This window comes from Castanea sativa, chromosome 5 (assembly GCF_040712315.1).
Source record: "Castanea sativa cultivar Marrone di Chiusa Pesio chromosome 5, ASM4071231v1".
NCBI lineage: Eukaryota > Viridiplantae > Streptophyta > Magnoliopsida > Fagales > Fagaceae > Castanea > Castanea sativa.
In genome coordinates this window covers 11,637,442-11,709,530 of record NC_134017.1, presented here as the reverse complement: position 1 = coordinate 11,709,530, position 72,089 = coordinate 11,637,442, and the positions used below count along the sequence as shown (strand labels likewise).

The 72,089-nt window shown below is 33.7% G+C and overlaps 2 protein-coding genes and 2 pseudogenes across 3 annotated transcripts in view; 1 reads left to right on the top strand and 3 right to left on the bottom strand.

Annotated features, from left to right (window-relative positions):
• LOC142634726 (putative F-box protein At3g58860) overlaps window positions 1–800 on the top strand; it is an 873-nt gene extending 73 nt beyond the window's left edge. The window contains exon 1 of the mRNA XM_075808996.1: window positions 1–800. This exon is cut by the window's left edge and continues 73 nt beyond it. Within this exon, the coding sequence (XP_075665111.1) occupies window positions 1–800 (800 nt within the window).
• A 23,053-nt stretch (window positions 801–23,853) lies between these two features.
• LOC142633829 (ABC transporter C family member 8-like) lies at window positions 23,854–30,938 on the bottom strand (annotated as a pseudogene).
• A 9,012-nt stretch (window positions 30,939–39,950) lies between these two features.
• LOC142636249 (ABC transporter C family member 8-like) lies at window positions 39,951–46,747 on the bottom strand. Of its 2 annotated transcripts, XM_075810401.1 has the most exons (12): window positions 46,605–46,747; window positions 44,274–46,216; window positions 43,853–44,173; window positions 43,656–43,742; window positions 42,932–43,552; window positions 42,634–42,798; window positions 42,243–42,537; window positions 41,927–42,141; window positions 41,484–41,789; window positions 41,320–41,383; window positions 40,964–41,203; window positions 39,951–40,368 (listed from the first exon to the last, which is right to left on the bottom strand). In XM_075810401.1, the coding sequence occupies exons 1-12, from the start codon at window positions 46,627–46,629 to the stop codon at window positions 40,241–40,243; spliced, it is 4,410 nt and encodes a 1,469-aa protein (XP_075666516.1). In that variant the 5' UTR covers window positions 46,630–46,747; the 3' UTR covers window positions 39,951–40,240. The 2 variants fall into 2 exon arrangements, with proteins under 2 accessions (XP_075666516.1, XP_075666515.1); XM_075810400.1 differs by lacking the exon at window positions 46,605–46,747 and having other exon boundaries at window positions 44,274–46,262.
• Window positions 46,748–61,252: 14,505 nt separating this feature from the next.
• LOC142634459 (ABC transporter C family member 8-like) lies at window positions 61,253–67,976 on the bottom strand (annotated as a pseudogene).
• Window positions 67,977–72,089: the final 4,113 nt, after the last annotated feature.

Below are 72,089 nucleotides of genomic sequence, written 5' to 3'. Positions count from 1 at the left end.
CAGAAGATGTTTTGCAACACATTCTGTCCTTCCTTCCTACCAAACAAGTATTTCAATCTACTCTTTTGTCTACACGATGGAAATATGTGTGGACTACATTCCCCATTCTAAAATTCGATAAAACCTCCGTGTTGTGGAGTTCAGAAACGAAGAATGATCCGGAAGTCAAGATAATGAGACTTAACTTTTACAAGTTCTTGAATAAATGTTTACGATTACGAAGCCGCCAAAGTCAGAGACCACATATAAAGAGTTTTACATTAAAGGTTAGCGTGCAGAATCACAAATCCAAGTCTCGTGTTGACCGCTGGATAAGGTTTGTGGTTAAGAGTAATGTTGAAGAGCTGATTCTTTTCTTTGGTCGGTCTCGTATACGTTATCCCTTGCCTCATAGTGTTTTGGTTGCAAAATTTTTAACTGTGTTGACACTACATTATCTTAAGTTGGATTCAATTTGTAGTGATATAAACTTACCATCTTTGAAAAGATTGTCATTATTAGGCGTTCATGCAGATAATCAAATTATTCAGAATCTGATTTTTGGGTGTCCTATGATAGAAGACATGGGAATTTCGTGCTGTCTGGGCATTAAGTGTATAAAGATTTTTGGTCTCCCTAAAGTCATGAAAATTCTGGTACAAAACAATCAACTTGACAGGCTTGAGTTGGAAGCATCAGATCTTCATGATCTATGTATAAACGAGGGTCGGCTATCTGAGCTCAACTTGCTTCCTTCAAGATTTAAGAAATCTAAAAAAGCTATATATAAGCACACCAATTGTAACAGAAAAGTGGCTTGATGATAATCTTTCTGGACTCCCACTCCTTGAGAACTTAGAGCTAGTTTTTTGTTGTATGCTGGAAAGAATAAAGCTTTCGAGTCATCATCATCTTAAATCGTTGGGATTGATGAGATGCCAAAATCTGGTTGAAGTCATGATGATTCTACTAAATTATGTAGACTCTCATATTCTGGTAATACTGCAATATCTTTTTCGTTGAATGCTTCGGGTCTGTTAGATGCCGAGTACACAATGTCGAGTTCCTATGGTCCTTGGGATGCTGCAAAGATTGAATTCCTCTCAAAGATGGGAAATTCAAAAGTATTCAAATTGAATATTATGGTAATTCAGGTACTTCTGGTTTTATCTTTATTTCTTTCTTTAATTATCTTGTTCATAAATTTATTTCATTTCACTTTTTATCTTGGATTTGCTTTTTTCTATATAAAATCTGATCAGATTTTTTGTTTAATTTCTTTGTAAAGGATGTGATTATACCAAAAGAATTGAGAGAAACCTTACCATCACCATTATATAATGTCAAACATTTAAAGCTATCAATACCTCCGCCATTTACAAGATACAATTTCAAGGAACTACTAGATGGTTTGCTTTGGATTTCTCCTCTTCCAGACATGTTAGCAATTGAATCATGCAGAAAGTCAGATCCTGATTTTGACAAAGTAGCCTTTGAGGTAATACACTTATTTATTTTTTTGTATCCTCAAACTTGCTCATTATGTTTTCATTAATGCTAATGAGTGTGCTAAATAGTGCTTTTGTTTTTCAAACAAACTTATTATCTTAGAAATTATTCTTGTTACATTTTATGTTTCATTGTCGTGCTACTTGAGGTTGCTTTTGATGTGATTGATATTTTTGTTATTGCTTGTTAGTAATTTAGTAATAAGACTGGGAATTCCTTATCTTTTTACTTTTAAGTATCTGGTGCCCATTGTGTTTACTACATGCTCTCTTTATTTTATTTTTTCAAAGAAGCATCAATTACTTGAACATTTTGGTTTTTATTGGCTTTTCAATCTATTGATTAAATCGAAATTTTGCCACTATGTACTATGATTCGGAGTAATAAATAACTATGTTCATAGTATTATGTAAGAAGCTGATAATTTTGAATTATGTTTTGGCTAGACAAACAAATGATATTAGTATGTATAATCTTTCAAACTCTCTTCTTTTGATTTTAGATATATTATTAGATATATGTTTTTTGTTTTTTATGGTTTATTTATATTGGCCTTCTTGTATTTGTACTGAATTAACTTGACGCAAAACTTAAATGTTTAGATGATACACATGATATAAAATTATACTCCAATAGAAATTAAATTTTGAGTCTAATTAGATTTTCTCTTTTATATACATATATGATTGCTGATTCGAATTTTCTTGCTCTTTCTTTATTTACACTGTTCAAAATGAAAGGAGTCTTGTATAGATCATAAATTCTATAGCAAATCCATTCTTTTAGTGATCTGCCTTCTGGGTACGTAGGATAGAATTAAATGCAATTGCGCACAGCCATGTCACGGACAATTGCACTAAGGAAAAGGTTCCTGTACTGAACTCTCCATGATCCTAAAGCCAATCAGGAAAGCTTTGTGAGAGTTATTGCCTCCCTCTATTGCCTTGTCTCTAGCATTTTTCTTTATTCCATTAAGCACTTAGAATTACCCCCGAAAATCATAGGTCTCGGATTATCAAACTTGTTTATCACCACCTAAGTTGGTGAAAACTGAAAGGGACTAACCAGTGGACTCCTAATATTTTAACTACTTTGGAGTAATACACTTTGTCAGATTTATTAGGTTTATTGTTATATAAATATTCCTAATAGATTGATGAGATCCTCAACTGAATTTTTCACACAGTCATAGGTTTCTGTAGAAGGAAAGAATTGCTTAATTTAATTTCCAACAAAACTTTGGTACTAGGATACTTACCAATGGAGTCGTCATAATCTTCTTCTTGTTCCATTGGAGTAAATCCCTCTCTTCATCAGCTTAGGGATGTTCTTAAGAGATTTTTTTCCCTTGCAAAATCCCATATTGGAGGATTGTTCAGAAAGCAAGAAAGATGGATATTGATAGCAAATACTAGAAATCTAAGTGCACCGTAAATGGAAAGTAATAATAGTTTCATGTTTTATATTATCGGAAGTATGAAGTTCTAGGTTTTTTCTTTTTTTTGGTCCACCAATTGTCATTTTCAGTGGAGAAAACTTGTTAATATGAGTTATTTAATAAACTTTATGCGCCTGGTTCTATGTTTAGTCAAAGGATCGACTATATCAATTAAGAAGTTTTCTGCATTTTATTATTGCAAAGAAAAAAAAAAGTAATTTGGTTTACAAACTTTATGCTTGTTTATATATATCTGAAGCAAATATGATTGTAGGAATGAAAAATTCCTTCTGCTTTCTTTGGACTTTGTTGAAAATTCTCACATTTTAATAATATCTAATTTATAGTTATTGTTATTTGATCATTGGTGGTTCCATGTCAAGTGTGTACATTAACGTGTGTTCAACGATATTTATCCTACTATAATATTAGAACATTAATTAATGAAATAAATCACATTTGATTTTTATTAGAAACCCCCCTTTTTTTTTGGAATTGAAGTAATAGCTTAGTGGTAGTGGCATCTTTTGTGGTGTATGATGTAGTTTGAACTCTATCAACCCCCCCCCCCCCCCTTACCATCTATCTACTAAAAAACATTATTGTTTTGGGCTTATATTAGACTCATTCAAAGCCATTGAAACCTTTATGGTGTATTTGGATTTGGATTTGGGTGATTAAAATCAAAATATCTTGTTTAGACAATCAAAAAAATGACAAAAATTTGGATTTGACAAATCCACCAAAGATTTTAAAGGCTTAAAATTTTTGGTTTTGAAATTACACCTAAAATCAATAGATTTGAAATCAAGGCATTTCAAATCTATTCATTTAAAATACATATCCAAATTAAAATCTAAGTTTCCAAATGCAATCTTAAGTTTTGAGTCTTACTTTCTAGTTGACTGATAGGAACTAGGGAGGCTAAGATGCAAGCTTACTGGAGTTTTTATGTTGCTAAATACTCATAAAAGAACAAAATTTTCTATGTCGCTAATGGGTTGCTTGTATTCCAGTTCTCATATCGAAAGCGTATTTATAAAGAGGAGAATCTTAGTTGTTGCAAGTTCCTACCTTTTCCATGTTGGCGACATTGCTTGAAGACTGTCAAGATTGAAAGCCTTAAAGGACATGTAGATAGAGAGATTTTGTACAAGTATTTTTCTGAAAATGAAAAAACTTTGGAGAACTTCCAGTTTCATGTTGGTGGCATAGCTTGAAGAGTATTTAAATTGTGACCTTGAGAGGCTATGCATGCATATACAATGATCTCTCTTAGCTATGTTTTAGAGAAGTAGAACTCTTGGAAATAGCCCCTTAGATGTGACTGTTAACTTGTGGAATCTTTTAGTCAAAATGAATTTCGTAAGAGTGAAGGATTTATAAGATTACTTTAGACATCTTAAATTATTTTTAAGGAACGGATTGTCTCGTGTTTGGCACTAAAGCTAGTATGATCTAGATAAATTATTTGATATACTTAATGTAACAGTCTACTGCTTGCATGTGAGAATGAAGTATGCCCTTCTACCAAACAAGCATGAAAGAAAAAATAATAATATTTTCTTTATTTATACTTTTATCCCCCTACATACGTTCTCATTCTCACATTTTTCCTTCCAGTGAAAGAGCACTCAAAAGTCTCAAAATACCAGTGTGCTCTACATTCCAAGCTTTTTTTTATAAAATTTGTAGAATACACAATTTGAATGATGAACTATGTAACCCAATGCAACATTCTTTCTAAATTGCCTAATTTGTTCCTCATTACTAGCCAACACAGTTTGAGAGAACTAAATGATTTTCCACCATCCTACTATTGTAAGCCTTGCTTTGATGTACTAGCCAACACAAGAATGAATTTCTTGAGACAGTTTGAGAGAACTAAATGATTTTTCCACCATCTTACTATTGAGAGCCTAGCTTTGATGTACTCCCATGTTTCTGCATTTGAATTGGTACCAGCCTTGTAAGGAATCCATAATTAATGCTCCATTTGTTATGGGAATTTTCTGAAATAAGGATCTTATATCACGTACTATTCAATCAATTTTGATAAATAGCTGGTCATTTTCAAATACTTAAAACTCCCGTAACAAGCTCTTTAAATCTACTGTTTCTTCTTTCATTCTTTATTTTGTGTTTTCGTCATTTGAAACAATTTGCATCTTAGTTTTATGTTATATTAATCTCAAAAACTATAAACCTTAGACACGGAAACCTAAACCCTGGATTGTAAAGCTTAAACCCTAACTCAGCTCAAAACCCTAATCTCATTCCCAAAATCATTATAAAAAAAACATAAACCAAAAACCCTAAATCCTTGATTGTAAAGCATAAAAACCTAAATCCCAAACTCTACCCTCAAAATTCTAATCTTGATTCTCGTGAGACTAGAAATGCAAAGAGTTTTGGTGGCTAGAAGATATCTATACAATTAGACCATCATAAACCAACAGAGGCACTGAATAGAACAAGAGGTGTGTGGTTGAACATGATTCTATACCTAATTTGGGAAAGTGTTGATTTAGGTTTGGTAGCTTAGCAATGTTTTGTGGGGATTGTATATTTGTATGGGTGCAAGGTGCTGAGGGGAATGAAGGAAGAAAGAGGGAGGAGGAGGGGGATTGATGCTGTAATTCTAGGTCTTTGTATCATTAATTGGGTTAGGGAGGAAAAGGGAGAAAATTAAACCAAAAAAAATTGATTTAGCACTTGAAATTAGGAAGGCTAAGCTTAAAAAAGAAGATTTTAATAGTGACAATGTGTAATACTAGTTTAAGGATTTTCATTTATTAGGTTTTAAAAGTTTAGAACAATTGGCAAACCATGAGCACAAACTTATTTATATATAAATCTTAGAGTTTATAGGGAATATTAGACAATGCTAAAGGTGCTATAAGTCTGAATACAAGAATAAGCAAGCTATAGAAAGAAGAATTCAAATTCTGAAGAGTTTGACCGATTGAGACTATGGATCGACTTATCGAAATGCGGTTCTGCAGAGCCCATTAGCTCAAACTTGTCTGTTTGAAGTCCAAATCGTGATCTGGTTGTTATAGTATATAAAGGAAATTATAAGCTAACCGTAACTATGATTTTTAGAGAGAAGAGTGCATCTTGTGACTCTAATTGTAGATTTAAGGTTTTTGTACCCAAAGCTCTCTCTCAAATCTTCTACCAACAATATTCCTTGCAAAAACTTAAGATCCGATATTATAAAAATTGCTGCATACAAGATCAACAACTGTCGATGATCTAAAACCTTTGACTGAGATCTCAAAGTCACAAATGTAGGTGTTTGTGTTCAGCAAATTCAAAATAAAAGAGTCTATGGACTTGAAACTGCGTATGGTCTTGTGAGTAAGTTTTACAAAAGGTAGTTTTAGATTTTAGGAAGAAAATCTATTGTAAACTTTCATTCTATCATAGTAAGTTTATTTGCCTTGAGAATAGCTAGGTTAAATTATCCCCAGGCCTTTTACTTTGAAACTATTTGTTTCATTGGTTTTTCCGAGTCATTATATTGTTTGCCTTCTTTACTTTTCCACACTAAGTGATATGATTGCATGAGTTTAACCTAAATCTGAATAATTAACCTAAGTAACTACCTGACTAATTAATTAGGTTAAACTAATCTAAGTATATAGGGTCTAAACATACAAAGATTATTGTTTTCATTATGGTTTATGGAGTTCTATACCATGTTCCAAAAGATGTACAACTTTGCTCGAATATGAAAGTTGGTTGTTTATGGTTCAGTGGGATGAACTTTTTTTTTCTTGGGTCGTAAATGTTGCAATTTTAATGATTTAGAATTGTAAGATATATTCATTTGTTATTTGCACTTGAAACAACTAAATTAAGGGACTTTCAAAAATAATTCTTGAAATCCAAAGTGCTTGTATGTTAGACATGCATTCCTATTTGACTGCTCAGTATGGATTGCTGCTTAACATATTCTTAAGATCTAAATTAATGTATTTAATGTTATTTAAATAAATAAAGTATTTAATGGAATGTGGCTCTTTTATTAGGCTTTTTTTTTTCCCCTTTTTTAAGAACCTTTGAAAGATCCGATTGATCACAAATGGAGCTTGGCAACCAAATGTGATGTAATAAGCTTTACCTTATGGCACCGTATAACTATCCTAATTGAGCCAAGTTTCTCAATTGACAACTTTTGGCATTTTCAATGGAGCTTAGAACCAAATGTATTTATTAGTTTAATTTAGTATTATATTGGATTTTTACTCATGATTGTTATTTCTAATATAATTAGCTCCATTTCAAAAAATTCCTAATAGAAATTTCTCCTACTAGTTTCTAGCCTTTTGAGTGTATGGTACTTCAAATGATATCTTGACGAGTTAGAATTTTCACTAGTGGGGGGAACAAAACTAGAGGTAATTAAGATTGATAAATATTAATAGATTCTCTTATATAATTGAATAATAAAAGGTGTCTTGGAGCACTACCAAAATAGTGTTTTAAGAACTTCAAAGGTTTTTATAAATTGTTAGGTTTATTTTTAAATGCATACATGCATATGCATGAGATATATATAAGTGTAATATTTATGCTCAAGTCTAACTTGATTTGATATAACTTATTTTCATTGATTTACTATTCTTAGAAAATAAGTTGGATATAATTACAATCCTACGAAGTGAGACTTTGGATGTATCTTCTTGAGTTATTTTAATGAGAATTGATTAACAGCATGAGTAAACATTATACGGTGGAAAAAAAAAAGAAAAAAAAAGAAGAAGATAAGTCACTTGTTACAAATTCAAGAAATGTTATTATATTTAGACTTTTTATTACCTTCAATATGATTATTGAGCTGTCCAAATCTAAAATGCAAAATAGAAATGACCCATATCCGTAGTGTAAATTTAATTATTCCAAACCTCTCTTTTTTCACTCCATTTTATTTGGGATAAGAATTTTCCAACTTTATGATAAGGTAAGATTTTTTTTTTTTTTTTTTTTTGGATTGATGTAGTTTAAATTTATGTCGTCCATGTCCTTGAATTGATCATTATTTCTCGGCAAGGTAAGAGTTAATACTAGCATAATTTTAAGTTCTGCATCTTGGGTGCCTCTTTTGCTTCTTTATCATGTGATTTTTGGTAGTATCATGCCTCTCTATCATATGATTTTAGCTAGTATTGTGCAGTGGATTTAATTTTCACAATAATCATTACTATGTAATTTTATGAACACAACTCACTTTAAGGAATTTCTCTATATAATAATTTGGTATGTGTAGGACGGGAGATTGCATATACCGAATGAAATAGTTAGATATTTAAAGAAATCTGAATTTAATACCCTCATTTGTCAAAATGAATAAATAAATATAACTCTTAACACAAAATTATTTGAGCACTTCCAATGAACTGGTGGCGTAGGAGTTATTATAACGGAAATTATACAAGCAGCTGCCGCCTGCATCATTTTTTTTTTTTTTTTTCTGGGTACCACTCCTACCACTTAAATGTCGCATAATCCTCATATGGTGCCTGCATATATCTATACAATTTAAATCCTTTTATAATAATGTAATCCATTTTTCTAAAAATTATAATGCCACACAGTATCTCTATAGAAGTCTATTATAAAATTTCTCCTCCAAAAAAAAGTCTTTTATAAAATACCATATGAAAATAACATGCCCTCACAAAAAATGCTACCCCATTTTTAAAATTTAATGTCCTTGCAAATGTCTTAGATGTGATAGGTATATACTCTTAAAAATACTATATTTGTAATATTTATCTCATATCAATAAATTTTCTATCTTCACTAAAAATAAAAGATGTTATTTTTTATAGATAAAAAAGCTTCACAAATGCTTCATATATGTGTCATGCTCAAAAGCTGTCACAACAAATACAATTGTTGTGACTGGTGTCTGGTAATCCTCACAAATGTCTCATTTATTTCTGTTGAGTCACATTGCAGATCCTATTCATGACAAGATGGAAAATTCTTAAGTAGTTCCGGAGTATAGTGAAATGGTATTCCTTCCTCTCACATTCATAGTGGACCTCACCATAAATTTAATGAGTGGACCCCACCATAAATATGAGAGCAGAATACCATTTTTTGTGCTCCGAGAGTACTTAAGAATTACTCTGACAAGTAAAGATCCTCATAAATCATAATAACTTTGCTTGTAGAAATCTGGTATATATGTGGCATTGCAAATATATATCCAATTCGAAATGCCCTCACTGTAAGAGTTATTCCTTTGTAGAAATCTGTTACTACAGTAAGTTGTTACACCAAATTAAACTTTGCTCGCCACCATCCAAAACTCTAATGGCATTATTATATGCTCTGCAAATCCGAGCTGAAATGCAGTTTGCTGATTGCCTTCAACCAAGTGGAGGGGATTCATATCCCGCATAAAAACTCGGGTATTGCATGGGGTGCAATAACACAAATCTCAGCTGTATAGTTGATCCAAAGCTCATTATTTTGACAAATTATACATCTAGCCTGGCAATCCGTGTGCTTTCAATTTCTCCCACTTTCTCTTTTTCATTCTATCTACTCTCTCCTCTCTCTTTTTCATTTCTTACGATCATCGTATGATTCGTTTTTCCTATTGAATCCAATTCTCAGGATCTCTGGTCTTTGGGTTGGGTATTGTCATACATGGCTCATGATTCTATGGACTTTAGTCCCATCCCCCTCGATGTATTTTAGACTCTATCTTTTGCCAAGACCTTGGTAAATGGATCTGCAAGATTATTATTAGATTTAATATAATCCACAGTTATGATGCCACTACTCAAATAAGATCGCACAGTACTATGCTTTCTTCTTATAGGTCTGGATTTACCATTGTAATAACGGTTTTTAACTCTACTAATTGCAGTAGTGCTATCACAATGAATTAATATAGGTGGAATTGGCTTTTCCCAAAGTGGAATTTCATATAACAAATCTCTAAGCCAATTTGCCTCTTCACTAGCTAAAGCTAATGCTATTAATTCAGCTTCCATTGTTGAATTAACAATTATTGTTTGCTTTTTAGATTTCCAACAAATGGCACCACTACCTAAGGAAAAAAAATATAACCAGTAGTAGAGAGAGAATCACCTGACAAAGTATTCCAATCGGCATCACTAAAACCTTCAATCACAGCAGGGTAATTTTTATAAAACAAGCCATAACTTTTAGTACCAATTAAATATCTCATGACTTGCTCAATAGCTAGCCAATGATCTTTACTAGGCTTGCTAGTAAATCTGCTTAGCACTCCTAATGCATATGCAATGTTAGTACAATCAGTAGCATAACGCAAACTACCAATGATACTAGCATAATTCTTTTGATTAAAAATCTCATCATCATTATTCACAGGAAATAAATGAACACTAGAATCAAAAGGAGTAGCTACACTTTCGTGATCATGAAAATTATATTTTCTCAATATTTTATCAACATAATGTGATTGATCAAGATATATTCCATCACATGTTTTTGTAATTTTCATGCCCAAAATAAAATTAGCCTCATCAAGATCTTTCATATCAAAATGACTTTTAAGCATATTTTTTGTCTCATTTATAACATGCATATTTGAGCCAAAAATTAACATATCGTCCACATAGAGGCTAATAATAACATGTAAATTATTCCATGATTTAGAATAAATATATTTATCACATTCATTTGATTTATAACCATTCTCAATCATGCAGGAATCAAACTTTTCATGCCACTGTTTAGGTGCTTGTTTTAAGCCATATAGGGATTTAGTTAGCTTACATACCTTGCTTTTTTGTCCAGGCTCTACAAAGCCTTCGGGTTGATTCATATAAATCTCTTCCTCTAGGTCCCCATTTAGAAAAGCAGTTTTTACATCCATTTGATGAATTTTCAAATAAAAAATTGCAGTAATAGCAATTAACAATCTAATAGATGTAATTCTCGTTACCGGAGAAAAAGTATCAAAGAAATCAAGATCAGCTTTTTGTTTAAAGCCTTTTGCAACAAGTCTAGTTTTAAACTTATCTATTGATCCATCCGGTTTCAACTTTTTTCTAAGGACCCATTTACAACCTATGGTCTTACAAACCGATGGAAGATCTACTAATTTCCAAGTTTTATTAGAAATTAGAGATTCCATCTCATCATTTACAGCCTCTTTCCAAAATATAGCATCAGGTGATGTTAAGGCCTCTTTTAAATTTTGAGGATTTTCCTCAATGTTAAGAACATAATAATCAAGACCAAAATCCTTTTCAACTCTAGCTCTTTTACTCCTTCTAGGTTTCATTTCAAAATTTTCTTGATTTTGTAAATGTGAAGTAGAAGAACTAGGTTGTGACAAAATATTTTCTTTACCCCTACTATTTTTTAATTTAAAAGGAAATTTTTCTTCATGAAAAATTGCATCACCGGATTCAAAAATTATTTTGTTTTCAAGATCAAAAAATCTATAGGCTGCACTATTAAATGCATAACCAAGAAAAGCACAGGTAGTAGCTCTTATACCTAATTTAGGTATTTTAGGGTCAGTAAGCCTTACATAAGCAAGACAACTCCATACTCTCAAATATCTCAAATTTGGCTTATGCCCTTTCCACATCTCAAAATGTGTGGTGTGTGACTTTTTATGTGGCACCCTATTTAAAACATGACATGCAGTTAAAATAGCTTCACCCCAAAAATGTAAAGGTGCACCGGATTCAATTAACATGGCATTTGTTAACTCAATTAAAGTTATATTTTTTCTTTCAGCCACACCATTAGAAACAAATGAATATGGTGCAGTAGTTTCATGGATAATTCCCAAAGACTGAACAAATGAGTTGAATGCACTAGATTCATACTCACGGCCTCTATCACTTCTTATTCTTTTTATTTTTCTACCGAATTGATTTTCAACTTCTTTTAAAAAATCTTGAAATTTTTCAAAAGCATCACTTTTATTTTTCAACAAATAAATAGTTGTATATTTTGAGAAATCATCAATAAAAGTGATAATATATCTATTTCCTCCACGAGTTAAAATTCCCTCAAATTCACATAAATTGGAGTGAATTAACTCAAGCAATTCGGTATTTCTTACAACACTTTTATGAGGCCTTTTTGTAATCTTAGCTTGACTACAAGTTTCACATTTTTCAAAATCTTTTGACAGTCTTGAAATTAATCCTAAACTACTCATGATTCCCACATATCTACTATTTATATGACACAAATGAGCATGCCAAAAATTAACAGAAGAAAGCATATAAACTGAACTGGTAGATGCTTTATTATTCTCAACATTTAATTTAAACAATTCATCATAAGCATAACCCTTTCCCACAAATAATCCATTTTTAATGATTACATAATTATCAGATTCCATAGTTTGCTTGAAGCCAGCCTTGTTAAGCAAAAAACTTGACATCAAATTCTTCCTCATGGACGAAGTGTAAAGTACATCTTTCAATGTTAGCACACGTCCAGAAGTGAATTTCAATTCAACCTCACCACTCCCAAGAACCTTGGTTTTGCTAGAGTCACCAAGCATAACAGTTTTTTTTTCTTCAAAAGGAGTGTACAATTTGAATCAATTTTTGTCATAGCAGACGTGCCTATTAGCACCAGAATCTGCCCACCACCCTTCAAAATATTGCACCATATTGATGTCTGTAATCATAGCCACTAAAGGCTCTTCGGTTACGTTAATCTGCAGGACAAATTCACGTTTCCGAAATTTGCAAAATCGAGCAATATGCCCACTCTTGCCATAGACAAAACAAGATCTATTAAATTGATCTTGTGAAGGGGGTCCTTGGTTCTTATTGTAATTTTTATTCGGGTTTCCCCTTCCTTGAGGTGATTTATTATTGTTTTTAAAGGCTTTCTTTTTTGGCTTCAATTGACCATTTCTAGGAAAATTATTTTTGGGCATATTATTATTGGATGAAATAAGGTTTACCTTTGTGGTGGAATTACTACTGCTTTCTTGTGTCATGAGTGCATCTTGTCCTCTAGCCTCCTCCTCCACACGGATGCGTGTGATCAAGGTCTCCAAGGATGTCTCCTTTTGTTTGTGTCGCAAAGTCTTTTAAAACTCCCTCCAAGATTGTGGTAGTTTGTCAATTATGCCAGCTACCACCAAATTGTCTCCAATCTTTATGCCTTTAGATCTCAACTCTGCTACAATCATTTGGAAGTCTTGTGCTTGATCCACCACCGATTTAATCCACCATTTTGGTAACGGAAAAATCTACTAGCAGCATACTTCTTTGCACCTGCCTCCTCGGTATCATACTTGCTTTGTAAAGTTTTCCAAATTTTTTTAGCAAACTTGTAAGTTGTATCATAATAATCATAGAAATGATCGGCAAGACAATTTAATAGATAAGAGCGACAATTATATTCATCTTTTGTATACTTATCTATTTTTTCTTGATGGAGAATATATTCTTCGTCACTCATCTCATCGGTAGGAACCTTTGATGGATTCTTCTCAGTGAGGATGTAAGCAACTTTGAGAAGGCTCAAGTAGAAGAGGACATTTCCTTTCCACCTCTTGAAGTGGGCTCCCTTAAAGCGAAAGGGCTTGTTGAGATCTCCAAAAGGCTTATTTGGTTTCTCTTGTGTAGGCTCCATGTGATGAATCTACTTAAAATTGTTGGTACAAACAAAATGATAATGGAAATAACACGAAAAGAAACTGAATAATACTTCTGAATTTTTTATTAATTTAAAGAAAGAGATTACACAACACTATTTGGACTGAGGCGTAGCACTCGCTCTCTTTAAGGAGATTCTAGCCCTTGGTTGGCTAAACTTTGTAACCGGTGCAGACCATCTCTGACTTGTCTCCCCCAGGATACAACAGCCCAACAAGTGTCGTATGGCTAGAACAACCTCTGCACAAAGTGTTCAAGCCCAAAGTTCCACCAGAAAGAGCACATTTTCTTGCCAAGAATCTCTCTATTTTTTTTAGTGTATATTGCAGTCACTTGAATTGTATCTGAATGGGTCTATTTATAGGCTCAATGGGCCTCACGAAATTACTACCCAAATTAATATGATTAATTAGGTCCATTATTCTGATATAGTGGGTGTTACAAGATTAATTTTTGGATATTATTCTGATGGGCTAGAGTTACACAATTAATGGTGAGATAATGAGTTTTCTGAATAATGAAAGGCCCAAACGGATAGTCCATTAAGTGGGTTAATGGCTCATTATTTTCCATAATAAAAATGGAATATTAATTCGGGCCATTTACTCACCAACGAATATGGTAATTACTCTGAATGGGCTGTCAAGTAGGAGGATCCACCTCCACCCTTCACCTCCCCCTTGCGCACGTATCTGGCCCAATGTTTGAGACAATTCATATTAGCCCATTAATCACCACAATTAAAAAGAACAAAATAGTCTCTCTCCTTTTTAATGTGGGATTAAACATTTTCACTAACTCTTCATCTTCCACATTCACTCCCACATCTTTACATTTATGTTATAAAATTTATTCATTTTAATTATGTAATATTAAAATGCTCCAACAAAATCTAATAGCCTTAATTAATAGTTAATACATGCTTGAATTATCTCTTTATGTGGAGTCGGACATGGATTTCATTCCATTCATTTGTGCAACTTGTTTTCCTGTTTTACAAGGGAGTATGGCAATCCCTTTAAAGCTTCCTTCGGGTAATGAAGTAATGTACTAATGCGTACTCTAATTAAGGGAAGTACTTGGACACTATTTACACTTTATAATCATGGGTATCCTTACAGACATCTATTATATAATCCTTGAAATATCTATATCTTTATGAATTCTTTAATGCATCTATAGGACATTCAGTGATATAGGGTATCATGATTGCTACACATGATAATTATATTTACTTCAAACAATATTACTGAATAACACTTTGCATGTCTCTTGTTTGATTGAAGAGTCATTTCTCCCATTGCACATCTTTAGGACTCTGTAAATTTCACCCCATGGCTGTACTTTGGTAATTTTAGGCTGCGTTTGGTTGGACAGTAAATCAATTTCAGAAAATATTTTTCGTATTTGCATGTGTTTGGTTCAACGGAAAATTTAGTCAAACTGCAAATCATTTCCACGTTGACCGGAAAATAACCCTCCCCAACTGTAAATCAATTTCCGTTTCTATTTTACCTTCAAATACAATTTTCCATACTGAAAATAGAAAAGGAGAGAGAGAGAGAGAGCAATGGTAGTCACACCAGTAAGATCGCGCCGTCGAGCTCGCACAAACGAGATCGAGGTGCAAGATCGCGCCGTCGACTGCGCGCCCGCGAGACCGCGCCGTTGAGCTCGTGCAAACGAGATCGAGGCGCGAGATTGCGCCGTCGACTGCGCGCCCGCGAGACCGCGCCGTCGAGCTCGCACGAACGAGATCGAGGCACGAGATCACTCCGTTGACTGCGCACCGGCGAGATCGAGGCGCCATAGAACTCGCGCCATGAAATCGCACCGACCACCGTAAGATTGCGTTGTGAGATCGGACCGGATTTGCGATGTGAGATCTCTTCCTCCTCCCTCTCTCAGTCTTGACCGAATGATTTATGTGGGAATGGTGTTTTTGATTTTTGTTTGTTTAACAGTTGATGTATTGCAATTTTATATTATAAAATTTGTTTGGAAGCTGAGAAAATAATTGAGAAAATGTGAGAAATTAGTAGAAAATTTGCATTTTCAGAATGTTACCAAACACTTGAAATTATTTTCTAATATAATTTTTAAAATACAACCAAACACTCGAAAATATTTTCCTTTTCTAAAAATATTTTCACCTGAAATTATTTTACACCCAGAAATTAATTTACACCGAAACAAAATCAGCCTTAGTGGATAATCTACTTGCTGGTATTTGTTCACCACTTATGAGAAAAAAATTGATCTTATGAAATTTATATGAATTGAAAGAACGTCAGAACTATTTCTCTACCCAACTCTAGGCATCCCCTGGGGGAATTTTTCATCAGTCTCACAAGAAAAAATCATTTCTTTTGAATGAATTAATTCTAGGCAATTCCTAGAGTACTGTTAGTCAAGTGCAACCCTAATATCGTTCATTGATACCTAGATTTATCATTAACCATATGTGCGATATATCGTTTACTTACCTTTCTTTGCAATAATATTTTATCATTGTCAAGAGCTAGTGATGGGGCCGATGTTTTACAAGGAAATTTATAAAATTTTTATGATCTTCTTAGCGAATTCTATTTCTTAGCTGTTATGCATGTATATGACCTTAAGATACCTTCACTAAGTAATACAAGAATTCTGAGATTGGACGTAATTTACTTTGAATGATCACCAACCTTAGTGTATACTCATTTTATATATATATATATATATATATATATATATATATATATATATATATATATATATATATAATATTTATGTTTACTCACAATATTGTTGAATATATACTTTAAAACTTCATTTTCTTATTTCATATTTTATTTTTAAAAAATTGTATAACACTATAAGACAATAACATATTATAATATTTACTGTTAAAAGTATATTTTATTTTGTGCCATATGAAGATGTGATTTTTTTTTTTTTAGAAAAACATATGAAGATGTGATCCAAATATTCAAGCCAGCAGTTTACATTAGAATTAAGATTTGCAGTAACAAAAGAAAATTAATAGGATTTAGCCTTGAAAAACGTAATTATAGTGTCTAAAAAAAAAACAGAACGTAATTATGGTGCCTAAATCCTAATAGAAGTTTTGATATGTCAAATAAATGCTTAATATGAGAAATCTAAAGCAAACCCAACAAAGCTTAATTATATATGGTTTTTTTAAATTTATTTTGATTATATTAGCTGACATATAAAATATACAATTTTTTTATGACATGTAATCTTACTGAGGTAGAGCACTTCGTAACCACCCTTGGAGAGTAAACCACGGATTCATATTTTGAATTATTCAAAAAATGTTAATAATTTTTTTATGTATACCAAATACTAGAAAATATTTTTCAATTTATTTTCAAGTCCCCTACTAAACATAGAAAAAGGAAATAATTTTCTAAAAAACACTTTTTAAAAAATACCCAATTTTTAGAAAACTTTAACCTCGAAACAAGCAAAGTGTTACTAATTCCTTTTACCATTTGAATCTACGATCATCTAAATTACAAGGTGAAGTACTATTAGTTAAAGAGTCATTAATATTATAATGTCGGTAAATACAATGTTTCCATAATTAGAAACATCAAGAAGTGCCATTTAAGTTACAACTTACAAGGTTCTTAGCTCCATTAAGCAATTTTAATTTTATGAGGCTCACCTTTTCCTCCCAAAATGGACCTGGAATATGATAGTTGCATGTTCTAGTTGTCTATATACATATATATTGAGAAGCATATCTAATTGTATATTAAATTGTAAATACACGGGAATTTTCTTTTTCTTTTTTCTTTTTTTCTGAAAAGCTTATTTATATAGACGCACATATACAATATAAGAAATAGAAGTGTTGGGTAAATAAAATAGAGTCTAAACCTAAGAACTTATGGTCCGTTTGGATTGAGAAGGAGATACGAGAAGCAGAGTAAAGTAGAATTAGCTCAAAATTGGTCTATTTTCAATCAACTTTACTCTACTTTCCTCCACTTCTCCTCCTTCTCCTCTCAATCCAAATGGACTATTAAAGTTGTCGGGCACTTGAAAAATAAATTAATTATCATATGTAAATTTTAAAAAATTTATGATTTTTTATCCTTAAAAGACATTTGGGACCACCCTAAATATTTTTAGGCTCAACATAATTATAATTTAGACAAAATTTAGCAACAAACTTGGTTGTAAATTAAGACTACAACTCCACTCAATATTTTTTTTTATTGAGCGTGAATTTTGGCAAATCCACCATTGGATTAAATTTTCTTCTTAAATCATTCATACTTGCAAAATTTCAAAAACAATCAATTATCAATAGCTATGTCATCACTCAAATCTTTAAATTTCGAATTTTTATTTTTTGTTGTCTAAAATTATACATAAAAAATAAGTTTATAGATTAAATAATAAATAACCTTTGATTGACATAAAATGTGACATGTGTTTTAAGAACATAAAGAACATACAATTTAGCATTTAAATTTTCAAAATATGTAGCAATGTTAATTTGTTTAGTGAGAGTTGTAGCCTTAAGTTACAGCTTAGTTTGTAGTCAAACTTTTCTTTAAACTTTGATTTCTTTAACAATATATTAGGTTTTTACAAACAAAAAAAAAAGCCCGAGAAAATTTTTATGGAACTAAATTTTGAAAAAGATGTAATTTGCAACATTAAGAACGAGACTATCATGCAAAGATCTCAAAATAAGAAAATTCAAAAAGGAAATTGTAAGACTTCATGTGTATGTATGTGTTTTTTTTTTTTTTTTTTTATGGTCAAAATATGAAGTTCTATTTTTATTAAATTTTGTATAATTTAAGTCTCTTAATGACCATTCTGAAAAATATTCCTGGAGCTGCCACTGTTGCCAGGCCCTAACATTGACCTAAGAGCAGAGTTTAACATAGAGTAAATATATTTATTATTTGACATTCTAGATAACGAGATGACTAGAAATTCTTTAATTGTTCAACCCAACTGCTCTTTAGATTTTAGAATATATATACTGCTTTTCTATACATTCTCTCCAGTCTCCACACAATCATATGATTATATCAACAAAGATATTCATTTGAATAATTCTTACTAAAATTATTTAGAGTTTTTATTATGGAATATTCAATATATTCAAAATTCTTTTATGAAATTTTTTATCAGAGGAAGTATAAAAACTATAACATAAATATTATATATCAAAAAGATATTTAATTGAATAATCGGTTCTATGTAAAATATTCATATAAAATAGAGTTACAATAATAAATAATTAAGAAGATTGTATATTAAACAATGAGTTTTGCGTCTTTGTGTCTTTGAAAAGTGTGACGTATAATTTGATTTTAATTTTCAAAGAATAATGGGTAGGGAAAGGATGGCAGAAGATTAATTTTGAGTCTCTAAGTTTGCTTGGACTCTTATAATATTTATCCTTTGCTAGCTAAATGATACGCATTACTAATAAAACATGTATGTACTTTTGGTTTAAGACAAACGTGGCCATTTTCGTATAATTGGAATGGAAATGTGAGACAAAAATTTTATTGAATTTTACAGACTATGTGTACAATACGCGTAACTTATGCGTTCTTACTAACTAGACCACTTATATGAATATTATTAAATTATCTAAGAAATATCTAATTTTTCAAAGCAATCAAAAGTAAAATCCAAGAGAAGCAATGGATATTGGAGGAATTGGCTAGGGACAATCCAGGAGGGCATTTGGAGGAAATTAGGAGGGTGAAGGAGGAAATTAATACATTACTGTACCATGAGGAGATCCACTGGAGACAAAGATCTAGATCTATCTGGTTGCAGGCAGCAGATAAGAACACAAAGTTCTTCCACCAGAGAGCAAGCCAAAGACGCTGGAAGAATAACATTTCAGGAATATTTGATAAAGATGGTGTGTGGCAGGAGACTGATGGGGGTATAGCATTACCTGCTGAAAATTATTTTCAAGAGTTGTTCACTTCAGCAAGTCCCTCAGAAATGGATACGGTATTGAGTTTGGTGGATAGGGTGGTCACTCCAGAGATGAACCAAAGCCTCCTCCAACCTTATACAGCAAAGGAGGTCCAAAGAGCTCTCTTTCAGATGCATCCGTCAAAATCTCCAGGTCCCAATGGTATGTCCCATTTTTTCTTCCAAAAATTCTGGCATATTGTTGGAGTTGATGTCACAAATGATGTTCTATCTGTCCTCCATTCAGGTCATATGCTACATAAAATGAATTATACACATATTGTATTGATTCCAAAAATAATGAACCACTATATATGACTGATTTTCGGCCTATTAGCTTAGAAAATGTGGTAGCTAGAATTATATCAAAGGTTATTGCAAATAGGCTGAAGTTGATTTTGCCAAATGTAATATCTGATGCCCAAAGTGCTTTTGTACCAGATAGGCTGATTACTAACAATACCACAGTAGCTTATGAAGTGTTACACAGGATGCGAAATAAGAGGAGTGGAAAAAAGGGACAAATGACGGTGAAGCTAGACATCAATAAAGCATATGATAGTGTGGAATGAGATTTTCTTAAACAGGTGATACAGAAATTGGGCTTTGATGAGAAATGGGTCCAGTTGGCAATGGAGATGGTGAGGACGGCTTCGTACTCAATTTTGATAAATGGGGAGCCGAAAGGTTATATCCAACCATCAAGGGGTATTAAGCAAGGAGACCCCTTATCACCATACTTATTCTTACTTTGTGCTGAAGGTCTATCTGGAATGATAAGAAGAGCTGTGGTGAATAGAGAGCTACATGGGGTCTTATCTAGCCCTAATGGAGTGTGCATTTCCCATCTATTGTTTGCTGGTGATAGCCTACTATTTTGTGAAGCATCAACAGAGGAATGTTAGCGCCTAACGGACATTTTGGGCCTTTATGAAGCAGCATCCGGGCAAGCAATAAATAGGCAGAAAACATCTTTGTTCTTTAGCAGGAATACAAAAAAGGGGGTCAAACACACGATTCAGCGAATGTTGGGGGCAAGAATTATGACGGATTGTGAAAAATACCTTGGTCTTCCAAGGGCATGTGGAAAATCTGAGGTGACTACTTTTAAAGAAATGCAAGAGTGGATTACAAAGCGGGTCATGGGATAGAAGGAAAAATTTATCTCCAAGGCAGGTAGGGAAATTTTGATTAAAACTGTTGTACAAGCCATTCCCACATACACTATGAGCCTTTTCAAGCTTCCAAAATCCCTATGTGACTCTATCAACTCCACAATAGCTAGATATTGGTGGGGGCAAACAAAAAATGAGAGGAAGATACATTGGATAAATTAGAAGAAACTATATACAACAAAGAAGAATGGGGGAATGGGCTTTCAAGACATACAAGCGTTTAATTTAGCTATGTTGGCTAAATAGGCTTGGAGATTGTTATACCATACACACTCTTTGTTCTACCGGGTATATAAAGCAAGATACTTTCCTAAGTGTTCTTTCATGGAGGCTGAGTTGGGCCACAACCCATCCTATGTGTGGTGAAGCTTGTTGGCTGCAAGAGAGGTGATACACGAAGGCTCTAGGTGGAGAGTGGGGAATGGAGTCAATATTATGGTTGATTCAGACAAGTGGCTCTCCCAAAAACCTGTCTTTAAAGGGGATGTGCAACCAAGCTTAAGAGTTGCGAAACTTATTGACAAACATTCTTGGCAGTGGGATAGAAATAAAGTGGCTGGGATGTTTGCCACAAAAGCATGTGACGAAATAATGGCCATCCCACTCAGTAGAGATCGAAGGAGAGACACATTGATATGGAAAACAGGAAGCACGAGTTCTCTGTTAAGTCGGCCTATCAAGTTGCTATTCGACTGAAACAAGGGGTGGAGGCGGAACACTCACGAGCTGGGGAGGAAGGCAAGCTGTGGAAGATGATTTGGGAACTCAATGTGCCACCAAAGATCAGAAATTTTATGTGGCGGGTTGTGTCCAATATTCTGCCAACACGAGATAACTTGTATAGAAGAAGAGTGGCTGTGGAGAGCACCTGCGAGTTCTGCTGCCAACACCCTGAAACGGAAGCTCACTTGCTGTGGGAGTGCCCCTTTGCCCGCAATGTGTGGTCGTTGGCTGGAGGAAGAGTGCAGAAATGCAGCAACAATGCGAGAGATTTTTTCCAGCTCTTCAAGTTGATGCAAGAGAAACTGACACGGGAGGAGATGGAACAGTGGTGCACTACAACTTGGGCGATTTGGAACGCAAGGAACAAAGCCTACTTTCAAAATGTTTAGTCACAACCCAAAGTGATATATAATGGGGCCCTAGAGTTGCTTGCTACATACCAGACACTCTCGGCTACTCAAGAAACTAAGTTATAATTGTCTAGTCAGTTTTGCTACTATGGTCCTTCTGGTATACAAACACTGAGTCAATGTTTTTTTTTTTTTTTCAGTAGCTGCTTGTAATGTCTTATCTTTGGCCTGGTGACAAACGGCCATACATGTACCTGATTATAGTTTTCTTACATCAAATAAAATTCAATCTATTACCTCAAAAACAAAAAAAAACAAAAAATTCCCTCTCATTTCTGATTGCAATGATTCTTTTCCTATTAATCTCACTTGTTCACAATTCTTTACACTCTTTCCCATATCACAAATCTTTACACTCCATCTAATTGTAATGATTCTTTTGTTGACTAATCCTCCTTTTATGTGTGGCTTCTCACCCCAATGTCCTAAATCCCAATCCTATTTTATAAGACCACACCTTTAAATACACCACTCACAAAGCTTTAAAGGTTGCTCAATTTAGGATTAAAGTTTGTTTAGATAATAGGGAGAGGGGGTAAGATTCGAACTATAAATATGGGACACTCATCATTATCGTTTGAACACCACAGTGAGTTGGTACCTCCCCAAATACTAGCTAGGAGGAGGGTGTTGGTTCGAGCGGCAAGAATGACATATTTAGTGTGTAGTGTTTTTAATCACCTTTTTAAATCTTGCTCGAGCGAGAAATTAAGCCAGCTTGCGCTAGCCCATCAGATTTCATTCGTTGAACTAAAAGAGTGTCGAGAAAACACCGCTAGAAAGGAAAAAAGTTTAGAGAATAGTGCAGTTTACAGTAGAGCTTCATTGCCGTAGAGCCAAGCAGAAAATATGAGAGAGGAGCTTTTATTGCTTTGTAGAGCTTGAGTTCTTTTGGGGGACTGGAGAAGCAAGGTGTGGCTTTGTGAGTAAGCACTCCAGCCATTTATTTTTGGGCTAGCAGATTGAGATTGAATGATAGAGTTTCATTAGTACCCCCATGTCATTGCCAAGATCATTAAAAAAAAAAACTCATGCTAAGTGCTTGATAAAATGCCCCTTTTATTATTGCACTCCACATAGCATTTTTCCAATGAGATTCAAGAAGTTCTAGCTTTTTCAAGGAGGGAATTCGCGAAGGAAATCACTATTGAAAGATTCCAGAGGTTATGGACTAATGTGGTAGGAAGGCAAGCACTGTCATTTTATTCTATTTGAAGACATATTCTCTATTACTTCCTTAATCACTTACTCTTGCATCTGTGCATTTAACAATTCCTCAATCAAAGCATTAAAGATAGTGACAGAAAGTGGAAGCGGAAAACCAAAGCGAAATTCTCCAATGAAAAAACCACAATGGGACACTAGATAATCCCATAAAAAATCCACTAAATCTGAAACAATTACGATAATCAGCAACTTACAAAGCTTCTAGCACTCCTAAGGATAGTTTGTGATCTAAGTATGTGTATATATATAATGGACCAAATTAGGAATTGGCATATTGGAAGAAAATTGACTAATTCTGTGATTAAACTCGTCGTGCTTGAATCATGAATTGAGCTCACTGGTGTTAGGGAATGGGAGGAACATGTACAACTTATAGCATGATGACAATATTACACTAGAACAAGCCACTTCATGCTAGTGTTGTGCGTATCATGATGATAATGTATATCTTTAAGTGTTAACTGATTGACCATTAGCCACCATCGAGCCATACATATAGAGTGTGTTTCAATACCCGAGTTCTGATATGAGTAATACCCTTTCCATTGAGTAGAATAGTGGAGTTGCCTTTCCTCCTCTCTTTTTTTCCTTCAAATGTGTTTTTCAATGTTGATCAGAAGTGTCAAATCATTTTACCTTCCTTTGTATAGTTCATAGGCATAATGAACCTTCAATGGACAAGAAGAAAAATATTTCTGTAAAAGAGTATGTTGGTAGTAAGGTGAAACACACTTCAATACTCGCACACCTATAAACAAAAACGATGGTACCCAGATGGTAAAATATGGCATTGCATATTTTCCCATAGCCCATAGGCAAATCCACTTAGAAAATACAAGACAGCCCAGGATTCTACATGCTAATCAAATATTCCAATACTTTCAAAGAGTCCTATTTTGTGATGGCACCTTAGGATAACATGTATTACATGTAATCACCTTAGTGTGTTATAAAGTCACATAAAAATCTCTCATTTTCATGCTAAATGTGTGCTTTATTTATCATTATCTACATTATTATTGATATTTGTTGAAATCCTGGTAGGAGTTCCTCCTGCAGCTGGACCAATATTCAGCTACAAGCTTAGCAAAGGAGGAGTTAGTCTCAAGAAGCTTCGAAGGCTTATCATATTCTATAAGTTTCCCTGCAAGACCAAACCAACTCAGATTAGCATAAGCTGCCTCAAGATCAATACAACTTTGTGAACCAGTTTTGATGGAGACTCTTGGGCATTTTGGACTCAAAACTAGCTTTCACATATATCCCTAGGTACTTACAATTGATCTTATTGTAATTTTTTTTTCATTCAGTATATTTCCACTTATGATAAGCTTATTTTTCAATTTATTGACTTATCTACAGTTCTTTAAAACCTCACTCTTTCTAGATACAACTTAATTTACCTATCTTATTCTTTTAAGTAAAAAAAACCATTGAAAATTTGCTCATCCAACCACATTATTAGCTTTAATCCGTTACTGAATCACACAAAAACCCATAAATTGCCAAGAAAGCCCTTAAGCTAAGCAATTATTTTAGCATTTTATAAGATAGTTCTCAGATACAATTGCCATCATGTTTATACATAATCTAAAATTATGCTTCCCCTTGCATTTATTTAACCATTTTAACTGTTTCTCAAGAATCTTGTTTATATACATATTTATCTACATGGCCAAAAGAAAAAGGAAAGGGGAAAAATTGAATTGGATTCCATCTGTATGTATAAAAAGAAAGTTGGAAAGTAAAAAAACATACCATAAGAGAGGACCATGACCATATCACTATCAATAACAGTAGGAACTCTATGAGCTACTGTTATCACCGTGCATTCTGAGAATTCCTGCCTGATAATTCTTTGTAGAATGGCATCTGTTGCAGAATCAATGGAAGCAGTAGCTTCATCAAGAACTAGAATTTTATTCCTTTTAAGAAGGACTCTACCAAGGCAGAAGAGTTGGCGTTGCCTGGCACTCCAATTTTCTCCTTCATCACTCACTGTTGAATATACCAGAGTTAATGAATATTATTATCCATATTGCTTTAAAATCATTTTAGAGAAATTGGCATGTTTAATTCTTATAGTTAGTTATAAAAGGAATCCTAAACTGACCTGAAGAGTCTAGCAGATTGGGTAGGCTACTGATTGTTGCCTTAAGCTGACACTTCTCAAGAGCCTATAAATGAAAATGTTAGTTGGGTTGCTCCAAACTTGCAAAGAAAAGAAGACAAAACAAGTTGGGTTGCTACAAACTTGAAAAGAAAAGAAGACAAAACAATACAGAAGAATTTGTTCAAGATGAGAATCAGTAGGCTTACCTTCCATATTTTATCATCTGAGTAAAGACCTAGAGGATCCAAGTTTGTTCGCACACTACCCTTGAAAAGAGTTGGCTCTTGAGGGATGATGCTGAGTTTCATCCTTAAATCCTTCAAACCAATGGAGCATATGTCAAGCCCATCTACAAGAATTTTACCACCTGCAGGCTCTACCAAACGAAATAAAGCACTAATTAGTGTAGTTTTTCCACTTCCTGTTCTTCCCACAACTCCTACTTTAGTCCCTTCTTCGAAAGTGCAAGTGATTTCCTTGAGAACTAATGGAGCATTTGGACGATATCTTATCTGAAAACCGACCAAAGGAATGAATAGTTGCAGTCAATTTCATCAGTCACAAGTCAAAATGATGGAGGTAGCCGTGTGAAGAACATTAAGAAACTTATGTCTGACATGCTTCCTTACCTTCAAAGCTTGCAACTCTATCCTACCTATTGAAGGCCATGAAGATGGTGGCCTGTTGTCCTCCACAATAGCAGGAGGCTCTGATGGTATGTGCATGAATTGTTTGATCCGTTCAACTGAGATGAGGTAGTTTGATAAGTAGCAATACCATCGAGTGAAAAAAATTTGGGTCCCTGTTAGTTATAGAGCATAAGAAAGAGAGAGTCCCACAAGTCCTGCAAACCACCCAAGAAAGGAGGAACTATTGAGTTATAAAAATGGACAGTTCTAATGTAGTTATGAACCTGGAGCTATAAAACTTTTGGGAAGCAACACAAGAAGAAAAGCTGCAGTGAAGAGGGTCAAATTCTGAAGTACTTCTATCCTTAAAACTAACCACTCCATGGCTGCATTTGAATAGAAGAAAAGCCGAGCATCAGTATCAATGAGCTTTAGATAGTTCTCAAAAAACTTGTCCGCCATGTTAAAAGCTCTAATTGTGACTACTCCAAGTGAAGTCTCAGCTGCATAATTTATAACCGGTGCTTTTGTAGTTCCATTTATCCTTATTAGTTCCCTCGCAGAGGGTTGATAATACCCCTTTGAGCAAAAGCAAAAGGGAGAGCTTTGTCATTCCGTTATTGATGAAAGAGGTTAAAGAAATCAAGACTAAATATGAATCATTAGATCTACCTGAACATATTTTGCAGCTACCATAGCAAGAATGGCTACAATAAGAACTTCCCATGTGACAGAAGCCATAATCCCTATTGTAGTCAGAAGTTCAATAGTTGCTGCCTCTACAAATATAGTGGAAAAAGGTATGTCGAAATCCAAAATACTCAAATCTGATGAAGCCTGCACGAGAAACAAAAAGCTGAAAGTGCAAAATGAGAACTGGCTCTGAATAAATAATACCCTTTCAAGGATACAAAATACAGTATAGTTTTATTTTTTTTTTATGGTCGGGAAATAAATAATCTTACTCGGGTCAAAATCCGCCCAACAGGGGTTGAGTCGAAGAATAACATGGGAGCTTTAAAGACAGCATTGGTAAATCCGGTAAAAAAAGCTCTGGAAGCTTTTAATCCAAGATGGGCTGCAAAGAAAGACCTTAGGTAGACAAAGACAGCGCTGAGTGTTGAAATTGCAGTGTAGACTCCAATCAAAATGCCACTAGTGATATTAAGAATTTGAATCCCCAGAGCTAGCCAGTAAGTTGCAGCCACCTGAAGAGCAACAAAACCAGACTGAGTTACTATCTCGAAGAATCTTGAGACAATCCTTTTGAGACAATGATATAATCCCAGAATGGCTTCCATCCAACATCATTAATCTCTGTTTCTTCTTCTTCTGTTAGCTGTACTCCTGGTAGACCATTCACAGCAATCTCCCCCTCACTGTTTTCCTTAGTGAAGCTAGACCCTTGAGACATCTCTGGCTGAACCGTATCTAACTTCTGAGTTTCTTCTTGAGTTTCATCATTTGAAGGACCCAGTCCTGTTATTACATCTCTATGAGCATTCACAAGCTGTTCAAATGCTGTCCCAGCTGTCAAGAGCTCCTCATAGCTTCCTGATTGGGTAATTTGTCCATCCTTCATAACCTATAAAGTTAAGAAACAGAAAATTTTGACTTACAAGAAAAGTACATATATATGGGTAACAAATTTATGCATACAAAATTTAAAATTAAGCTGATTTATTAGAACTTAGTTTTTGGTAAATACTTACCAGAATTTTATCGACTTCTGAGAGAAACTCCACTTGATGAGTCACTAGAATGACAGTTTTCGTTTCAAGAGCAGCCATGACACAATCCTGCAAATTCAAATTTTTACTTGGTTAAGTGAACTACATCAAAGCTGAAAATTCTTTCTTGTTCCTAGATTTCACACGCATGAAGAAACTTAAAGCAAGTTTATTTTACATTAAATAAAATTGCAGCTGTGTGAGCATCTACTGCACTAAATGGATCATCAAGGAGATAGATATCGGCATCGTTATATACAGCTCGAGCTAGTTGAATCCTTTGTTTCTGTCCTCCACTCATGTTAAGCCCTCTCTGACCTATTTCTGTGAGATCACCATGGTTGAAATTATTGATGTCCTTGTCCAAAGCACATGCTTTTATGACCTTCTCATATTTAGTCTTGTCCATAGGCTTTCCATATAATATGTTATCGCGAATAGTCCCACCTTGGATCCAAGAAGTTTGAGAAACATAGGCAATGGATCCAAATGCATTAACCTGTTAGTGAGCAATAGAGACCAAAATCAGTGACAAAAAATTCAGTTGCAAAATTATAAGCAATCAGTCAGTTTTTTACTCACTGTTCCCGAAATTTTTGGTATCTCCCCTAGTACAGCATAGAGAAGTGATGATTTCCCAGCCCCAACTGGACCACAAACAGAAACTTTCTGCCCACATCTTATTTCCAAGTTCATATCTCTTAGAGTTGGAATCATTATTTCAGGATACCAACTGAAATTGCCTGATTGTATCTTTACACTCTTATCCGACTTCTGAAAGGGGATTCTAAATAATTCATCATTTTTCAGCTCATCATCAAGCAGAAAAGCATTGAGACGATTGAAAGATACCTTCACTTGGACCAAAGAAGAAAGAGCTTCTGGTTTCATTCTCACAGGATCTCCCATAGTCCTCAATGATGCAATAACTGTGAAGATGGTGCTAGCATTTAGAGGGGCACTTCCAAAAATAATACATCCCAAGAAGACCACTGAAGAAATGATGGTTGGAGACATCCAATACAACAATGTGCCATAAGCCTTTGCAAACTGAGTTTCAGCCAACCATTTGAACTCATTTTCACGGAGGGATTCAATCAAATTCTTAAATTTGTCTTCCCATGATTGCAACTTTATGATCTTCATACTGTTTAGGATCTCGGAAGTGGATCTCAAACTTTCATCTTGGGCAATCATAAACTGAGTTTGACACTTCTGTAGCATATTTGCGTAAGGCACGTTAAGGAGTCCACATATGAGAAGAGGAACTAGACCTATAAGTGCACCAAGACCCACAACCCATAAAAGAATGCCAATGGCTAGGAAAAGTTGCAGTACAAAGCTCCATGATGAATGGAACCACCATGGAAATTCACCCATTCTATACGCATCAACTGCAATATAATTCACTATCTCCCCAGTTGAGTGCCTTCTCCTTCCTAAACTAGAAAGCTTTAACTGCTTTTGGTAGACTGCCACCATTAAGGCTGATCTCATTCTCATTCCTGACCTCCTTGAATCAAAGAACCAGTGCCTTTGAGACAAAGACTCAACTAACTTGGTAACAACTAGACACCCCACAATAGAGAGACCTTCATCCAGGTTCCTCTCATTGCCCTTTGCATAATTTACAAAAGCATAGAGTATTAGAGGAGAAACTACTACAGCAATTGTCCTAAGAAATGCACAAATGCCAATGAATATATTCTCTTTCAGGTAAACTTTTGCAATGGCCCGAAGAACCAAGTTCCCAGTGTTGTTCGAGTTTGTTTCCCTTAAAAGAGAATCCCATGCATGAGCAAACTTTTTGTAGGCAAATTTGGCTTCATCTTCAGGAACTACGGGGGGGATGTCTTCAAGAGCCAATCGTTTTGAGTAGCCCAAGCTAAGTAAACTATTAATCCAAGAAAATGTCAATTTTCCAAGAAAACTAGCCTGGTCTAATTCTTTGTATTTTTTCAGCCTTTTTGGCTAATAGAGGTTCAGATAGATTGTTTTCTAGATTATGTTGAGAAACAAAGTGAATTAGGTTCCTAAGGGCACAGAGGAAAAGTAGAAAGTTAATGGACCAAGGTACTATGTCCAAAATTTCAATGCTATGTGTTCTTAGTAGAATTTGGACATTCAGAATTGAAATCAATACAAAAGAGAAGGCCCACCAAAAAGAGTTTAGAAGACTGATCCATTTGGACCATTGAGAAAGCAGGGAAACTGTAAAAGAGATCCAAACCATTCCTCTAACAAAGTAAACCAACCAGCTCATATGATAGAATTCGTCATTTTTGGCCATTAGATTCCATAAACCCACACTAAAATAACCAATGCTACAGAGAGCACAACACAGTGAAACTACCACCAAGACCCAATCTTTTCTACTACTTCTTGTAGAACATTTTCCTATGATAGCCATGATCAAAAATAGGTAGAAAGCACATAGGAAGAATAGGTTTACTCCATCTACAATTGTTCTTTGAAGGCAGTAAGAACCCAAATAAAGTTCTTCACAAATCCATGAGATGCCCCCTGCATATATATCGAAAGGGAAACCGTAAGAACAGCGAAGATTCATGCTAGAAACACAGGAAAGTTGAAAAAATCAAAACAAATAAAATAGTGATGCAAAAGTAAAAGATAATGAGTTTGCCAAGAACACATTAACTGCAATTCATTGATAACAAAGCAAGAGAGAACAAACAATTGAAGAAATAAAATTTTAAAGCAACAGAACAAACAACTGAAGAAAAAAATTTAAAAGAATATTCAAAATGGTAACTCATTTATTGCTTGAAAAATTATTGTACATGCCATAATAGGCAACCATTTTTTTTTTTTTACAAACGAGCATGTCCAGACCTCTTCATCTTTCTAATTATTCCCACGAGTGTATCTAATCCCCTTATCTCATATGCATCAGGTTATTACAAGAAAGTATCCCATAGGGTGGCCCTAAGATGTTAGTCTGATGTTTCGAATCCAAGATCTCATAGATATCATGACACCTTAGGAACTACTAGCGGTTGGCATCAATCTGTAATGTCTTACAGCGAACAACGTAAATTCTTTACTTAATTGTAGAAGAATAAAATCTATAACCCAACTTTTCCATCTTTTATAAAGAAAAAAAAACTTCTATAACCCAACTCACTGCAACACATGCTTACTTAATGGTTATTAAGGGTAAAGGAAAAAAAAAAATTCACACAGAGAAGGAAGACTGCATGTACCAAGTGAGCTCCCCAAGGAAATCATTGCTGGAACAACTTCTATGGTTCACTTGGCACCTCTAGTAGCGCACCAGCCTACTTATTATGTATGAAGTCAAGAATAAGAAGTGCCCCCACGTAGCTTCCTCGTAGCATATTCCCATCAAGTTAATGCTGTCAGAATCATCAAAGCTCAACCAGTCACTCGTCATCATTTTTTTTTTCATGTTTGGCACATTTATTTCTTTGTCTGATTGTGTGTCATTTCCTTTCATTAGTCATTCTAATAAAACGTGGAGGATGAGGTTATTCATGACCAGTTCAATACGTCTATAAGTTCAATAAATAAATTTAAAAACATATATATGAGTCCATATAAATCTCCAACTCTTCGTTTTCTTTTTCTGTTTGGGTAGGAAGAGAAATCTTTAACCAAATAATTGGAACTGTCTAAGGTACTTTAAGCCTTCTTATTGAACAAAAAACGTTTATGAAAATTTATTTAGTACTTCAAGCTTTTTTGGGTAGAAAGGGAAATCATTAAACAAACAATTAGAACTGTGAAAGGATTGAAGTCTTCTTATTGAACACAACCACATCTTTTGGAAATTATTTCAAAGACAACAAAGTTCCTTTTGACTATATTAGGGAATAAATTCAACACATTATTGCATTGACTAATAAAGCATAAACAAGGTTATCGTTTATAAAACAATTGAATTTAATACAACTTTCTTTGAATTTAATCGGAGAATCTAACGTATTGCACCTAAAAAATTTATACCTAAGTCTTAACTTAAATTCAATACTTGAAGAGCAATGTTTTATCCTCTTGCTTGAACCTTAAAATACTTTATAATATTTTCAATGAAAATATCTAGAGTTCTCACTTTCCCCAATATATATTTAAAAAAAATTATAAACAAGACTCAATACTATGTTTTTCATTTAATTTATCAATTGTGACTTGTGAGTTAATTTTTTTTATGAGAAAAAAGACTTTATTAACAACAAACTAGTTTACACAGAACAGACTCCTTAACCAAAGCAGCCTCTAAACAGGGAGGGCAGCAACCGACACCAAAGGACCCCCCAAAATTATAATTCAAAAGACCATTTTGCAAAACAATGAGCTGCACCGTTCTCAGCTCTAGAGACCCAACTGAACGAAACACCTTGAAAGCGAGAGATGATGACAACTATATTCTTTTTTCTTTTTCTTTTTTTTGGTAACCGAAAAATGAGTAAAGGGGGACGACCTCGTGTGGCTTCCCTACTTGAGCATGACCATAGTACCCACTCCCTGGCAAGATCTCATACTCCCAGTCCGTGAGAAACTCACTTATTATTCTTTAAACCGTTTGGAATAGAGATGAGATATAAGGAGCACTAACACCTAGCTAGTTGTTTGAGGCTCAAACTCAAGTCCTGAGACTTCATTTGTTATTGCAACTAGCTGATGTGCCCGCACGATGTGCAAATACATTATGATGCGCATAGACATCACTAAGAGCTTTCTAGGTTAATAAGAATCTCCTAGTGTTTCTATTGGTGATATACAGGATTTAAAACCCTCTCCCCTAACTATTGAATTATCAAGAAAAAGAAAAAGAAAAGAAAAAGATATGTATGACATCAAAGTATAATGCTCAATAAAATACCATAGAATTATTATGAAACCATCCCATTGGATAATAATACATCATTAGATACCAAAAAGATAATGTTGGGCACAAAAACAAATTAGGAGGAAGTATAGAACTAAACCAATTAGTGAGAAAAAGAACAACAAAATACCTATTTGAAGATGCCAGCAAGCTGATGTGTAGTAAGATAGTTAACTTATCATTTAGTATAACATACCTAATTTCATCCTTCTTCAAATCTTTATAAGAACAAAATTGTAGCTTATATGGCCTTGGAAATATTGCAATAGCTAATTTTGTACAGTTATAATCAATTGCAAATTTTTGTTAGAAAATATATAGAAATTGTACAATTCTACATAAATCAAGTATAGAAAGTTACAATTTGCGCATAGTAATGATTACTCTAATTAATATATTTTTAATCCATTGGAGTATGTTACGATATTTGAATTAAGATTAATAAAAAAGTAGCAATAGTATCACATAATAACAACTACTCACTCACATAGGAGAGCTCTTGAGCTAAGAACCATGACGTGTAAAGTGCATGTATCTTTCATTAGACATTTATCTTTTTGCAATCATCAAAGTGATTTTTTTTTTTTTTTTTTTTGTCGGAGCTTCAAGTGTTAATTCTTGTGGTGGCTAAAACTTCATAAAACTTAAATGAAAATCAAGCAAATAACAACATTTTTAGATGTTACCTTTGTGAAAGTCTCCCTTTTGGATGTATCAAATCAATCAAGAAAAATAATATATATGAATCAAGTTGTATATAACAATACTAAACATCAACTTAACAACTACACAAATTTGGAAAAAAGAAAAGGAAACAATAATTACGCTTTTTTTTTTTGTTGAGAAACACACACACACACACATATATATATAGGGGAAGGGGGATGAGATAAAGGAATACACTCGCACGCCAACACCAAGGTAGTTACGTTGATATCATTGAAGTTGCATGATGTTTCTTTCTCTACAGATTGTGAAAGACATTGAGGAATTCAGAAAATAAATTATCTGCCAAAAAAACAAAATTGGAAGATGTGGCACCATAATGTTAGGCACAAATAATTAGTAAAATGCATAATTTAATATTATACTTCCCCAAAAGGCCATACGAATCAAGTACATGTAATAAAGGAACATCTTGGTACCCGAAGGGAGAGAGAGAAGATAATTACCATGAGGGACCTTGGGCAGGTATGTGCAAGATGGGGAATATTGTTGATTACCAACCCATGTGAATGAACATGTGCTTCCATGGAAGATTCTTTTGCCCTTGGATCCAACACAAATTTCATGAGATGAAGATAATATTTCCTAGGAACGCAATAAGACAACATGTTATTTCAGCAAACTATACAACACATAATTATAATCTTATCAAATAGCAACATAAGCATAGCAAAAGCAAAATGCATATTGTAACAAACAAAAAGTAGGCGTGGTGTGTTCCTAAAAAATAAAGATGGTGTGGTATGTTTTGGGAATTGGAAAACTAAACAGATGAAAATTTAAAAACAAAGAAGCTGAAGAAACCATGGTTAATTAAAACCTTTGGAGAGTGTGGTTAATTCAGAAAGGAAAGAGTCATTAACTATCTATTACTTGAAGTTTAGTAAAATGAAGAGTCATTCAAAAAATGAAGAGTTTTTTTTTTATATAAATTTTTTTGAGAAGATGGTAAGAATTTACTTCTCCTTTTCAAAGAGTGTGCCACTTAGCAAAACCTTAAACCCTCACATGATGAGGTCTCTGCTTTTATATATATATATATATATTGATGATTCATTTGTTGACTAATCCCTATGCCTTTTTGTGTATTTGCCAATTCCAATCCTATTTTTATAAGACCACACCTTTAAATACTCCCACTTTGTTTGGTGGGGGAATCGAAAAGTAGAAAATAGAAAATAGGGAGGGGTTGAAAAAATAGGGAGATAGAAGAGATTTTAGTTTTCTCTCATGGTATTTAGTGGAAGGATGGTAAAGTAGAGAGATGAAAAACTCTTTCATTTGGTTGAGGAGAAAAGTAGGAAGATAGAAAATGCAATTTATATAAATTGATTCATATGTCCTTATTAAAAAAAATTATCCCAATTAGAAAAAAAAAAAGCAATCACACCAAGTTTATTAAAACAAAAATCTTGCCCAATTAAAAAAGAAAAGCAAAGACCTAGTCAATCTGATTCAATCTTGCCCAGTTAAAATAAAAAATAAAAATAAAAAAGTGAATGAACAAAAAATTTATAATTAAAAAAAAAAACCAATCATGGTCAATTATTATAGGTTAAATAAAATAAAATAAAATATTATACTAAAACCCTTCACAACTAAAACATTTTGTTGTATTACTAGATTTTCCCTCCTCTCCTCACTATCTAAAGAACACTTTAAACATCTTTCTCTCTCTCTCTCTTGTATGTGTGTTTATTTTTCAAATAAATAAATAACACTTTAATCTTCACTTGAGTAGACTTTAAACCCCATTTGGTTGGAGTGATTATTGGAGGGATGAAAAATAAAGGAGAAAAAAGAGGAGAGAAAAATGAGGTTTATGGTTGTTTGGTTGACAGTGGAAAATGGAAAGGATTTGGTGGGACCTAAGAGCAACCACATCACCGTCTTCTTCGTCGAATCAAAGCATAAACGAGTGTCGTGGGGTTCCACATCCGACAAAGTCAAGCAAATGATTCTGCTTTTCTTCGAGATCAACGCCCTGAGCAACAAAATCGACGATCAAACCTACTGATCAACCCCATTCAACCCACTAATCAAACCCACTAATCAACCCCACTGATCAACCCAAATGGAAGCTAGAGGAAGAGAGAGAGGAAGAAACCCGATCAAACAATGAGAAACCCAACCAAACCCGATCAAACAACAATCAACGGAAGCTAAAGAAAGAAAGATTTATGAGATGAGAGAAAGAGAGAGTTGTGAGCCTGAGAGAGTTGAGAGGAGAGAGAAATAAATACTAAAATAATAGATAGACGAGCCATAGTAATTATGTAAATATACACAATTACTGTAGCTAATGTGTATATTTACACATTTTTACATCCACTGATGTGAGTGTTTTTTGACTCAAAATGTGTAAAATAGTTACATTTTTCTATTTTAGAAGACTAAACACATGCTAATGTGGTTGCTCTTAGGTCCCACCAAATCCTTTCCATTTTCCACTGTCAACCAAACAACCACAAACCTCATTTTTCTCTCCTCCTGTTTCTCCTTTATTTTTCATCCCTCCAATAATCACTCCAACCAAATGAGGTTTAAAGTCTACCCAAGTGAGGATTAAAGTGTTCTTTATTTATTTATTTATTTGAAAAACAAACAGACACACACGAGAGAGAGAGAGAGAGAGAGAGAGAGAGAGATGTTTAAAGTGTTCTTTAGATAGTGAGGAGAGGAGGGAAAATCTAGTAATACAACAAAATATTTTAGTTGTGAAGGGTTTTAGTATAATATTTTATTTGACCTATAATAAGCTAACACCTCAACTCTTGTAAAAATGTGAGACATTAACAAATCATAGGTAGTAAGTTATTATTGATTCTAATTTGAACCTATCACTGAAATTACTTTTATTGCACCTAAAATTTAAGATTTGTTATGAAAGTGTTGTGAGAATGTTATGGATACAGGATATCTCTTTATTATTGTTGGTTAAATACATGTTTGTATCACATACAAAATATACGCAGCGGAAAAATTAACAGATTTAGTTCATTCGCAATTGTTAACATGTACTATGCAAATTTTAGAATTCAAGAACAAGAGAAAGCATACCTTGGTACAGTGAAATTCAAAACAAAGGATCAAAAGTACTCAGGAACACTTTTAATCTTCACTCCAATTCCACTTTACGTCCAAGAAGTGTGGTCTCTCAATCAGTTTTCAAAAGGAGAAATAAGAGTGTCTCATACTCACATACACACCATTTTTACAATGATGTCACACTTACTCAAAATTCTGTATGTTTCTCCCTTTGTATCTAACTAATTATCTAATTAGACTAACATTTTGGGCCTTTTTCAATTGGGTTTTAGTATGTGGCTTGGAGTGAGACCAAAAGGGACCAATAAGACACTAGCTCCAATGGGTCTTGGGCTTTTCTGTCAACTCTTGACAAGTTCAAAGTTACCATTAACTATATTTAATACCACTATATAAATATAGTTGCACTCTAGGTCTTATTTATAAGTTATATCCCAAGACTTTATTATACATACAACTCGTTCATAAAATATTCGTAGTAATACAAAGTCATGAATGTAGACTGCCACTTTGTAAATTACTACATCTTAATCCTTGAGTATTCAGTTTAATCCTCTATGTTATTCATCATATATTTATGAAATCTAATTTCATAAATATATACTTCAGTAACTTCTTACTAAAGTGGTTAAGCCTAACACTCTGAATAACTAAACTCATTAAACTTATCTTAAGGGAATATTTTATATCTCCGTTAAGAAACTATGAATTCCACCTTGAGAATATATGTTCCATCGACACTAAATGTGGCTGTCTAATATACTGAGATTTTGACCGATACTTTAGATCTCACTCTTGGTATATCAAAGCAACCTACACTTCATGATCAAATCCATTATTCTCTCAGGATTAAGAGTTCATGTAAATATAAGTCATGAGATTTATTATTCAATTAACAGTCGTTAGGAGAATAATAAATCTCACAGCGGTCCGATTTAATATGTCTTAACTCTTAAAATATACCAACGTATCAACTAGAAATCTCCACTTCCATGATCAAGACAAATTATCTTAGTTGATATGCTATAGTCTTCGTAAATAAAATGCCCAATTTTATCACCGACTACGAACTAAAATTCTAAATTTACAAAGAACTTGTGATTTATATCTTCTGTGACTTTTCACATAAATTATATACTATGCATTTCATGGACTATATGATAACGTCTAAATATTCACGTTACCATTATTTTAGATAATAATAAAATAACTTTATCAATCACAATATTAAGTCATACATAATGTCATACTTAATATCATACATAATATCAAACAATAGGATTTAAGGGTACTAATCCTAACAATTATAACCATAAAACAACTAAGTGGAGTTCAAGGTTAGAACAACATTCATGAATCATGAGACATTGATTTATTTTTTAAACACCTTCGCAAGGGAAAATCTTCTATGCAACATTATGAGATTCATGTCTCACTGGCACGTGGGGTTCCACATGCGTAGGAGATACTTGACACTGATTTCACTCTCGTATGTTCTTCAATATTCAAGCAAGAATCTCGCTTGAGTGAGAAATTAAGCCCACAAACCCATAAGAATAACTCGTTTTATAAAACAAAGAGTATCAAGAAAGTGTTGTTGAAGTGTGTGCTATTAGAGCCATTACAGTAGAGCTTGGTAGTTGTAGAGCCAAGCAAAAAATATGAGAGAGGAAGAGGCAAGGTGTAGCTTTGTGAAAAAGAAGTCCAACCATTGTTTTTGGGCAATGAGATTTGAATGATAGAGCTTCTTTAGTATCCCCATGTCATAGTCAAGAAGATCATTAAAAAAACTCATGCCAAGTGCTTGATAAAAAATACCCATTTTTATTATCACTCTAATTTCAATACTACATACTGTATTTGTGAGATTAAAACCAGGTAACATTTTTTCCAATCATGGACGTTCTTTGGATCTTCTAGAAGTTCTAGCTTTTGTGAGCAGGGAATTCACGGAATAAATCACCATTGAAAGATTGCAAAGATTCCGGTCACACAAAATTCATTAAATTAGAAACAATTACAATAGTCAATGACTCACAAAACTTCTAGCCTTCGAAGGACAGTTTGTAACTTTGTATATATGCGTATAATATTGGACCATATTAGGAATTGGCATATTGGAACATGAATTTCTGTTTCTTCATTCTAAATTAGGAATGGCAGCGAGTTAGGTTCGGGCTGGGTTTCTTTATGCCCAAACCCGACCCGCAGGTCTGTCCCAAAAACCTGAACCCGCCCCGTTTAATAAACGGGTTTTTTCTGCGCCCTAGACCTGCCCCGTCGGGCCCGACCCAGCCCATGCCAATCCGTGGCCCAATCCCAAAAAAAAATAAAAAAAGGTTGTCTGAAGCCCTAAACCTTCACAAACCTAGATCAGAAATCCCAAAAAAAAACCCCAAGATCATGTTCATCAATCTAGATCAGAAACCCAAAAAAAAAAAACCCCAAGACGCCAAGATCATGTTCATTAACCTAGATCAGAAACCTAAAAACAAAAACCCCAGGATCATATTCTTCAATCGAGCCAGAGTAGCAACTAAAAACCCAAAAACAAACACAAAAATTTCAGATTTTTTAATTTCCCTTTCAAAATCACAAACACAAACACAAATCCTAACACAAACACAGAAATCACAAACCTAAACCAGGTTCTCAAAAAAAAAAAAAAAACCCAAACCCTAACGATCCCAAAGGTCCCAAACCCTAATGAACCCAAACAGGAATGGCAAAAAAAAAAAAAGAGAGAAGAACATATTGTGTTATTGAAGGCATAGGGAGGAGGGAGAGTGGAAGCGATTGAGGGGGGCGACGGTGAGGCAGTGATGCCGTGAGTGTGGCTATGCGGGTTGGTGAGAGTAACAGCTTGAGGAGTTGAGGGCAGCGGCAGTGAGGATGTGGCTGTGTGGCTATGGTTGTGACCGTGAGCGTGGCTATGGCCGTGGGCGTGGGCGTGGCTGTGTGGCTATGGTTGGAGATTTGAGAGAGGGAGGGTAGCGGCTAGAGATAAGAAGGGGAGAATGAGATGAAAAATGAAATGAATGAGGGTTGTTTATAAATATATATAAACTATATATATAAGGGTTGTTAGGTCATTATATATGTAACCGGGTCGGGTTTGGGCCGAGTTTTGATGAAACTTAGGCCTGACCCGGACCCGCTTCAGGTTTTTTGTTTTAAACCCATATCCGACCCTATTTTTAATCGGGTTGGGTCAGGCCGAGTACCCACGAGTTAGGCTTGGATTGCCATCCTTATTCTAAATTAAGCTCACTAGTGTTAAGGAATGGAAGGAACAAATAAAACTTATTGCATGATGACAATATTATACTAGAACAAGCCATTTCATGCTAAGCAGCTAGTGCTGTACTTATCATGATGTTAATATATATCTTTATGTTAAGTGTTAACTAATTGACTATTACCTACCAAGTACCGTCGAGCCATACAGATTGAGTGGTACCTCTGTCTCTCTCCCATTGGAGAGAGTGCAAGTTCAATACCAGAGTTCTAATTTCCTTGTAACTATTTATAGCAGGACTATAACTAATACCCTTTCTATTGTGTAGATTAGTCAAGCTATTTTTCCTTTTTTTTTTTTAATGTGTTTTTCAATGTTGATCAAAAGTGTCAAATTATTTTACCTTCCTTTGTATAGTTAATAGGCATAATGAGCCTACAATGGACAAGAAGAAAAATATTTATGTATGAGAGTATGTTGGTAATAAGGTGAAACACACATTAGTAGTTGCACACCTATAAACAATAATGACGGTATTATCCAAATGGTAAAATAAGGCATTGCATCTTTTCCCATAGCCCATAGGCAAATCCGCTTACAAAATACAAAGTAGCCCGGGATTCTATATACTAATCAAATATTTCAATACTTTCACAAAGAGTCCTATTTTGTGATGACACCTTAGGATAACATGTGTTACATGTATTCACCTGAGTGTGCTTTAAAGATACATAAAAATCACTCATTTTCATGCCAAATGTGTGCTTTATTTACTTTATTTATCATTATCTACCTTATTATTGATATATGTTGAAATCCTGGTAGGAGTTCCTCCTGCTGCTGGACCAGTATTCAGCTACAAGCTTAGCGAAGGAGGAGTTAGTCTCAAGAAGCTTCGAAGGCTCATCATATTCTATAAGTTTCCCTGCAAGACCAAACCAACTCAGATTAGCATAAGCTGCCTCAACATCATTACAATTTAGTGAAATAGTTTGGATGGGGACTCTTTGGGGCCTTTTGGACACAAAACTAACTTTCACATATATCCCTAGGTACTTACAATTGTTCTTACTGTAAATTCTCTTTTCTTCAGGATATTTCCACTTATGATGATTTTATTTTTCAGTTTATTGACATCTGAAGTTTTAAAACCTCTGTGTGTCTATATACAGCTTATTTTAAGTAAAATTAGCCATTGAAAATTTGCTCATCCAAGCACATAATTACCTTTGACCCATTACCGATTCACACAAACCCATAAAGCCAAGGGAGCCCTTAAGCTAAGCAATTCTTTTAGCATAATAAGATAATTGTCAGGTATAATTGCCATCATGTTTAGACATATTCCAAAACGATACTTTCCCTTGTTTTTATTTAACCATTTTAACTGTTTCTCAAGAATCTTGTTTATGTACATATTTATCTATATGGCGAAAAAGAAAAGGGAAAGAAGAAAAAAAAAATTGAACTGGATTCCTTCTGTGTGTATAAAAGAAAGTTGGAAAGTGAAAAAAACATACCATAAGAGAGGACCACGACCATATCACTATCAATAACAGTAGGAACTCTATGTGCTACTGTTATCACCGTGCATTTTGAGAATTCCTGCCTGATAATTCTTTGTAGAACGGCATCTGTTGCAGAATCAATGGAAGCAGTAGCTTCATCAAGAACTAGAATTTTATTCCTTTTAAGGAGGACTCTACCGAGGCAGAAGAGTTGGCGTTGCCCAGCACTCCAATTTTCACCTTCATCACTCACTGTTCAATATATCAAAGTTAATGAGCAATATAATCCATATTGCTTTAATACCACTCTATAGAAATTGATATGTTTCATTCTTCTAGTAAGTTCTAAAAAAGAATCATAAACTGACCTGAAGAGTCGAGCAGGTTAGGTAGGCTGCTGATTGTTGCCTTAAGCTGACATTTCTCAAGAGCCTATAAATGAAAATGTGAGTTGGGTTGCTCCAAACTTGCCAAGAAAAGAAGACAAAATATTACAAAATAATTTGTTCAAGATGAGAATCAGCAGGCTTACCTTCCATATATCATCATCAGAGTAAAGACCTAGAGGATCCAAGTTAGTCCGCACACTACCCTTGAAAAGAGTTGGCTCTTGAGGGATGATGCTGAGTTTCATCCTTAAATCCTTCAAACCAATGGAGCATATGTCAAGCCCATCTACAAGAATTTTCCCGCTTGCAGGCTCTACTAAACGAAATAAAGCACTAATAAGTGTAGTTTTTCCACTTCCTGTTCTTCCCACAACTCCGACTCTAGCCCCTTCTCTGAAAGTGCAGGTGATATCCTTGAGAACTAATGGAGAATTTGGACGATATCTTATCTGAAACCCAACAAAAATAATAATTGGAGTCAATTTGATCAATTCGAAGTTGAAATGATTGAGGTAGCGATGTGAAGAACACTAAGAAACTTAAGTAGATAAAGCTAAATGGGGGTATGTATGAAATGCTTCCTTACCTTCAAAGCTTGCAACTCTATCCTACCCTTTGAAGGCCATGAAGACAGTGGCCTCATGTCCTCCACAATAGCCGGAGGCTCTGATGGTATGTGCATGAATTGTTTGATCCGTTCAACTGAGATGATGTAGTTTGATAAGCTGCTATACCATCGAGTCAGAAAAATTTGGGTTCCTGTTAGTGATAGAGCATAAGAAAGAGAGAGTCCCACAAGTCCTGCAGACCACCGAAGAAAGGAGGAGCTATGAGTAATATTTTTTGACGGTCTGAAAACTCCTTGCTACAAGAAATGGACAGTTCTAATGAAGTTATGTTACCTGGAGCTATAAAACCCCTGGGACGCAACACAAGAAGGAAAGCTGCAGTGAAGAGGGTCAAATTCTGAAGTACTTCTATTCTTAAAACTAACCACTCCATGGCTGCATTTGAATAGAAGAAAAGCCGAGCATCAGAATCAATGAGCTTTAGATAGTTCTCAAAAAACTTGTCCGCCATGTTAAAAGCTCTAATAGTGACCACTCCAAGTGAAGTCTCAGCTGCATAATTCATAACCGGTGCTTTTGTAGTTCCATTTATCCTTATTAGTTCCCTCGCAGAGGGTTGATAATACCCCTTTGAGCAAAAGCAAAAGAGAGAGCTTTGTCATTCCGTTACTGATGATGAAAGAGGTTAAAGAAATCAAGACTAAATATGAATCATTAGATATACCTGAACATATTTTGCAGCTACCATAGCAAGAATGGCTACAATAAGAACTTCCCATGTGACATAAGCCATAATCCCTATTGTAGTCAGAAGTTCAATACTTGCTGCCACTACAAATATTGTGGAGAAAGGTATGTCGTAATCCAAAGTACTCAAATCTGATGAAGCCTGCAAGAGAAACAATAAGATGAATGTACAAATTGAGTACTGGCTCTGATTATAAAATACCCTTACAAGATACATAATACAGTATAGATTTTTTTTTTTTTTTTATTCGTGGTCGAGAAATAAATAATCTTACTCGAGTCAAAATCCGGCCAACAGGGGTTGAGTCAAAGAATAACATGGGAGCTTTAAAGACAGCATTGGTAAATCCGGTAAAAAAAGCTCTGGAAGCTTTTAATCCAAGATGGGCTGCAAAGAAAGACCTTAGGTAGACAAAGACAGCGCTGAGTGTTGAAATTGCAGTGTAGACTGCAATCAAAATGACACTAGTGATTTTAGGAATTTGAATGCCCAGAGCTAGCCAATATGTTGCAGCGGCCTGAAGACCAACAAAACCAGCCTGAGTTACTATGCCTAAGAAACAAAGAAGCAATCCCTTTGAGACAATGATATAATCCCAGAATGGCTTCCATCCAACATCATTAATCTCTGTTTCTTCTTCTGCTGTTAGTTGTACTCCTGTTAGACCCTTCACAGCAATCTCCCCGTCACTATTTTCCTTAGTGAGGTTAGACCCTTGAGACACCACTGGCTGAACCGTATCTAACTTCAGAGACTCTTCTTTAGTTCCGTTATTTGAAGGACCCAGTCCTGTTATTGCATCTCTATGAGCATTCACAAGCTGTTCAAATGCTGTCCCAGCTTTCAAGAGCTCCTCATAGCTTCCTGATTGAGTAATTTGACCACCATTCATAACCTGGAAAGTTAAGAAACAGAATACTATTAGATATGGATAACAAAAATTTATGCATACAAAATTTAAAAATAATCTTAACTTTTAGAATTTAGTAAATACTTGCCAAAATTTTATCAACTTCTGAGAGAAACTCCACTTGGTGAGTCACTAGAATGACAGTTTTGTTTTCAAGAGCAGCCATGACACAATCCTGCAATTTCATATTTTTTTACTTGTTTAAAAAACTACATCAAAGATGAGGATTCTTTCTTGATCCTAGATTTCACATTCATGAAAAAACTAGAAGCAAGTTTCTCTTACATTAAATAAAATTGCAGCTGTATGAGCATCTACTGCACTGAATGGATCATCGAGGAGATAGATATCAGCATCGTTATATACAGCTCGAGCTAGTTGAATCCTTTGTTTCTGTCCCCCACTCATGTTAAGCCCTCTCTGACCTATTTCTGTGAGATCACCATGGTTGAAAAAATTGATGTCCTTGTCCAAAGCACATGCTTTTATGGCCTTCTCATATCTAGTCTTGTCCATAGGCTTTCCATACAGTATGTTATCTCGAATAGTCCCACTTTGTATCCAAGAATTTTGAGAAACATAGGCAATGGATCCAAATACATTAACCTGTTTGTAAGTATCAAAGACCAAAATTAGTGATTAAAAAATTAAAATTTAAAAAAAAAAAAAAGCAAAACTATAAAATATCATTCAGTTTTTGACTCACTACTCCGGAAATTTTTGGTATCTCCCCTAGTACAGCATATAGAAGTGATGATTTCCCAGCTCCAACTGGCCCACAGATAGCAACTTTCTGCCCCCATCTTATTTCCAAGTTCACTTCTTTTAGAGTCGGAATCATTATTTCAGGATCCCAACTGAAATTTCCTGATTGTATCCTTAGACTCTTATCTGACTTCTGAAAGGGGATTCTCCTTATTTCATCATTTTTTAGCTCATCATCAAGTAGAAAAGCATTGAGACGATCAAAAGATACCTTCACTTGGATCAAAGAAGAAAGAGCTTCTGGTATCATTTTCACAGGCTCTCCCATAGTCCTCAATGATGCAAGAACTGTGAAGATAGTGCTAGCATTTAGAGGGGCACTTCCAAAAATAATACATCCCAAGAAGACAACTGAAGAAATGATGGTTGGAGACATCCAATACAACAGTGTGCCATAAGCCTTTGCAATCTGTGCTTTAGCCAACCATTTGAACTCATTTTCGCGGCGGGATTCAATCAAATTTTTGAATTTCTCTTCCCATGATTGCAACTTTATGATCTTCATATTGTTTAGGATCTCGGAAGTGGATCTCAATCGCTCATCTTGTGCAATCATAAACTGAGTTTGACACTTCTGTAGCATATTTGCGAAAGGCACATTAAGGATTCCACATATGAGAAGAGGAACTAGGCCTGTAAGTGCACCTAGACCCACAACCCAGAAAAGAATGCCAATGGCTAGGAAAAGTTGAAGTACAAAGCTCCATGAAGAATGGAACCACCATGGAAATTCACCCATTCTATAAGCATCAACTGCAATATAATTCACTACCTCCCCAGTTGAGTGCCTTCTCCTTCCCAAACTAGAAAGTTTTAACTGTTTTTGGTAGACTGCCACCATTAAGGCTGATCTCATCCTCATTCCCGACCTCCTTGAATCAAAGAACCAGTGCCTTTGAGACAAAGACTCAACTAACTTGGTAACAACTAGACACCCCACAATAGAGAGACCTTCATCCAGGTTCCTCTCATTGCCATTTGCGTAATTTACAAAAGCATAGAGTATTAGAGGAGAAACTACTACAGCAATTGTCCTAAGAAATGCACAAATGCCTATGAATATGTTCTCTTTCAGGTAAACTTTTGCAATGGCCCGAAGAACCAAGTTCCGGGTATTGTTTGAGTTTGTTTCCCTTAAAAGAGAATCCCATGCATGAGCAAACTTTTGGTATGCAAATTTGGCTTCATCTTCAGGAACCAGCGAGGGAATGTCTTCAAGAGCCAATCGTTTGGAGTAGCCCAAGCTAAGTAAACTATTAATCCAAGAAAATGTTAATTTTCCAAGAAAACTAGCCTGGCCTAATTCTTTTTGGCATTTTTCAGCCTTTTTGGCTAATAGAGGTTCATTTAGATTGTTGTCTATATTATGCTGAGAAACAAAGTGAATTAGGTTCCTAAGAGCACAGAGGAAAAGCAAAAAGTTAATAGGCCAAGGTAACATGTCCAAAATTTCAATGCTATGTGTCTTTAGTAGAATTTGGACATTCAGAACTGAAATAAATATAAAAGAGGATGCCCACCAAAAAGAGTTTAGATTACTGATCCATTTGGACCGTTGAACATGCAAAGAAACTGTAAAAGAGATCCAAACCAGTCCTCTAACGAAGAAAACCAACCCGCTCATATGATTGAGTTCATCATTTTTGGCCATGAGATTCCATAAACCCACACTAAAATAAACAATGCTAGAAAGAGCACAACATAGTGAAACTACCACCAAGACCCAATCTTTTCTAATACTTCTTGTAGAACATTTTCCTATGATAGCTATGAGCAAAAATAGGTAGAAAGCACAGAGGAAGAATAGGTTTACACTGTCTACAATTGTTCTTTGAAGGCAGTAAGAACCCAAATAAAGTTCTTCACAAATCCATGAGAAACCCCCTGCATATACATCAAAAGAGAAACTGTAAGAACAACAAAGATTCATGCTAGAAACACTGGAAAGTTGGAAAAGTCAATGAAATAAAATAGTGTTGCAAAAGTAAAAGCTAATGAGTTTGCCAAGAACACATTAACTGCAAATCATTGATAACAAAGCAAGAGAACAAACTGAAAAATAAAAATAAAAATTTAGAAAGAATATTCAAAATGGTAATCACTTATTGCTTTACAAATTATTGTACATGCAATAATAGGCAACAATATTAAAAGTCTTACAACGAACAACATAAATTCATTACTTAATAGTAGAAGAATAAAATCCATAACCCAACTTTTCTAAGAGAGAGGAAAAAAAAAATTCACACAGAGAGGGAATGATTGCATGTACCAACTGAGCTCCCCAAGGAAATCATTGCTGGAAGAACTTTTATGGTTCACTTGGCACCGCTAGTAGTACACAAGCTTACTTATATGTATGAGTTCAACAATAAGAAGTGCCCCACGTAACTTCCTCCTGGCCAATCCCCGTAAATGCTATCAGAATTCTCAAACCTCAACCAGTCACTCCCTTCTCATAATTTTTTTTTCATTTTTGGCACATTTATGTCTTTGTCTGGTTGTGCATCATTTCCTCCTATTAATCTTTTCTTTTCTTTTCTTTTTCTTTATGGTTCAAAGGAAATTGGTTTCCGAAAAATATTTTCAACATTTCCTCGTGTTTGGAGCAACTAAAAATGTTGGTCAACCGAAATCAATTTTTGGTTGACCGTAAAATTATGACATTTATGGCGGAAATTGATTTACATTTCTTATTCCTAAACCATTTTCTACTTCACCCAAAACTCATCAACCCAACTTCCATCTACCTAGTATCCGTCACCGCCAGTTTTTCATTGCATTTCTGAACTCAATCAAATACTTGAAATTATTTTCTGGAGTATTTTCCAAAATGCATCAAACACTTGAAAATATTTTCTTTTCCAAAAAACGTGACAAGTCCATATAAATCTCTAACCCTTCGTTTTCTTTTCATTGCAATTCAATATGTCTATAACTTAGCGATTAAAAAAAAATACAAGTCCATATAAATCTCCAACCCTTTGTTTTCTTTTTCTTGTTTGGGTAGGAAGGGAAATCATTAACCAAACAATTGGAACTGTCTAAGCAAATTAAAGCCTTCTTATTGAACAAAAAGGTTTATGAAAAATTATTTAATACTTCAAGGATTTTGGGTAGAAAGGGAAATCATTCACCAAACAATTAGAACTATCAAAGGATTGAAGTCTTCTTGTTGAACCCAACCACATCTATGGGAAATTATTTCAAAGAGTTTTTTTGTTTTTTTTTTGAGAAAAATTTCAAGGACTTATGTGTACATTAAGTTCCCAATTAAATTCAGCACACTGTTGCATTGACTAATAAAGCACAAATAATGTTATTTTTTCAAGGACAAATAAATTCAACATAAATTTAAATTTAATTAGAAAATCTAATGTATTACCCCTAAAAACTTATATCTAAGTTTTACATTTAATTCAATACTCGAAGAGCAGTTTTTTTCCTCTTGCATCAATGGTGGGTCCACCTTAAGATTATTTAATGAAATCTTTTATTACTTAAGAAGAGGAAACATTGCCCCGAATTACTAAATAATTAATCAAACACTTATTGGCCTTTTAAACATAATAATTTTATAGTCGGTACAGTGAAGATTAAAATCTTAAATATTTTTATTAGAAACATTAAATTATGTCAGTCTCAATTGAACTACAAGAGTTTTGGTATTTATTGACCTCTCCATAACTGGCGGTGACGAATATCTTCTTAACTGTGAAACACAACCACGTTGTGTCAGAGCATCAGCAAATATTTATTGGCCTGTCGAGCAATCATCTGTGAGTTGTGATCCAAATTGGTAATCGGCATACCAAAAGCTATGTTATCAGAGCATCAGCGTATTTACTCATGATGTTAACAGCTAAAGAAATCGCAAGATGTAATCTATCCCTTAAAGGCCCATAACTCAACTAGAACAATACCTGTTATTCTATTAATAATGAACAAAATTAATTATCTTATGCAATCGATACAATTGTATGTTACATTCTTATCACATGCATGTGGTAACGGAGTCAGGATTTCAATCCAGGGAAAATAAGATTAAAATAGAAAACTAGATGCAAAATTAATCTAAAGATATTAATCGATAATGATTAATAAAAAAGTAAAAAGGCAATTGTAGACAAATATAAGTACAAGTATAAATGTCATGTTATTAAAACAAAACAAAAAAACAAAAACAAAAATAATCAATCATAGTTACTAACAATCAAAGTAAGAACTTAATGTGAGTTCTAATTAATTCAACTGGTAATTAAAGTTTCTGATGATTAAATAAGAGATTTGGGGTTCAATCTCCGATTACATTAAAAACCGACTGGAATTCTAAATACTGAAAATTTAGATATTTAATTTAAAATTCATTTCACATTAACTTATTTAGCTCTTTATTAATTGCTTTTCATTAAAAGTGAATTACAATGTATTTGAAATAATAAGATTTTAAAAAACTATACATAAACATAACAAACAAGAATATTTATGACAAATAGACTTTAAATAGTAATTTGAACCAACTACCAACCCCATGGAAGTGAACATATATGGTCCATTTCTTTCGAAATGTTAATTAAGAAAATCTTAATCCCCCAATCGCAAAGCTCTTGGACCATTTGAGTCATTTGACTGTTTTTGAAGTTTGAACCCATGCATACGTTCATGCACATCTCGATCACAGCGGTACCCTTCTGTCCCATAAATTCACTATTTTTTTTTTTCTTCTATTTTCTAATGGTTCAAAAGCTCATTGCGTTTATGGAGCACATGGGCGGTAGAGACTAATTAGTCTAATTAACATTATTTAAATAATAATCTAATAAATGCAAACTTGGAAGAAGAAGATGAAGCTCACACATAGTTGTACTGTGCGTGAAAATTTTTATTTTGATTCCATTTGGACATTGTAACGTGATGTATTGCATGATATCATTTTTCCCAATAGGGGAAAAAAATTTCTCAAGAGTGGAAAAAAGCCAGTACTGTCATTTTCAGCTTTTTGTGTTAATCCCTTTACAGTTCTTATTATACATTTTCCAACTGGTAAGGCCATGTTTATATATTATACACTTTCTCTGTTAAGAGTTCAACACGGCACTTGTTCTTCTTTATTTTTTTTTTAAAGAAAAAAAAGGTACACACGGCTCCTCACACATTATTTGGATAGAGAATTCATGAGCATCTGTTTGAAGATATTATTTTGTTTTTCAATAGAAGACAAGAAGAAGGGTACAGATTTCCAGCTAGCTGTTGTGCACTGCACGGCTGCTGCATGCGTAGGTTTAAATTTGTTGGATAAAAATGAGGCAAATTACTTCATTCTTTTTCCTGTAGTTTAAAAGGAGTTATAAATTAAATCTTTGTTTTTAAAAAAGTTTCAATCAAAACCTAAAATTTTTGTAATTGTTTCAATTTGTCTCCTTAAAGAATCATTGTTAACTAATAGCAACAAAAAATAAAGTAAATTGCACATGAAACCTTTATCAACAAAAAATATATATATATATATATATATATATATATATATATATATATATATATATATTCACGTGCTTATTAAATTGTATTTATCAGTTAGAATTCTTTAGTGCCAAATTGCAATATGTAATTCAAAGAAAAATAGACAATGCTCTGGAGGAAAATAATATTGTACTCTCTTCCTCTCTAATGAATAATGTTTCTCACTATTAATTTAATTAATAGAACTTATTAGAGCATCCACATCAGTATGTGGAAAAAAAAATTTCCATTTTGCACGTTTAAAACCTACTTTTTTTTATTTTACACACCTATTTTTACAAAACACTCATATCAGTTTGTCTATTATACACATTTATTTAAATAAAATATTCATTTCTTCACACGGTGAACAGTGTAAAATATTCAAATAAAATATTATACACATTTCTTTACACAATGAGGTGAGTCAAAGGTAGAGAGAGGAGAGAGGAAAAAAAAGAATAAAAAAGTCATATATGCGGTGAACAGTAACCGTGCATATATATATGGTTACTATTTATATATACGGTCATGGTGTATATTTGCACATTTTTACAAAAACTGATGTGGGTGTTTTTTGGGTTAGAATGTGTAAAATTGGTACTTTTTTCTATTTTAGAAGATTATAGATGGGCTGATATGGTTGCTCTTATTATGTAAGATGATGGAATATGAAACTATCATGTTCTCAAAATATTACTATAATTACTCGAGATTCACGTGGAAGGTTTTTTTTCTTGGGTTTAAAAGGTTCATTATTTAAATTTAAAAATAAAGAATAAAGCATAAAGTTTAAGATCACAATATGACTAAACTTAAGGTTGATTTGTATGATTTACTGTGATTTTTTGTTCGTTGTTGTGGCTCAATTAAAGTTCTAAAACAAAGTGTAGTAGTCTACAATCTAGGGGTGTGCAAAAAACCGAGGAACCGAACAAACCGATTGAAACCGACCAAACCGTTGCCAAAATTTCGGTTTGGTTTCGGTGCGGTTCGGTTTCGGTTTCATTTTTTAAAAACCAAAATTTTCGGTTTTGGTTTCGGTGCTGGATTTTTTACCCCGAAACCAACCGAACCGAACTGATATATATATATATATATATATATATATATATATATATATATATTTATTTATTTATTTATTTACGTAACTTTAAAACATAACTCTTCAGTGGCTTAGTAGTATGCTCCTTAAGTTTTGGCTAGCAGTTCCAGAGATCGAGTCTTCGCGTGGGCGTGAGTGATTTTTTGCTATTTAATTTTTTAAAACCCTAGAATTATAGCATGATATAAATAACCCTACTTTCTTCTTCTCTTTCATTTCTTTCCAGCCGCCCCTATCCTTCTTAATTTCTTCTTCTCTTTTCTTTTTTTTCCAGCCGCCCCTATCCTCCTTAATTTCTTCTTCTCTTTTCTTTTTTTCCAGCCGCCCCTATCCTCCCTATTTTCTTCTTCTCTTTTCTTTTCATCAGCCCTTCTCACGTCTACCTCAGCCTCCCCATTTTTTTTCATTTCTTTTTGTTCTCTATGAGTCCCATGGACCATGGCCATGCCTTTCTCTTCTCTCTGAGTCACATCTCTATACAGAGAACGAAAAATCAATGGTAGGCTCAAGCATGGTGGTAGGCTCTTGCTATGGTGTGGTAAAGTTCAATTTTTTGTTTGAATCTATGGGTCCGTTTGGATAGAACTTATTGTTGAAAACTGAAAACTGAAAACTGAAAACACTGTAGCAAAATAATTTTAAAATGTGTGAATAGTACCGCGGGACCCATTTTTAATGAAAAAGTGGCTGAAAAGTGAAATTTGTGGGTCCGTGAACAGTGCACGGATGCACTGTTCACGGAAGACTGGTCAACATCTGCGGCTTGGAAAAAAAAAAAAAAAAGCTTGAAACGCAAAACGCAAAACGCAGCCTCTTTTCAGTTGAATCCAAACACATTCTGTGTGTAAATTGTTGAACAAATATTGTTGGAAATTTTTCTTTCTTTGTCGTTCTGATTTGTTCAATAGCTCCCTCTCTGTTGCTCTATTTATTTGTTTTTTATATGTGATTAAAGTTAGGGTTTTGAAAATCTCAATAACCCTTTCTTTGAAAAACTGAAAACCGACCGAAACTGAAATACACCAAAACCGTTCGGATTCCAGCCATTTCGGTCGGTTTCGGTTGAGAATTTCACAAACCGAAATATTCAGTTTCCGTTGGCCATACCCATAAAAACCGACCGAAACCGAACCGAAACACCCCTACAACAAACATTATCATTGTTGGGTGATAGAGAATGAAGTCAATTTCGGTTGCTGCAATTAATATAGTAATCCCAAAAGTGTTTTAACTTTTAAGTTCAGAAAGTAATGTTTTCTATTCAAGATGTTTGATTGATATATTGAGTCTTGTCCACCATGCTATATTTTTTTTATCGCATAGTGGTCAATACTCATTATAACAATCAAACATCTTGAATATGAAAATATCACTTTCTATGCTATTATTATTCTTTTAGTCACAAGCATCTGAATAAGGTTGGTCACTATGAGACAAGCATTTCACATCAATAAGTTGGATTTTTCCTCAGATCACCAAACTTAGCAACTTTTTTGCGTTTTGATTTTTATTTTTGATGTGTGGAACAAGATCAAAATTATGAATAAATGGTCAGAATTGTTGATTAGTACATTATGTGTAAGTGACAAAAAAAAAATGCTGTTTTAATTCCTTGTCTTTCGTTTTGTTTCTTATATGAATTAATAGTGTAACATTAAACCAAAATACAAAATGGTTCAATCATAAATGCTAAAGATAAAAAGATATATTTTGCATGACATGTGAACGTGAAGGTGAGCACGTGTGAACACGTGAAATAAAATCAAATAATTTTAAAAAAAATTGTCAGCACGTGATAACGATATAGATAGACTCACTACATAAAATGTGAAACAAATATTAATTAAGAATGAAATGAATTTAAGAAAAACAACTACAAAAAAAACAAAAAAAAAAAAAAAGAAGAGATTACGATGACACAGACTCACTTTAAGGGTGACAAAAATTCCGTAGGATTGCTCAAATATTAATTTTTTGTTCTCTTTTATCATTGTTTTCTTGATATATCAATACAAGTTCTATCTTTATGTCAAAAAAATTTATTTTTAAGATTATTTTCAATTTAAACTCCTTTTCTTTTAAATGAACTATTTAAATTCCTAATTTTTTTATTAGATTCTAAACAACTCACTTGACCATTATAATAGGAGAGACAGATAGATTTTTTTTTTCCTTTTTTTTGCAGAGATAATAGGTGAGACGCTCCATTTGATTTGATGGAAAACATTACGTAAAGATAATTTTTCATGTTTTTTAGTATTTGATAGAATTAGAAAAAATGAGTTTAAAGAAAACTATATTTAGTTAATATAAAATATATGACTTATTTTTAAAAAATTATTTTCCACTATTTTTTTTTTTTATAGAAAATAACTCTATCTCACACTAAGCTAAATAAGGAAAGTAAGAAGATTATTTTTAACTCATTTAAGGTTACTACCAATCATAGAAAAATGAGATAATTATATAGAAAATACTTTTTGGAAAATAATTCATTTTCTAGAAAACATTATTCTCAAAACAAACTTATATAATAAGAAAATTTAACTATAGTTTTAGGCAAGATTTGCTACAGTTCTAATCAATTAGATTAAGTGCAAAATGGGAAAGATTCAAATTTTAAACTTTTAGGTGAGACTTTAAAAACGCATAAATTTTAGGAATTGAGATATCTTGAATTTTTTAAACTCTCACAATATTAACAACCAAACATTCTTAATTTTAATAACTCCCAAAAATTTTAAATTCTCACTTCAAATTATTGCCAACCAAACACAACCCTTAAAGGGGAACAAATTATTGACAAACAAAACGACATGGATTGAAAGAAAATAGAAGATATTATTGGTTGGGTTATGTTGAGTGAAAACTAGTAGTGTTGGTATGAAACTCACTTTCATTTGTTTGATCTCCTTAAATGAAAGTAAAGTTGTAATAAAATAAAATAAAATAATTAATAAAAAAAAAAAAACTCACCTGACCATTATAATAGGTGAGACTGAGAAAAAAAAATTATTCCTTTTTCTTTTTCCTTTTTTGCAGAGATAATAGGTGAGATCTGATAAGGAATTTTAACTAGTTTTAGGCATGATTTGCTACAGTTCTAATCAATTAGATTAAGTGCAAAATGGGGGAGGAGATTCAAATTCTTAACTTTTAGGTGAGACTTTAAAAATGCATAAATTTTAGGAATTTAAATATCTCAAATTTTTTAAACTCTCACAATATTAATCAACCAAATATTCTTAATTTTAATAATTCCCAAAAATTTTAAATTCTCACATCAAATTCTTGCCAACCAAACACAACCCTTAAAGGGAATAAAATAGAAACAAAATTTTTTTTTAAAAAAATGATGCTTTAAAACAACATACATAAGTTAGATAATAGAAATATAAAGGGACATTTTAAGTTAATCTTTAACCCAAAAAACAGAAAAGATTATTCAAATTAAAGTGTTTTTGTTGGATAGTTATAATTAACAGTGATTATGAAGCTTAAGCATAATAATAACTCAAAATTAAATTTTAGATGAACCCCTATTAAGATAGATTTTGTGAATCTTCTTGTGATTGACACGAGCAAATTCGAAGATTTTATCTATAAAAGGAACATGTCAACCAATTAATCACATTATTTTGCAAACAGTTTAGCAAAATACGGCATCAATTAGAACAAAAAGCTAGTTCAAACATCAAAGAAAAGGGTAATTCTACAATACCCAAAAAATATAGGAGGTACATGCTCATTAGTAAGTAATCTGCTATATCAAGTTACTAAAACATCGCATTTAACGATTCTATTCTTACATTGTATAATTCTAACATCACATGTGACTGTTCTTTTGCTACATTTAGTGGTTTACTTATTCTTTCTCACATTCGACAGTTCCATCCTCACATTGTGTAGTACCAATATCACATATGACTATTCTTTTGTAACATTTGGTGGTTTTTTTTTTTCTCACATTTAACAGTTTCATTCTCACATTGTGCAGTTCCAACATCACATTTGACAAACTTTTGTCACATTTGGTAGTTCCATTATTTCTTTCTCACATTTGATGGTTCTATTATCACATTCAACAGTATCAACATCACATTTGACAGTATTTTTGTCACATTCGATGGTTTTTTTATTTATTTTTTTCACGTTTGATAGTTTCATCCTTATATTGTGCAGTTCCAACATCACATATGACTATTCTTTTGTTGCATTTGGTGGTTCCCTTTTTTTCTCACATTTGATGATTCCATTGTCACATTCAGCAGTACCAACATAACATTTTACAGTACTTTGTCACATTTGATGGTTTCATCCACACATTGTACAATACCAACATCAGATGTGATTGTACTCTTGTCACATTCGGTAGTTCCTTTACTTTTTTTCTCACATTTGATAATTCTATTGTTACATTAGGAAATATCAACATCACATCTAACTGTATTTTTGTCACATTAGGTAGTGCTCTATTTTTTTTTCACATTTGAAAGTTCTACTGTCATATTGGGCGGTACCAACATCACTTCTAATCGTACTTTTGTCACATTCAATGTGCCCTTTTTCTTTCCTCATATTTGACAGTTTCACTGTCACATTAGGCAGTACAAACGTCACTTCTAACCATATTTTTGTCACATCCATTGATTCCCTTATTTTTCACTCACATTTGACAATTCTAACATCATATCAAGCAATACTAACATTACATTTGACAATATTTTTGTCACATTCAGTGGTTCCCTTATTTTGTTTACTCACATTTGATAATTCCATTGTCACATTCGCCTAATTTGTTTTCTCACATTTGACAGTTTCATGGTCACATTGAGCAATACCAACATTACATATAATCGAACTTTTGACATATTTGGTGGTTCCATTATTTTTTATTCACATTTGACAGTTCTATGACCACATTAAGTGGTACCAAACCGTACTTGTCACATTCAGTAATTCTTTTTTTATTCTCATATTTGACAATTTCATTATTCCATTAAGTAGTACCAATATCATATATGACCTAATTTTTCTCACATTTGACAATCCCTTTTTTCACATTTAATGATTCCATCGTCAAATTAGGCAGTATCAACATCACAATTGACTGCACTTTAGTCACATTTAATGGTTCCTTTTTTTTATCACAAAAAGTCTAATACAAAAATAGCCCATGCCTGTTGCCATATGAATGGCAATTGCATGTGTAGAGCATATAGCATTCCTAGTCTTTTAAAAATAGGTATTCAGGTTGTTTTGTTTTTGGCTCTACTCCTTCGGTTTTTTGTGATGTATTAACTCATGATCAAGTTTTTTATATAAAAAAAAAAAAATACAAACGGCTTTCCAAACCATATAATGCATTAGCTGCTAGAAGACTGGAATTATTAGCTCTCATTGTGGACTTTAATAAAATTAAACACAAAATATAGATACAAATTGACTAACATAACAAGCCAAAAAGACCCCAAGACACACTGGGAATTCCAACTAAAATAGTACACAACTGTGTTAGCAAACCACTCAACTAAGAAACGCAATTGAGTGTGAGTTCCAGTTAGCTCAGTTGATAAAATCTCTAATAGTTGTATAAGAGATCTAGAGTTCAATCTCCGCCTACACCAAAAACTGATTGGTATCTTGATCTGATAATAAAGAACTATTATCAGAAGCGGATGTCATATAAGTTGAAACTCTCTAAAAAAAAAACACACACACACACACAACTGAGTATAACAAACCAAACTTTATTGATGTACAGGTTCATTCTCATGAGGGAAGTGTCTTCTAGTAATATCTACCAATCCCCCATATCACATCTCAAATGCTCTATAACATCTGAAATTGAATCCCTTCGCGATTCATGTAGGAAGAACAGCGTACACTGTTTATAGGCGAAGATTGGAACATGTTGATTGGAATATAGTATTATAAAAGATATCGCAAAATGCAAACTTTTTTTTTTTTTTTTTATCTGTGGTTAGAAATTTACCTAATCTGCCCCACTGGCCCTGGCTACCACTCGGGAGCCCCATCATCCCAAAACCTTATGGCTTGAGAGTACACCACCCCACCTAGCTAACAGGCGGGTGTTTTTTATTTTTTATTTTTTAACCTTATAATGTAGAGAAACTATATTTTTTTTGTTTTTTATATCAAATTTTATTTTTTTAGAATTAATATTGCTCAATCTTGCTTTTTTAACTTGCCCTCGTACTAAAATTTTGGCTCCATCACTATTAGCAACATTTTGAAAGTTGTGACTCTTCAATGGTGACCTTTTCATGGTGTCTCTTCATTGTTTATTAACATGTTCCATATTCAGTTTTTTTTTTTATCATACATGCATGCATTGTGTTGGGAATATACACGAATTCTCCAATCCGTGATATGCAAAAATAGAGAAAATATATTTTAAAGAAAACAATCACACACAACCATATTCACGTGAATTAGCAATTTGTCTATGTCTATAGAGTTAAAGTGTATTCACAATTCACGGAAGAAAAAATACAAGATGAGGCAATACAATTTTTTCTCTCTCAACAAGGCAACAAACCTTAATTTGAAATGACAGTATTTATATCTTACACAGAAGATCCACAATGGGCTAAAAAATGAACCAAAAAATTTCTTTTTAGCCTCTGCTCCATAAGCTAAACCTCAAAAAATCTCTCATTAAAATCATAACATTTTTATATTGGGTTGAGTCATAATCTAGATCAAACACAATTAGACTCCACAAAGCCCAACACCTTAAAATTCTGGAATTCTCCCAAATTGTTGGATGTAGAATTTAGGTTTTGTTGAATCCTAGAGAACTAGTGAGGATTTAATTAAGGCAAAAACACCATTTTGGTCTCTACATTTAGGGGTCATAATCAACTTAGTCCCTACATTTTGATAACAATTAATTTGGTCCCTCCTATTTTCAACTCGCACTCAATTTAGTCTTTACCATTAACTCACTAACAGAAAATACTTACACGGCAAACGATTTGTACAGTTGGCATGCCTAATATTAAAATATTAAATTAGATGTAGATATATCTAAATTTGAGCGGTCAATATGGCCACATCAGCGCTTAAGTGGGAAAAAAAATACCACATCAGCTTTTAATAACATTTTTTTTTGGTACCAATTTTTTTCCATTTCTCTATTTTTTTTTTCTTTTTCTTTTAGAAACCCACGGCCTCACAAAAACTAAAAAACACATATGAATCTTCTTTTTTTTGTACCAAATTGACTACTACCAAAATATAGGGGCCAAATTGATTGTAGCTCTAAAATGTTAAGGACTAATATAGTGTTTTTGCGTTTAATTAATTAAAAATAAATGAAGTAGGATGGAAAAGATACAAAACCAATAAAAGAAGGCAAGCATAAAAACATATTATATAGATAAATATTGTCTTAAAGATAAAGAGCATGTTCATAAAAATAAAAATAAATTTTTTTTTTTTTTTTAGAAACAAACACACACAAGGGAGAGGGAAAGAGGTTCTAATATAAAGGCACACCACAACTCCACTCAAAAATCATGGTAACATTTAAAGAAAAGTGGGGTAAGTTATACTACACACAACATACTCTCTTAAGTAACGTGAGACAATTACTTTTTTTTTTTTTTTCCTTGAATTTCCTAACCTATGTTGCTCTTGATTTTTTATGGGAAGTAATGTTCAGAATCTTTGTAGTACATGTACATGAGTAAATGACAATAAATGTTAATGTCTAACCTTTTTTGTTGCTGAGAATCATGTGCTTCTCTATTCTTTCGTGTCTTATATGAATGAAAAGTATAATGCTCCCGCGTGGTGGAAACTAAAATAATGTAAGATAAAGAATTATTTGGTCTGACATGTGACTATCTGTCATCTGAGCAAGTGAAATGAAAATAAATAATTTATATATATTAAAAAAAAACTGTAAGTACGTGATAATGATATAGATACTAACTACGTGGAAGAATACTGGCTGCAAAAAATGTGACACGGATATTAATTAAAAATCCAAAGAATTTATTGAAAAACAAAAAGAGAGAGAGCGATGACATACATCATACATGGACTCTCCTGAAAGAGACAGAAAAGCCATTATTGCATGATTTGCGCCGGTCTGGCTGCTACTTACCAAAAAAAACATGAAAATGAATAATAGGATTAGCAATATTTTCACAATATTCTTATAATAAATATATATGAAATAGTATATTGTTATTAGTTATTATTGATAGGTAAAAAATTAATTTAAATATTATGAACTATCACTTCTCTAGATTAATTTAATGATTAAATTTTATTATTTTTCAAATGCTTAAGTTTAGGGGCAATTGATTAGTGAAAAATTCAATTATTAAATTAAGCTTTTGTGACAACCAATAATAATGTATCAGCTTAAGAATATAAATTAAATAAAAGTGTAATTGTAGAATTAAAAAATAAATAAAATCTTATCAAAAATAAATAAATAAAAGACTAAAATATTATTTTCATCTTTAAATTACCACAAAAATTTATTTTTTGTCCATAAACTTTCAAAAGTTTTATTTTTATACCTCGTCTTTGCAAAAAGTTTTGATTTTCATCCCTTTATCTATTTTTGTTAGTTTATGTTTTATGTGGACTAATGGAATGCTGATGTGTCACCTGACTTGGACTACAAAGCGGCGATGTAGTTCAACTTCAGCCTCCTTCGCCGACGTCGAGGAGATGAAATAAGGTTCAGAACCCCGGCGTCGTGAAGTTGAAGTTGATGTTGAAATCAAAGCCTACTGAGTAACATAAACCCAATGAAAAAAGACTGCCATAAATCCATGACAGTAAAAAGAAATTAAGATCCTAAATCGTTAACTGGCATATTCCTAGCACTAAATAGAACCAAACCATTCATGGAATAACACATGAATCCTTTGGACAACGACAAACAAAATTATCTCCAAACCCATATAAGCTATTTACTGCAGCAACCACAAATGGTCCCAACTATTCAATTCCAAATACAAAGGAAATTCATAGTAAAGTATGAACAAAAAATTAATAACAACCCAGAATTGTCCCTTTCACACTACTGACAACCCAGAATTGAGAACTGAATTTGAAAGAACAGGACAAAGTTTTGATCGACCCTTTGTAAATGACAGAGAAACAAAGAACATATGAACCTCGACACAGCGGAGCTTCACGGTGTAGACTAACAGCCGATTGGGGTCGCTGGTTTGATTTGGACAGGAACTATTCCAACGATTGGGTTTTCATGGTTTATGGATTTTGGCTTATCAGGAGATTTTGGTCTGAGGGGCAATTTTGAGCTTTTAAAAATGGTTCCAACGTGTCACTATAATTATTTGCCACGTGTCCATATGTATATATTTTTTTTAAATAATATAGTTCAAGTCCGGTACCACATCAATGCTTCGTTAAGCCGCATAAGATATAAACTAACAAAAATAAATGGAGGAATGAAAATCATAACGTTTTGCAAAGTTTAGGTACAAGAATAGAACTTTTGAAAATTCAAGGATTAAAAACAAACTGTAGTTATAGTTTAGGGAGGAAAATAATATTTTACTATGAATAAAATTTTCCGCTTGTGTCTTCATCCTTATTCTATTTCTTTTACCCGTAGCTTTCTTCTTAGTTTTTTAGTTCCTTTTTCGTCTTTTAGTTTGGTCTTTGTCCTTTACTCCCATAATTGGTATCAGAGCCTTGCGCCTTGCACCTTGCAACACATAACTGCTATTGCCTTGCAATCAGTTTCACTCTCTTTTGATTAGTATACTTTGATTATTGTCCTGATTAGTATGCTCTGTGATTTACAGTTGCCACAATAAGTAGATCATCTGTATTTATCACATCAGAACACTAGATTTAATAATCAAGTAGAACACTAAGGGGTTATTCTCAAAGTGTCAAAGAACCTATTTTCCTGAGTCATCTTGTGAACGTGAGCCTAAAAGTGGCGTTTTAGTCCTGTCAGACCTTAGGAAAATAGTTCTTCATTTCAGAAACTATCATGGCTAGTTCATCATCCTCGGCAGTTACAGATACCATTACAATTACGTGTGATTTTTCCCTTCGTAAATCCACTGCAAATAGACTAGACTAGACTACTTGTATGAAATATCCCATGTTCCTGAAAATAGTAAAATTTCTATTACTGATTTTCCTATTGTAAATCCTTATACTGTCTTTGATAAGCCTCAAAATACCTTCAAAAAATCCATAAAAAAGTTTTTAGGTCCTTCTCATTTTTCTAGTGTAAAAGAATATGTCCAAGCTTCTAAGTTTGACCAGTTCAACATTCCAACTAGTGAAAAAGAAAATTTTATCACTCTTACCCTTCCCAGAAAGTTTGTGATTACATGGCAAAAATAAGGTTACACTCACCTCCATTTTGGTGCAGTAAGGCTTACACTCACTTTTCATGGTAGAAAATGACTCTCTATAGCTTCTAGAATTTCTCTTCTTGATTCTAGATTTTTGAAATACCATAATGCAGTTATAGGAACTGTCCAAACCACCCTCAATGCGAGAACAGTCTTTGTCACCATTTTCCCCAATTTCAACATGTCTCTCAAAGACCCTCACCTTTGTGATGCTCTTAAAATCCAAGTCCAGATCACAAGAGCTTCCCAAGTGCATGATACTTTTGCAGCCACACTCCATTATCAGCTTGCCTACAGACTCCAAAACCATGCATTTGACATAGCTATACCAGAAATAGCCCAGTCTAATGATGCTCTTTTAATCCAAGTTGACCCAAGCATGACGCCTATGTGCACATTTGTTCCACGACAGTTGAACAAAGAGCAGATGACAAAACTCTTTCCAGAATCATGGATCACAAAATATGAGACTCTTCATCAGGCAGCCCAGCCAATCCAATCCAACACTCCTTTCTTCATCAAAAACCAAAATGGTGACATTGAAGTTAGGTTTATGGCAGCCACACCAGGAAAAGAAGAAGTGACAGTCTTCTTCACTCACTATTGGCGTTGGCGTTGCCCAGCACTCCAATTTTCACCTTCATCACTCACTGTTGAATCTATCACTATCAATAACAGTAGGAACTCTACCGAGGCAGAAGAGTTGGCGTTGCCCAGCACTCCAATTTTCACCTTCATCACTCACTGTTGAATCTATCAAAGTTAATGAGCAATATTATCCATATTGCTTTAATACCACTCTATAGAAATTGACATGTTTCATTCTTCTAGTTAGTTCTAAAAAAGAATCATAAACTGACCTGAAGAGTCCAGCAGATTAGGTAGGCTGCTGATTGTTGCCTTAAGCTGACACTTCTCAAGAGCCTATAAATGAAAATGTGAGTTGGGATACTCCAAACTTTCCAAGAAAAGAAGACAAAATATTACAAAATAATTTGTTCAAGATGAGAATCAGCAGGCTTACCTTCCATATATCTTCATCAGAGTAAAGACCTAGAGGATCCAAGTTAGTCCGCACACTACCCTTGAAAAGAGTTGGCTCTTGAGGGATGATGCTGAGTTTCATCCTTAAATCCTTCAAACCAATGGAGCATATGTCAAGCCCATCTACAAGAATTTTCCCGCTTGCAGGCTCTACTAAACGAAATAAAGCACTAATAAGTTTAGTTTTTCCACTTCCTGTTCTTCCCACAACTCCGACTCTAGCCCCTTCTCTGAAAGTGCAGGTGATATCCTTGAGAACTAATGGAGAATTTGGACGATATCTTATCTGAAACCCAACAAAAATAATAATTGGAGTCAATTTGATCAATTCGAAGTTGAAATGATTGAGGTAGCGATGTGAAGAACACTAAGAAACTTAAGTAGATAAAGCTAAATGGGGGTATGTATGACATGCTTCCTTACCTTCAAAGCTTGCAACTCTATCCTACCCTTTGAAGGCCATGAAGACGGTGGCCTCATGTTCTCCACAATAGCAGGAGGCTCTGATGGTATGTGCATGAATTGATTGATCCGTTCAACTGAGATGATTAGTTTGATAAGCTGCTATACCATCGAGTCAGAAAAATTTGGGTTCCTGTTAGGGATAGAGCATAAGAGAGAGAGAGTCCCACAAGTCCTGCGGACCACCGAAGAAAGGAGGAACTATGAGTAATATTTTTTGACAGTCTGAAACTCCTTGCTACAAGAAATGGACAGTTCTAATGAAGTTATGTTACCTGGAGCTATAAAACCCTTGGGAAGCAACACAAGAAGGAAAGCTGCAGTGAAGAGGGTCAAATTCTGAAGTACTTCTATTCTTAAAACTAACCACTCCATGGCTGCATTTGAATAGAAGAAAAGCCAAGCATCAGAATCAATGAGCTTTAGATAGTTCTCAAAAAACTTGTCCGCCATGTTAAAAGCTCTAATTGTGACCACTCCAAGTGAAGTCTCAGCTGCATAATTCATAACCGGTGCTTTTGTCGTTCCATTTATCCTTATTAGTTCCCTCGCAGAGGGTTGATAATACCCCTTTGAGCAAAAGCAAAAGAGAGAGCTTTGTCAGTCCGTTATTGATGAAAGAGGTCAAAAAAATCAAGACTAGATATGAATCATTAGATCTACCTGAACATATTTTGCAGCTACCATAGCAAGAATGGCTACAATAAGAACATCCCATGTGACAGAAGCCATAATTCCTATTGTAGTCAGAAGTTCAATACTTGCTGCCACTACAAATATTGTGGAGAAAGGTACGTCGCAATCCAAAATACTCAAATCTGATGAAGCCTGCAAGAGAAACAATAAGATGAATGTACAAATTTAGTACAGGCTCTGATTATAAAATACCCTTTAAGATACATAATACAGTATAGATTTTTTATTTTTTATTTGTGGTCGAGAAATAAATAATCTTACTCGAGTCAAAATCCGGCCAACAGGGGTTGAGTCAAAGAATAACATGGGAGCTTTAAAGACAGCATTGGTAAACCCGGAGAAAAAGGCTCTGGAAGCTTTCAATCCAAGATAGGCTGCAAGGAAAGACCTTACATATACAAAGAGAGCACTGAGTGTTGAAATTGCAGTGTAGACTCCAATCAAAATGACACTAGTGATTTTCGGAATTTGAATGCCCAGAGCTAGCCAATATGTTGCAGCGGCCTGAAGACCAACAAAACCAGCCTGAGTTACTATGCCATAGAAAAAAAGAAGCAATCCCTTTGAGTCAATAATATTATCCCAGAAAGGCTTCCATCCGACATCATTAATCTCTGTTTCTTCTTCTTCTGTTAGTTGTACTCCTGGTAGATCCTTCACAGCAATCTCACCCTCACTGTTTTCCTTAGTGAGGTTAGACCCTTGAGACACCTCTGGCTGAACCGTATCTAACTTCTGAGATTCTTCTTTAGTTTCGTTATTGCATCTCTATCAGCATTCACAAGCTGTTCAAATGCTGTCCCATCTGTCAAGAGCTCCTCATAGCTTCCAGATTGAGTAATTTGACCACCATTCATAACCTGGAAAGTTAAGAAACAGAATACTATTAGATATGGGTAACAAAAATTTATGCATACAAAATTTAAAATTAAGCTTAACTTTTAGAACGTGGTGAAAATTTGCCAAAATTTTATCAACTTCTGAGAGGAACTCCACTTGGTGAGTCACTAGAATGACCGTTTGGTTTTCAAGAGCAGCCATGACACAATCCTGCAATTTCACATTTTTTTACTTGGTTAAAAAACTACATCAAAGATGAGGATTCTTTCTTGATCCTAGATTTCACATTCATGAAAAAACTTGAAGCAAGTTTCTCTTACATTAAATAAAATTGCAGCTGTATGAGCATCTACTGCACTGAATGGATCCTCAAGGAGATAGATATCAGCATCGTTATAGACAGCTCAAGCTAGCTAGTTGAATCCTTTGTTTCTGCCCTCCACTCATGTTAAGCCCTCTCTGACCTATTTCTGTGATATCACCATGGTTGAAATTATTGATGTCCTTGTCCAAAGCACATGCTTTTATGGCCTTCTCATATTTAGTCTTGTCCATAGGCTTTCTATATAATATGTTATCACAAATAGTCCCACCTTGGATCCAAGAAGTTTGAGAAACATAGGCAATGGATCCAAATGCATTAACCTGTTAGTGAGCAATAAAGACCAAAATCAGTGACAAAAAATTCAGTTGCAAAATTATAAGCAATCAGTCTGTTTTTACTCACTGTTCCAGAAATTTTTGGTATCTCCCCTAGTACAGCATAGAGAAGTGATGATTTCCCAGCCCCAACTGGACCACAAACAGCAACTTTCTGCCCACATCTTATTTCCAAGTTCACATCTCTTAGAGTTGGAATCATTATTTCAGGATCCCAACTGAAATTGCCTGATTGTATTTTTACACTCTTATCCAACTTCTGAAAGGGCATTCTAAATAATTCATCATTTTTCAGCTCATCATCAAGCAGAAAAGCATTGAGACGATTGAAAGATACCTTCACTTGGACCAAAGAAGAAAGAGCTTCTGGTATCATTCTCACAGGATCTCCCATAGTCCTCAATGATGCAATAACTGTGAAGATGGTGCTAGCATTTAGAGGGGCACTTCCAAAAATAATACATCCCAAGAAGACCACTGAAGAAATTATGGTTGGAGACATCCAATACAACAATGTGCCATAAGCCTTTGCAAACTGAGTTTCAGCCAACCATTTGAACTCATTTTTGCGCAGGGATTCAATCAAATTCTTAAATTTGTCTTCCCATGATTGCAACTTTTTGATCTTCATACTGTTTAGGATCTCGGAAGTGGATCTCAATCTTTCATCTTGGGCAATCATAAACTGAGTTTGACACTTCTGTAGCATATTTGCGTAAGGCACATTAAGGAGTCCACACATGAGAAGAGGAACTAGACCTATAAGTGCACCAAGACCCACAACCCATAAAAGAATGCCAATGGCTAGGAAAAGTTGCAGTACAAAGCTCCATGATGAATGGAACCACCTTGGAAATTCACCCATTCTATAAGCATCAACTGCAATATAATTCACTATCTCCCCAGTTGAGTGCCTTCTCCTTCCTAAACTAGAAAGCTTTAACTGCTTTTGGTAGACTGCCACCATTAAGGCTGATCTCATTCTCATTCCTGACCTCCTTGAATCAAAGAACCAGTGCCTTTGAGACACACTCAACTAACTTGGTAACAACTAGACACCCCACAATAGAGAGACCTTCATCCAGGTTCCTCTCATTGCCATTTGCATAATTTACAAAAGCATAGAGTATTAGAGGAGAAACTACTACAGCAATTGTCCTAAGAAATGCACAAATGCCAATGAATATATTCTCTTTCAGGTAAACTTTTGCAATGGCCTGAAGAACCAAGTTCCCGGTGTTGTTCGAGTTTGTTTCCCTTAAAAGAGAATCCCATGCATGAGCAAACTTTTTGTAGGCAAATTTGGTTTCATCTTCGGGAACTTAGGGGGGGATGTCTTCAAGAGCCAATCTTTTTGAGTAGCCCAAGCTAAGTAAACTATTAATCCAAGAAAATGTCAATTTTCCAAGAAAACTAGCCTGGTCTAATTCTATTTGCCTTTTTTCAGCCTTTTTGGCTAATAGAGGTTCAGATAGATTGTTTTCTAGATTATGTTGAGAAACAAAGTGAATTAGGTTCCTAAGGGCACAGAGGAAAAGTAGAAAGTTAATAGACCAAGGTACTATGTCCGAAATTTCAATGCTATGTGTTCTTAGTAGATTTTGGACATTCAGAATTGAAATCAATACAAAAGAGATGGCCCACCAAAAAGAGTTTAGAAGACTGATCCATTTGGACAGTTGAGAAAGCAGGGAAACTGTAAAAGAGATCCAAACCATTGCTCTAACAAAGTAAACCAACCAGCTCATATGATTGAATTCGTCATTTTTGGCCATTAGATTCCATAAACCCACACTAAAATAACCAATGCTACAAAGAGCACAACACAGTGAAACTACCACCAAGACCCAATCTTTTCTGCTACTTCTTGTAGAACATTTTCCTATGATAGCTATGATCAAAAATAGGTAGAAAGCACATAGGAAGAATAGGTTTACACCATCTACAATTGTTCTTTGAAGGCAGTAAGAACCCAAATAAAGTTCTTCACAAATCCATGAGATGCCCCCTGCATATACATCAAAAGAGAAACCGTAAGAACAGCAAAGATTCATGCTAGAAACACAGGAAAGTCGGAAAAATCAAAACAAATAAAATAGTGATGCAAAAGTAAAAGCTAATGAGTTTTTCAAGAACACATTAACTGCAATTCATTGAGCAAGAGAGAACAGACAATTGAAAAAAAAAAAATTTAAGCAATAGAACAAACAACTGAAGAAAAAAATTTAAAAGAATATTCAAAATGGTAACTCATTTATTGCTTGAAAAATTACTGTACATGCCATAATAGGCAACCATTTTTTTTTTTTTTACAGACAAGCAAGTCCAGTCCTCTTCGTCTTTCTAATTATTCCCTCAGGTGTATGTAGTCCCCTCATCCCACATGCACCAGGTTATTACAAGGACGAATCCCATAGAGGTAGCCCTAAGATGCTAGTATGACGTTTCGAACCCAAGATCTCATAGATATCATGAGACCTTAGGTACTACTAGCAGTTGGCATCAATCTGAAATGTCTTACAGCAAACAACATAAATTCTTTACTTTATGTAGAAGAATAAAATCTATAACCCAACTTTTCCATCTTTTATAAAGAAAAAAAAAACTTCTATAACCCAACTCACTGCAACACATGCTTACTTAATGGTTATTAAGGGGAAAGGAAACAAAAAAAAAATCACACAGAGAAGGAAGATTGCATGTACCAAGTGAGCTCCTCAAGGAAATCATTGCTGGAGAACTTTTATGGTTCACTTGGCACCTCTAGTAGCGCACCAGCCTACTTATTATGTATGAAGTCAAGAATAAGAAGTGCCCCCACATAGCTTCCTCGTAGCATATTCCCTTCTAACTAATGCTGTCAGAATCATCAAAGCTCAACCAGTCACTCCCTTGTCATCATTTTTTTTTCATGTTTGGCACATTTATTTCTTTGTCTGATTGTGTGTCATTTCCTTTCATTAATCATTCTAATAAAACGTGGAGGATGAGGTTATTCATGACCAGTTCAATACATCTATAACTTCAATAAATAAATTTAAAAATATATATATAAGTCCATATAAATCTCCAACTCTTCGTTTTCTTTTTCTCTTTGGGTAGAGAGAGAAATCATTAACCAAATAATTGGAACTGTCTAAGGTACTTTAAGCCTTCTTATTGAACAAAAAACGTTTATGAAAAGTTATTTAATACTTCAAGCTTTTTTGGGTAGAAATGGAAATCATTAAACAAACAATTAGAACTGTGAAAGGATTGAAGTCTTCTTTTTGAACACAACCACATCTTTGGGAAATTATTTCAAAGACAACAAAGTTCCTTCTGACTATATTAGGGAATAAATTCAACACATTATTGCATTGACTAATAAAGCATAAACAAGATTATCGTTTGTAAAACAATTGAATTCAATACAACTGTCTTCGAATTTAATCAGAGAATCTAACGTATTGCACCTAAAATATTTATACCTAAGTCTTAACTTAAATCCAATACTTGAAGAGCAATGCTTTATCCTCTTGCTTGAACCTTAAAATATTTTATAATATTTTCAGTGAAAATATCTAGAGTTCTCTCTTTCCCCACTATATATTTAAAAAAAATTATAAACAAGATTCAAAACTATGTTTTTCATTTAATTTATCAAGTGTGACTTGTGAGTTAATTTTTTTTATGAGAAAAAAGACTTTATTAACGACAAACCAGATTACACATAACAGACTACTTAACCAAAGCAGCCTCTAAACAGGGAGGGCAGCAACCAACCCCAAAGGACCCCACAAAATTATAATTCAAAAGACCATTTTGCAAAACAATGAGCTGCACCGTTCTCAGCTCTAGAGACCCAACTGAAGGAAACACCTTGAAAGCGAGAGATGTTGACAACTATATTGTCTTTTTTTTTTTTTTTGGTAACCAAAAAATGGGTAGAGGAGGACGACCTATGTGGCTTCCCTACCTGAGCGTAACCATAGTAGTACCCTATCCGCTTCCAGGCGAGACCTCATACTCCTGATCCATGAGAAACTCACTTATTATTCTTTAGACCATTTTGGATAGAAGTGGAATATAAGGAGCACCAACACACAGCTAGTTGTTTAAGGCTCAAACTCAAGTCCTAAGACTTGATGGCCAGTATCTTCCCAACTAGGCCATCCGAATGTTGGTTATGACAACTATATCCTAAACCATAATGGATTCCACTTACATATTTATGTTGTCCTCTTTCTAATGACTATCCAATTAATGCTATCCAAAAAAATTTTATTTTGGCTAAAGAGTTTAGCTTACTTCAAGTACTTTTTTAACTAAACATTTCCTATTATTTTAAATATACAATGGCAAATGATAGTGGGTTTTAATCTCTACATTTTATTTAGTTAGTGAGTGATGTGGCAGTTTCTTATTAAAATAAAAGAAGATTCCAGTTAAAAAAGTACTAGAAGTAAGTCAAACATTTTACTAAAATGCTATCAAAAGATTTAATAGTCTATATAAGGTAAGATTAAAAAAATAATAATAATAAATAAAGGATTACTTTCAAAACCTTCTCTAGTATCCTCATGTGTGTTAAAAATACTTAGTATTCTTTAAAAAAAAAACTTTTTATGAAAAAAGAAAAAAAATTGAATTTTTTAGTAATAAATGTTCTAAGGGCACCCATTAACCAGACCTATAAATAAATAACACCACGAACCACTTATATGAATATTATTAAATTGAAAAGGTTAACGGATGCCCTAAGAGTATTGATTTAAGAAATTTTTTTAGAAATTTTTTATGAAAAAATAATTAATTTTTTTCGGCTTTTTATATTTTCCATGAAAGTGGTATTTAAATTCTCCTAAAATAGCTTATTAACAATTGCCCTAAAGCACCCATTAACATAACCCTTATTAAATTATCTAAGAAATATCTAATTTTTCAAAGTAATCAAAAGCAAAGACTCCTTCAAATTTCTGATTGCAATGATTCTTTTGCTAATTAATCTCATTTGTTTATAATTGATCAATTCCTTATGCTCTTTCCAATATCACAAATCCTTATACTCTATCTAATTGCAATGATTCATTTATTATTGCAATGATTCATTTGTTGACAAATCCCTATGCCTTTTTGTGTGGCATCTCCTATCCTAATTTGCCAAGTCCAATCCTATTTTTATAAGACCACACCTTTAAATACCCCCACTTTATTTGGTGGGGGGAATCGAAAAGTGAGAAAATAAAAAATAGGGAGAGGCTGAAAAAATAGGAGGATAAAATAGATTTTAGTTTTCTCTCATGGTATTTAGTGGGAAGATGGCAAAGTAGAGAGATGAAAAACTCTTTCATTTGGTTGAGGAGAAAAGTGGGAGGATAAAAAATGCAATTTATATAAATTGACTCATATGTCCTTATTAAAAAAACTCAATTAGGAAAAAAAAAAAAAAGAAAAAAAGAAGAAGCAATCACACCAAGTTTATGAAAACAAAAATCTTGCCCAATTAAAAAAAATAAATAAAAGCAAAGACCCAATCAATTTGATTCAATCATGCTCAGTTAAAAAAAAAATGAATGGACAAAAAATTTTTAATTAAAAAAAATAAAAGTCAATCATGCTCAGTTAATAAAAAAAAGAACAGAAAACCCAGAAAATAAATAAATAAACAAAATCAAAGGTAGCACCTAACATAGTGGAGTTTGAAGAAACCTAACTTAGGCATTTTTGTGCAAATATTTTTTAATAATTTTCTCTCCAATTTGGGGATATTGTGTTTTGGTGGGCCCAAGGAGAAAACTCTTAGGTCCCTCCAAATCCTTTCCATTTTTCACTGTTAACCAAATAACCACAAACCTCATTTTTCTCTCCTCTTTTTTCCCCTTTATATTTCATCCCTCCAATAATCACTCCAACCAAATGGGGTTTAAAGTCTACTCAAGTGAGGATTAAAGTGTTCTTTATTTTTTATTTTTTATTTTTTTAAACAAACACACACATACAAGAGAGAGAGAGAGAGAGAGAGAGAGAGAGAGAGAAAGAGGTTTAAAGTCTTCTTTAGATAGTGAGGAGAGGAGGGAAAAGCTAATAATACAACAAAATGTTTTAGTTGTGAAGGGTTTTAGTATAATATTTTATTTTATTTTATTTTATTTTATTTGACCTATAATAAGCTAACACCTCAACTCTTATAAAAATGTGAGACATTAACAAATCATAGGTAGTAAGTTATTATTGATTCTAATTTGAATCTATAACTGAAATTACTTTTTTTACACCTAAAACTTAAGATTTGTTGTGAAAGTGTTGTGGGAATGTTTTGGATACAGTATATCTCTTTATTATAACCATAAAACAACTAAGTGGAGTTCAAGGTTAGAACCATAGACATGAGACATTGATTTATTTTTTAATCACCCTCGCGAGGGAAAAATCATGTATGCAACATTATGAGATTCGTGTCTCATTGGCACGTGGGGTTCCACATGCTCAGGAGATACTTGACACTGATTTCACTCTCGTATGTTTTTCAATATTCAAGCAAGAATCTCGCTCGAGCAAGAAATTAAGCCCACAAACCTGTAAGAAGAACTCGTTTTATAAAACAAAGAGTATCAAGGAAGTGCTGTTGAAGTGTGTGTGCTATTAGAGCCATTACAGTAGAGCTTGGTAGCTGTAGAGCCAAGTAGAGAATATGAGAGAGGAAGAGGCAAGGTGTGGCTTTGTGAGTAAGCAGTCCAACCATTGTTTTTGGGCAAGCAAATTTGAGATTTGAATGATAGAGCTTCATTAGTATCCCCATGTCATAGTCAAGAAGATCATTAAAAAAACTCATGCCAAGTGCTTAATAAAAAATACCCATTTTTATTATCACTTTAATTTCAATACCACATACTGTATTTAAGACATTAAACCAGGTAACATTTTTTCCAATCATGGAGGATCTTTGGATCTTCTAGAAGTTCTGGCTTTTGCGAGCAGGGAATTCGTGGAGTAAATCACTATTGAAAGATTGCAGAGATTCTGGACACGCACAATCCATTAAATCAGAAACAATTACAATAGTCAATGACTCACAAAA

Bases quoted from the DNA above. Each gene is read 5' to 3' on its own strand.
- LOC142636249 (XM_075810400.1), bottom strand. From the start codon at position 46,262: ATGAATCTTTGTTGTTCTTACAGTTTCTCTTTTGATGTATATGCAGGG. The intron at 42,799-42,931 runs GTAAGATTATTT...TTTCTCTTGCAG, and splicing joins TTGGCCGGATTTTGACTCGA to GCTTCATCAGATTTGAGTAC. The intron at 42,538-42,633 runs GTATATCTAATG...TTTTGCTCAAAG, and splicing joins TAGCTGCAAAATATGTTCAG to GGGTATTATCAACCCTCTGC.